General features: G+C 42.1%; 1 protein-coding gene across 3 annotated transcripts; it reads right to left on the bottom strand.

The window, feature by feature from the left end:
• Positions 1-1,110: 1,110 nt before the first annotated feature.
• Positions 1,111-36,495, bottom strand: tspan33a (tetraspanin 33a). Of its 3 annotated transcripts, none has more exons than XM_080207606.1 (9): positions 36,400-36,495; positions 36,172-36,278; positions 11,175-11,232; positions 10,789-10,916; positions 10,255-10,329; positions 5,861-5,956; positions 5,044-5,169; positions 3,150-3,314; positions 1,111-2,295 (listed from the first exon to the last, which is right to left on the bottom strand). In XM_080207606.1, exons 1-9 carry the CDS (start codon positions 36,461-36,463, stop codon positions 2,194-2,196), a joined length of 921 nt encoding a protein of 306 aa, XP_080063732.1. In that variant the 5' UTR covers positions 36,464-36,495; the 3' UTR covers positions 1,111-2,193. The 3 variants fall into 3 exon arrangements, with proteins under 3 accessions (XP_080063732.1, XP_080063733.1, XP_080063734.1); XM_080207607.1 differs by having other exon boundaries at positions 3,150-3,311; XM_080207608.1 differs by lacking the exons at positions 11,175-11,232; positions 36,400-36,495 and having other exon boundaries at positions 36,172-36,269.
• Between the last annotated feature and the right edge of the window lie 23,102 nt (positions 36,496-59,597).

Here is a 59,597-nt window from a genome sequence, read left to right as displayed (position 1 = left end):
GTGGTGCCAGAACTGGATCCAGTACTCCAGTTGAGGCCTAACTATTGTTCTATGCAAATTTAACAAACTTCATTTTTGTACACCATGCCTCTATTAATAAAGCATTCAACACCAAGCCTTTAAACAACTTGTCCTACCAACTTCAATAATTTATGCACATATACACCCAGACCCCTTTGCTCCTGCACCCACTTTAGAATTATGCCATTTATTTGATGTCTCTTTGCATTCTGCTCAAAATGGATCACTTCCACTTCTTTCCATTAAATATCATGTCACTTATCCATTCACCCACTGATCTGTCTAGGTTCTTCTGAAATTCGACACTGTTTTCCTCACTGATCGCAATACTTAAAGCTGGTGTGGTTGTCTAGTATTATCTCATTTAGAGGGGGAATGTTTAGGGTTATCACTGGCCATTAGGGAAACTCCACTGAAGCTTCCTTCCTCCCCCATTTTCCTGTTCTCTTTAAAATATGTTGGGGCTTTTTAAAAAATATTCTCCCAGTGCTGACCATCTTTGGAGCACTAATGAATGAGACCAACCATTGATATATTGATTTGCTATTCATCTGCTGTACCATCAGAGCAGAGTACAGGTTTTGTACAACTACAACTAGAAGTGACATGCCCGAGATTAGGATATTTTTGTCTTGGGAGAACCGCAGCTGTGATGATACAATCTCTGTCTGAGAAACTGAACACATTATCAAACTAACTTCCTGTGACATTGCACCATCTGCTGGAACAGCCCCCAGCACACTTGCTGCATTATTTAAACAACGAAAATGAACTAAGAAACATTTAAAATACTTCAACACAGGCAGATGGATTATATATTTTATTAGAAGACAAAAAATATTTCATTTAGCAAAAGTATTAAATTAACAGTAGACATCAACATTCCTCACCTTCTCCCCCAGTATGCACACATCCTGTAACATGGCTTTTTTAAAATTGTAAGAAGTCTCACAACACCAGGTTAAAGTCCAACAGGTTTATTTGTAGCAAAAGCCATTAGCTTTTGGAGGAGTGTTGCCCCTTTGTCAGGTGAGTGGCCACTCACATGACAAAGAAGCAGTACTCCGAAAGCTAGTGGCTTTTGCTACCAAATAAACCTGTTGGACTTTAACCTGGTGTTGAGACTTCTTATTGTGTTTACCCCAGTCCTATGCTGGCATCTCCACATGACTTTTTAAAATTGTAAAATCCCTTTCAATCTACTAACACCCCAAGTCAGAAAATACTCCCAAAGAAATCCTACAGCACAGAAAGAGGCCATCTGGCCAATCAAGTTTGCACCGACCACAATCCCACCCAGGCCCTACCCCCATATCCCTTTATATTTTACCCACTAATCCCTCTAACCTATGCATCTCAGGACACTAAGGGGCAATTTTAGCATGGCCAATCAACCTAACCCACACATCTTTGAACTGTGGGACGAAACTGGAGCACCTGGGAGGAAACCCATGCAGACACCAGGAGCATGTGCAAACTCCACAGACTGTGACCCAAGACACAAATCAAACCCAGGTCCCTGGAGCTGTGAAGCTGCAGTGCTAACCACTGTGCTACCATGCCGTGCGGTATTTTGAACATCGTCTGACAGGCAGAAGTTTGAGGCTCTGAATTCGCCCCAGATTGTCCTTTAGAGCAAGATATCAACACCAAAAAAAAAGATTAACATTCACATTCAGGAACAGAACAAGAGAAGCAGCAGGATATGGAGCTTCACAAACTGCAATACGCTTGGACATTAATTAGTAGAGTTTTCCAGCAACAGATGAACAAAGTTGCTTAAGAGGGAGGTAAAAATCTGTAGAATGTATGGTGAGACATTGTTCTTTACACCAGTACATGACAGCCATACCACAGGACATGCTACTTTAGACAGTTTTAAAAGAAATGAATTTGTTAAATGTGAAGTTGATGGGCTGGATGAGAGATTCATTTAAAACAGAGTTCCTGAGGACCTTTACACCCTGTGATCACAATGCGTTTAATGCACCAAGAATGGAGTGGCATTCTGACAGTGCTGATGGGCTGCAGTCCTTTCTCAGCAAACACAACCAAAATGCTTCAGAATTCAAGTGGTCTTCATGTCAGCGACTTGTAAAATGGCTCCAACATGCCTCCTCCAATGGGTAAATAGGTGTTGGGGTGGAAGTACTGTTGCATAGCAGGCAGGAATTAGTACCATGGATCTGCTCTGTGCTGGCTGTTGTACTTCTGGAGCTCAATTTGATCTTTGATCTGGTTGATGAGAATCTGGGAGAGGAGAATTCCCACTAACTGGAAATGGCAGCCAAAAGGAGAGAAGTAAAACAAACAAGTGAAGAGAGACCCACACAGTTTTCTTAAACAAACAGTGCCCTGTAACTAATAACATTTGTACCATTTGCTAACTTCTGACCCATATCCTTTTTGTATTTTCTCATTTACAGTAGGCAAATTATGGGTGGAGGATCATGGGCTCAAGGCTCATACATTTGATTTAAAACACAAAAGGCCAACACTGAAAGGAGTGCTCCACTGCCCCAGGTGCTGCATTCAAAGGGGACATTAGTGAAAGCATGGCCTTGGTTTTCAGCAGAATGTAAAACATTCCATCACACTATTTCAAACAATGTTCTCTCTGGTGGTCTGGTCAATATTTGTCCCTCAACCAAGATCTTATTCAATGTTTGAGATCTTTCTGAGCGCAAATCAGCCAACACATATCCCAAATCCACATTTCAGCTGTTCTTTCTTTGCTCTTCATTTTCCAGTTCATTGTTAGACAAATCCTCATGGAGTTGAGGAAATTGCCTCCACCTGCTATACACATTACTGCTGTAGCAAGTGTCCTGGTTTGCAGCCCCTCCCCTCCCATATAGCAACACAGCTCCTTTAAAAGAGACATGAAACACACACAAACTCCAAGCATCCCTACTTATCAGGTGCTATTCGACTGCATAAAGCGTCATTGCTCAAACAGTGCATATTCAGTACTAGCATTGGATAGGGACCAGCTGATCTCAGTGGGAAAGCTCTGAAACTGGGCACAGCAGCTAGGGCAATGGAAGGGATGGAACACATGAATAAGCCAGGTAAGGAGCCAAGATAAGTAAAGTGAGTTAAGATACAGAAGTGGCTGCATCACTGACCTGTGGGATTGCAAAGCCCAGGGCCACTCCTCCCAACAGGAAGAGGTTGCTATGGATCCAGTTGACCAACTTGTCAATACACCCATTGGTGTAGATGTATTCTTCTGCTGCCAAGTAGTCCAGGTCCTGCATCCCTTGCCCGCACATGGTGTTGATCACTTTCTGCTTTGGAAGGACATTGGGATCAGATTGTGAGATGACATGTCTGCCAAGGGGAAGGGGCAAGTGTTTTGCTTACTCCCTTCACCATCAACACGGTGCTCATGTTAGGAGAGGCTATGCCAGATGAAGTAGTGACTTCGTGGGCAGTTTTTACCATTTGCTCCAAAAAGCACAATATGTAATATGTGCACCTAAACTGAGGAGCCTCCAAGTGTCATCCTATAAAATATATATGGATAATCTTCTCATGGATACATAGCAATGTAGAAGCATATAGTCCAGGAGGCGTCATTTGGCCCATCATGCCTGCACTGGCTGTTTGGTAGAATGATCCAAAAGTTCCCCTCCCCTACACTTCTGCCTCACAGCCCTGTATATTTCAATTCTATGATTCACTTTTGAAAGATATTATTGTATAAAAATTATTTCATGGGATACGGGCATTGCTGGCTGATCCAGCATTTGTCACCTATTCCCAACTTCCCTTGAATTACTTGCTAGGCCATTTCAGAAAGCATTGCTGTATCTGGAGACATATGTAGGCCAGATTAAGTAAGGACAGCAGATTTCCTTCCGTAAAAAAAAGGACATTAGTGAACAAGATGGATTTTTGTATCAATTGACAATGGTTCCATAGTCATCATTAGACTTTAATTTCAGATCTTTTTTATTGAATTCAAACTTCACCATCTACTATAGTGGGATTCATGCCAGGTCCCCACAGCATTACCTCAAATCTCTGGATTACTAATCTCGTGAAAATACCACTGTGCCATCATTTTACTGTACCATAACTTGTCATAAAGTACTCCCCCCCCACCCCGCCCACAAATGTCATCTGATGCTTTTGCTAATTATCTTATGTGTCCCTAGGTTACAAACACTTATGGCACCATAAACAATTTATTTTTGTTTTCTCTGTCAAAACACTTCATGGTTTTTAACTCCTGCATCAAACCTCCCCTTAAACGTTTTTGTTCCAATGACAATAACTCCAACTTCCCCAGTCTCGCCACATAACTGAAGCCTTTCAACCCTGGCACGATTCTAGTTAGAGATCTTCTCTGAACCTCACCCAAGACATCTTTCCTAAAGTGTCAGACCCAGAATAGGTCACAATACTCCAGGTGGGATTAACTATCTATATGAATATTTCTATACCAGTAAATCATTTGATTTATTGTCACATGTATTTGTATACAGTGAAAGTATTGTTTCTTTTGTGCTACACAAAGCATACTGTTCAGAGAAGGAAAAGGAGGGTGCAGAATATATAGTGTACAAGATCAACTTAATACAAGTTAGGTCCATTCAAAAGTCTGATGGCAGCAGGAAGAAACACAGTAGTTTGTTATGTCCCGAGATGATGCTGTGGAGCCTTTCGCATGTTGAGATATTGATGTAAAATCTAGAGAGTAGGTCAGGGATGAGGTGCTTTGATGTCCTTTTAGCCAAGGTTAAAGCAAGACCACTGCACATTGATGGACGGGGAACCTGGAGGGTTGAATCACTTGACTTTAATCTGAGTATAGTCTGTAGGAAGCATCCTGAACAATCTTGAGTGCTGGGCGCAAATAACATTTAATTATGAATAAGGGTTGCCAAAATTCTTTTGACTGACTTGAATATTTCCTGCATTTTATTTGACATTTCCAGCATCTGCAGGTGTTTGAATCATTAACACAGCAGTCTATACAATCATACTTTTGCAGAATTCACCCATCTCACTCACCTCCTTAGAGCGCAGGCAGCAGGAATAGGGCACAGAGCAGCGCTCCCTGCTGGGGTTCTCTGGTGTGCAATTAAAGTACATGTTGAGGCTCCAGTCCTTGTATGAGATTCCCCCACAACAGCTGAACTGTGGGATTAAAAGAGGATTGGAATGGGGTGGAGGGAGAAAGAGAAGACGACAAACAGGTTAGTGCCTTTTGCACTCCCTACCAATCACTGGGAGCATTTCCCCTGGGGAAGGAGGTTGGGGAATCATCCCTGGGGTTTGTGTCAATGGATGCATGTCATGCAAGCAGAAGGACCTTGGGTGTACAGATACACAGGTGATTAAAGGCAGGACAAACTAGATGTGGACCAAAAATCCAATAGAATCTTTTGTTTTACCAGAAGGCTAAGAACGTCAAAATAAGGAGTAATTATTAAGATTCAGAAATAGGAAGAGAAGCTATTCAACATTGAACATTGAATATATATATTCTTCCATTATATTCCAATTAAGATTATTCCGTAGATAGACTGAAAAACGATTGATGACAGCACTGTTGTCCAAATTACTCGATCGCTTCCAACTAGTGACTCCTTTTCCTTTTTAGGTCTTACCAACTCAAACGTTGATGCTTTCTGTGCAGCTTTGGGATAAATGTATTTTGCAGGCCTGGGGAACAGGTAATAGAGAAAAGCATAAGCAGCAAGTTAAAGTCAATAGGAGAATAAGGAGCCAGAAATGGGAAGCATATGAAGGAGATGGGAAAAGAGACAGGGTACTGGGTAGGTTAAAGCTTATTTAGTGGAAAGAGTTGGTCACCATGTGATACTACCTGCTTCTGTCCATAATCAATGAGGTTTTGGAGATCCAGGTCATCTCTGTAGTGGACTATTGCGCTGTCGATGATCTCACTGACCTTTGATCGAGCCTGTGTCAGAGGTGATTGAAATTTAGGAATTAAAGGCAGCCATAGTTCGCATTTGCCAAATCAGGCTACTCCTTACATTCGCAAATCACAAACAAACAAACAAAATCTGGCTCTGTTGCTAAGACTGGCATTTGGGGCTGTAAATTGTGTTCATAAACAGGTGCCCCTCCCAACCTTCCACACTCACTGATGGACAGAACCACTGCATCCATAATCAACATATTTATTGCCCATTAGGATTTGTGTATTTCCTCAAATACTTCCCCACTTTAGGGACTAACCCAATACCTGCTCATCATAAACAATCCTCCATTGTGATTATCTGCTGGAAATCGAGGAGAACGGAGATCACATTTTTGGACAATTAATTCTTTGAAAACCTGTTTAAATTCTAGAGTGTTTAGGAGTTTCAATTTAGGTTAAAATTTGGTAATAGGAAGTGGGCATTAGTAATTCTGACAGCGAAGCAGTTGGATTGTTGTAAAAAAAATACAACCTGTCATTTAGGGAGGCCATGGCCTAGTGGTGTTATTGCTAGACTATTAATCCAGAAACTCAGCTAATGGGTTCAAATTCCACCACAACAGGATTGAATTCAACAAAAAAAAAACTGGAATTAAGAATCTATGACCATGAAACCATTGTTAATTGTCAGAAAAACCCATCTGATTCACTAATGCCCTTCAGGGAAGGAAATTTGCTGTCCTTACCTGGTCTGGCCTATGTGTGACCTCAGAGCTACAACAATGTAGTTGACTGTCAACCGCCCTCCAGGGGCAAAGAGGGTTGGGCAATAAATACTAGCCAGCCAACAAATGAATATCCCATGAATGAATTAAAAAAATGGAAATCTGCTGTACTTGGCCAACAACTTGTGACTACTCTTCCATATCAATGTGACTAACTGGTAACTACCCCTGAAGTGGCCTAGCAACAAACAACTCATCAAAACTGAATTAAGCATTTAAGGAGCTACCTTTATAACATAATCTGGAGTGGTTTAAGAAGATGGGTCATCACCAATGAGAGATGAATCTTTAAATCGTCAAATCTGCAATAATTCAATTTACACAATGAGCCACCAGAGGGAGCAGAAACTCTATACAATTCAAACTGATACACAAACTCAGCTGGAACCTGGACAGAATCACAGAATTGTTACAATACAGGAGGCCATTCTGTCCATCATCTCTACACCAGCTCTCTGAACAAGCAATTTCCTTAGTGCTATTCTCCTGCTTGCTCCCTATAACAACAAGCATTCTTCTGTTCAAGTTTAATTCCATTTTGAATGCCTCAATTGAGTCCTACTCCACCACATACTGAAACACTGCATTCCAGACATTAACCACTCGCTGTGTGAAAAAAAGTTTCTCAATTGCTTTTGCTTCCTTTGCCAATTATTTTTAAGATGTGGAGATGCTGGTGTTGAATTGGGTTGGGCACAGTAAGAAGTCTCACAACACCAGGTTAAAGTCCAACAGGTTTATTTGGAATCACGAGCTTTCAGGGCACTGCTCCTTTGTCAGGTGAATGGAGGTAAGTTCACCAATACGGCACATATAGGCAAAGACATAATTGCAAGATAATTATAGATTGGAACACATAACCCTCACCATACTGCTTGGTTTGCAAAATCCTAACTGTCCTGGCTTGAGACAATCCACACCTCTTCAACCTGTGATTATCCCTCTCTCGACCCAGTTTATACCTGTAAAGACTCGCATTCCAACCATTCTTCACATTCCAATCTGTAATTATCTTGCAATTGTGTCTTTGCCTATATTCTTGGTTACCCCTTCAAAAAACTCAATCAAATTTGTGAGGTGTTGGATCAAAAAATAATGTAAATGTTGTATTACATTTAAGAGGGCAGTTCTGTTCTCCACAATATAAATAAAAAGATAGGAAGATTTACAAGCACGATGCCGCAAGAGAAATTTTAGAAGAGTGAACAGGCTGGAGCTTTACTTCTTTCAAAGAGACAGAGGTGACTTGATAGCAACCTTTAACATTACGAAAGGCAGACAATGATGTATCTTGCCATTTTCAGAGACAACCAAACCTAAAAGTCATACATACAGTTATTAATAAATTCAAATTCAATAGGAAATTCAGAGAAACTTAGATGCAGAAATTGCTACTACAGGGAGTATAATAAAACATAGAACAGTACAGCATGGGAACAGGCTGTTTGGCCCACACTGTTTTGCCAAACATGCTGCCAAATTAAACTTAGCCTTTCTGCCTGCTGCCCCCCAGCCCAGGTCTTGCCTGCCCCCGCCGCTCTAGAGAAAACCACCCTAATTTTGTCCAGCCTGTCCTTATAGCTCTTATTAGTAGAAGAAAACTGATTAAAATAGCAGAGATACATTTAAGGCTAGATAAGCATATGAGTTGGGTGGCATGGTGGCACAATGGTTAGCACTGCTGCCTCAGAGCCAGGGACCCAGATTCAATTCCAGCCTCGATGTCTGTCTGGAATCTTCACGTTCTCCCTGTATCTGCATAGGTTTCTCCCACACTTCAAAAGATGAGCAGGTTAGGTCAACTGGCCATGTTACATTGTCTCTTAGCATTAAGGGGACTAGCAGGGTAAATGCGTGGAGATATGTGGATAGGGCCTGGGTGGGATTGTCATTGGTGCAGACTTGTTGGACCAAATAGCCTCTTTCTACACTGTAGGGATTCAATGAGGGAAAAGAAGACTTGAAGGTTATGCAAATATAAATGAATTAGGGCATATAGGAGCATACATGCCAGTATAGACTATTTGGTTCAAATGGTGTGTTTCCGTGCTGAAAATGCTACGTAATTTGACATGTGGGTTTGTGAGTATTTATCAAGAATTTTTGTTTGGGGGAAAAAAAAACAATCGATTTCAATATGCTAATGATAACATCTTCAACATCTCTTAGCCACTTAAAAGGAAACTGATGCCAATACATTACAGAACAGTGACCAGACTGTGGACTACACAACAGCTGTGAGCACCAGCAATAAAAAAAAACAAGATTCCTGGTTTAGACACATCCCTACTTGATTGGAACACAAAAAGGAAGAATGAGCAAGTTAATCATTTATTAATTTTCCCCAGACCACAACACTGAATACATTAGCAAAGAGTCTAAGTGGATATGCTACTGGAGCAGTAACCCAGGAGAATGAAAATTCAGAAATCACACCATTCAAGAAATTGAGTTCAGTCTAAAAGTCTGAATAAAAAGCTGGAACCACCAAAAAAAGTGATCTTGAAACTGTTCAATTACTGTTAAAACTCAATCATTTCATTGATGCCCTTTGGGGAAGGAAACTTGCTGGCCTGACTTGCTCTGGTCTATACGAGACGCCAGTCCAAAACCAGCATGCTTTGATTCTTAACTGTCCTGTGAAATGGCCACGCAAGATATTCAAATGAATACAGAAAAAGCACAGGGACTGCAGTTATTCAAGGAAGAGGCACCCCAACACCTTCTCAAGGCAGCTAAACATAGTCAATAAATGCCAGCCATGTCCGTATTTCAACAATGAAAGAAATGACACTAAGTGTTGAGTCAGGGGCCCTGACTTCTTGCAAGGCTGACATCAACAGGATATCTAGATGTGACTGCTCTGGGGGCACAGACTGCAGTTGAGGTTACAAATCAGGCAGTCCGCACCATAGCCTGGGATCAAATACATATTAAGAATGTGTGACATCAATGCTGTCAGACTTTTTCAGTTTTGCTGATGTTAGAGTTTCAGGTTTCTCTTTGAAAACAGTGGTGACAATTTCAAAATCTTGCACTGCCTTCAACTGATTATTCACACAGTTGGGTTTTTAAAACAAGTCAAAAGCTGCTTTTGCTCCTTTTGGTGCCATGAACACAACGAATAACCAGCCCAATAACAACACTCCTGTAACCAGGGATGCACACATTTCATTTATGGTTAAAAAAAGCAATAGAGTTTCCTGTTGAAGCAGCTCAAAATTATTTCCCCATTATATTCCTTAAGCTCCAGATATGCAATCATCCACTCTGCCCTCCTCTTCCCAAGGACTCTTCAGCCATTCCCCAACACCATGGCACACCCTGCCTCTTCAATTCTAAACAGGTGTCATCAGATCACAGTGGCCTCATTTATCTCATTTCTTTTTAGTCTGCTCCATCTTACTGTGTCCGTCCTGTGGATCAAGCCTCCCCACTATCCCCCTTGTCCGATGGACTGATTTCCCCCCCCCCCCCCGTCATCCCAACCTTTCCTTCTGCCCAGTGAACATCCTATATTATTCACAATTAAAGAAAGTACAATCATACCTTATCTGAAAAGACGAAGCCCAGAACCCCGGCGACCAATTGTAGTAAAAAAATCAGCGTCAAACAGATAGAGAACTGGAAAATCAAATCACAGCAAATCCAAATCATCAGTCACAGAACATTTGAGTGCAAGTTAGAGCAGATAGAGGAGCAGTGTTAATTTCCAAGAAGTGGCACTATGTTGTAGACTGGAAGGTAGAACTGTAATGAAGACTGCCTAGGCCGCAAGAGCTCCACAAATCAATACTGGCTTTAATTGTTCTGGGTCAGTAGCTCTGAGTAGAATCATAGAGCTATTACAAAACAGGTATTCATTTGGTGCATCATGACAGTGCTCGCTCTCTGCAGAAACAACTCTCCCAACGTTCCCCATAGCCCTGCAATATTCACTTCAGATAATTATCCAATTGCTTTCCTGAGACACACACACACACACACACACACACACACACACACACACACACACACACACACACGGTACTAAATTACAGCTGCCACCCTGTTCAACCCCCAAGCCCATTTTGTGTCACTCACTGTCTGTAGCAGGCAGATATTCTCACGCAGTGATCCTATACAGCCACAGAACGTGATCAGGAACATTAGTGCGCCCACCACAATGAGGAGGATGGCAGGGTCCACTGCAAGGCAGGCCATGGCAGCTTCTGAAAAATATGGCAAACTTGTTACCCCAGAGCTGAGTAACTTCAAACCCTTCACACTAATCCATCCCAACTCCACCCTCACCTTCCCAATCATCCTCCCCATCCAATCAATACCCACAGCCTTATAACCCCAACAAACTCCCTGACTCCCCTCAATTTATCTCCCCTTTCCTTAAAGCTGTCCCCACTCTCAATTCTGCCATTTTTCCTGTAGCTTCAGAAAATAATGAAACAATGAAATGAAACTATAATACTTACCTGCATGTTTCATAACTCTGGCATATAACCCAATAGCAACCATCACCATGGAGATACTCTGGAAAAGAATGGACCCAAACAGGCCAGGTTTAGACAGGAAGATTAAATTGTGTCACTTGCTATCAGGAAGCTTAACTTGACTTTAGACTGGGTTCTTTCTCAACAATTACAAGATAATTTGTCAGAAACATACCAATTTCTTTAAGGCCAAGACAATTCCTTTCGACTTGGATGGGAGCCACTTGCCCCAGATCTCACTCAATTTTGCTCTAAAAATACATTGATTTTCATGATGTGGCCAACACTTAGCATTGCCAGCATTCCAGGATTATCCAAAACTGTGCTCAAAGTAAAAACCAGGAGAAAAATCAGACATCTCAAAAAATATATATTTTTATTTTAACACTTACCAATAAACAAACATTGGGAGATGGGAAAGAAATGGGGGATTATCTGACTAAGAATCCAAATAATCTAATCAGATAAGAGTTAATTCACTTTCTGAATGGCCATGGGAGGGTGTTACAGTACGAGGATGGACATGTTGGTGACCAATGGCAAGCATGTGGAGGCCTCATGATAAAACCTCCACAAATAATGTCCAGCCAGAGTTATCAATGTCATCTCACTACAAAGCCAACGATTAATGGCTTTACAAGGTGGTAGTGGATGGCCTTCATTCAACTGAGTGGATTGGTTCAAAGGCTGGATTGTCAGTCACATTAGTGTGGTTGGTGGGATAGATGCAGGGGATGTTCTTTATTGAAGAAAGATGAAAATACTTAGTAATTCTCTTCTTGGGCCGTATCTCTGCTCACATGAACCTGCTTCAATGATTGAAACACAATAGCTGGAACACAAGGCTTGACTGCCAGGATTCAGAGGTCAAACAGAACTCCAGGACCATTGAGACACTCTAACCTAGGCAAAATGATCTTAAACCACCTCATGGGAGAAGGCCATTCAGTTCTTTAAGCCTATTCCACCATTTAATTAGATAGTGGCTGATCTGCACCCTAGCCCATTCTCCTGCCTTTGCTCCATCCTCAAAAACTCTAACCAACAAAAATCTGTCAATCTCAGCATTAAGAATTTGTTTCATGTCCCTGCAGTCAACTATACACATGGCATTGGAGTAAAGCCATGAGAATCCATTCATGTGATTAGCTTGCGACTCCTTAACCAACACTTCCTTAGTAAACCACTCATTATACAGTAAGAAGTTCAATTTCCAACCCAAACCTCTTATTACAAATATGGAAATGAAACCAATAGAAAGATGATGATTGGTACATATCCAAAAATATGGACGGTGATGTAAATCCCCAAATAACCCAAAGCCAAGTCCTGGTACTAATGTGCTCTTGCTGGTTTGCCAACACATTTGAGCCTACATGGTTTGTGAAATGTCCATTTTATATGAAAGGCCCATAAGACAGCTCAAGTATCCAAGAAAATGTCCAAGACCATTCCAAATAAATGGGGTGAAAGCCATATACTTCTACTGTGTCTAACCCAGGTAGTATCTACACTCGGTATGTTGGAGCAGTATAGAGGGAGCTTTATCTAATTTCCAGGCTTGCTACATCTGAACTAGAAGATTTAATGCTGACAGAGTTTCAATGTAGAACTCTTCAGAATTAATATCACTCACGTTTGCCAGGTCAAAATGTTTGTCTTAAGTAATGGAGGTGATTATCCCACATCTGATTTACATTTTAAAGAGTTAAGAGCTGCCCAGTGACATCCTGTACACAAAGCAGCAGCCATTAGAACAGAGCTCTATCCTCAGGGGACCAGATGCTGACAGTAGTCGAATATGAAACCTTTGTTCAGACAAAACCACTTCACATTTTGTTGTTTGAATTCAAGTCTGAATATGACTACAAGTTGAAAACTTCAAGTAACCCAGCAACTTGGAATAGAGAAAGAAGAGGAGTTTTGTTGGGGTTGAGGGGCAGGTCAGCTTGCAATGGCCTATCTGGACATCCTTGGTCCTTTAAATCAACAGCAAAACCTCAGTTGAGAGAAGACTTAACCCCTCATCTGGGAAAACCGCTCCAGGTTGGGGTTTTTGAAGCTGCTCTTTTCCATAAACCTAGCAACTCACAAATTGACACATTAAGTTTCGCCTGTATCCTATGTTCCATCAACTGATTCCAGACCTATCCTAGTTTCTGGATCAGCAAGTCGCAAATTAAAAAGTTTCACTTGCATGTTCAAATCCTTCCATGACATCACACTCCCTACCCCCTGAAATCACTTCTAGCCCAAATCTTTTGAAGGCCTCTGTGCTCCTGATTCTGGTCTTGTATATCCTTACTTTTCTGGCCCCTCAATTAGCATTGTGTCTTCAGCCGCCTAGAGTGAAGCCCTAGAAGTCCTTCCCTAAACCCTTGCCATTTGAAATAGTTCTTAAAACTGACACCTTTGACTAAGTTTTTTGTCACCTATCCCAAACATCTCATGCAGTGCATTTATTAGAACAAGCTAGCCAGTGATGGCGAAAAAGAGAGAACAACCTTTGAACCTTAATAGAAAGGCACATACTAAAATGGAGGGGCTGACAAAAAAAGGAATAGTACATGGTTAGGAACGATGGTCAGCAACTTCCTTACTCAGTGGTAAGAATGTTAAAATACCACGGGGAGAGGTTGAAGCCTACAGTTTAGGTACATTTCCTTTGAAGATCTTGCTGTGGTTAAGTGGCTTGCATGTTACAACGAACCCAACAGCAGTGCCAGCCAGAGCTCATGCTCCTGTTAGGGCTCCCCACAGCAGTACCTGGTGAGGCCTCCCATGGCAGTACGGTCATGGGGAAGGTTCTAGACACAGAATAATCCAAAACGTCCTCAATGGCAGTTGCTGCAAAAGGTGGAAGGCTGGGAAAGTGGCTCCAATTATCATGGTTCACCATGCCATTGAATCTGGCAACCAACTACTAAGACCATGTGGAACCTGACTGCACACTGGAGTCCCCATTGCTAAACAATGTCATGCAGAAGTCTCCACTGGGCAACAGTAAAAGCCCTGTGACTGAGAATTGGCAACAGGAGCAGGGCTGTGATACCTGGAGGCCCCAGGCCAAGGTTCTGAAAATATATTAAAGAAAATATATTAAAGTATGGATTTCAAAGGAAGGCCCCCCATCACCAACCATTACTGAATTATCTGAAGTAACAAAAACAGTAGACAAGGATAATGTAATATATTTGGATTTTTTTTTAAAAAAGCCTCAAGTAATTGCATAATAAATTCCTCTCTAGGTCGAGAGGCATGGAATTAGGGAACAGGAGCAGAATGGATCGAAAGCCAGATACAAAATAGACAATGCAATGCTGGGAGTTGTGGAGTGGGGGCGGGGGGAGCGGTGGGTGTTAAAGTAGTTATTTAGACTGACAAAAAAGTGAGAAGTGGAGCTGTATAAAAATTGGTACTGGGGCAACAGTTGATCATTTAAAAACAATTTGGTCTCATGAATCAAAAAGCACAATATCAAAAATTTGCAGACAACTCAGTGTAGTTAATACACAGAAAGACAGCTCTCACTGCATTTAATATCTAACCAGAGACACCAAAACAAATTCATCCAAGCAAAGCTTGACCACAGAATTTCTTTGAAATCCCTTTAATATCAGCGCACGAGTTATCAACTCAACCAAACCCAGATGAGTCATCTATTCTATCCATCCCCTGATGTGAATTATAGGTCTCATTATATCCAGATTTGTCATCATAGGGAAGTGCTCAGAGGAGGCCAGTAGTGCAGCCTGGGATGTGGGAAAGTGGGTGAAAGAAATCTCAATGCACCCCCCCCATCCCCCCGAAGCTTTTTCTGTCGATCAAAGTGTCTTGCCTGCCCACCCATTTATCAATGGTTGGCCTTGGTAGTAAAATCACAATAAAGGTGGTTTGGGGGGTGGTGTGGCAGATGTGGTGGGGAGAGAAGAACAATCTGTTACAGCGTTATCCAAGAGCTGCAAGTGACCCACTGGGAAACCAGATGTGGAAAATTATGTTTTTGATTAGTGGAATAAAGTAATAAGCACCATTGTTGGTCATGCAATTGTAATACTCAGTCACACAGTGCATGATCAAACTTTAACCTTTTTGTGGGGAACACAGCCAGTTAAAAATGCAGAATGAGTTGTATCTTTTGATTATGTCACTGTCAGTTTTACTTTCTTAAACATCTACTGTCATTCAGTGGCTAAGTAAATATACACAATGTACACTTAGATTATAAGTTTATGTAAACATCGTACATTTGGTTAAGATAGAAACAGTGTAAGTACCCTACAAAAACATATTGACTGAAAATATTGGAGAGATTCTGGGAATATTTCAAGGTGATTTGTAAACCCAAGATCTTTTTCCATGTTGTAAATTAGTGGCCAATTATCTCCCTTAATGTGGGGGATTGGTGGGGTGGGGTGGGGGGGGGGGGGGGTGCAGTATGTGGTGGGAGTTGGTGAACATTGTCAATTCAGAACTTCATGCACTGTCCCATGTAGACATTGGCATTAGTACTCAAGGAGAAGCCTGGTGAATTGTATCAGGCTGAGAGAGAACAGGGCGTGTTGGCTGCATAAATAGATTCTCACATTGAGACCAGAAGTACCAACAAGTGTGCAAGTCTGGGCTGAATTAGAGGAAGCTCCTGGCTGGAGGCTGTGAGTTAATTGGATGGAACTTTCCAGACTTGGTATGGAGCCTGAAATTTTCTCCAACACAATATCTATTTTCTTTTGAGAAAAATATGGCATTCATAAATCCACATCTGGGCACCACTGTTACATCTGTTCCAGCAGCCAGACCAGAACAATAATTTGTGCCCTCCAACGTAGAACACATTTCTGAAGGAAGATCAAGGACCTAAAAATGTTAAAATTTTCTTATGTTTAACCTGTATTTTCAGCATTTCCAGTTATTGAAATTTTGGATGGTCACTATTATGCAGCAATCAATTTGTATACAGCAAGGTCCCAAAAAAAGCATCAAGAAATGATTAGGTGATCTATTTTAGGTGTTGGCTGAAGGATAGTTAGGGCACCTGGGAAAACTCTCTCATTCTTGAAATCAAAGTTCACCTGAGGATAGACAGGGTCTTTATTTAACATCATAGTCCTTCAAATAGCAAAGCAATGCCCTCAGTGCACCATTGAAATGTCAGTCTGCATTTTGAACTCATGGTTCTATAGGAAATTCTAGCAACAGCAGCGGGAAGACATTTTGAGGGCAATATGCAGTAGTCCCTGTGGTAGGGCGAAGGAATAGGGCAGATTCCCTACGCTAGGGGTTGCTTCCTATTCTTATAAATCTATTGTAAATGTAACACTTGTATCGTAACACGAGTATTCCATTACTGATCTCTGATGTTATGCAAGAATCTTTGCTGCCCCCGCTCCACACCTTATTTCTCATCTACACATTGCCCCCTTGGTGACATCACCCAAAGGCACAGCCTGAGTTGCCATACGTACACTGACGACACCCAGTTCTAGCTCACTACCACCTCACCCGACCTGTCATTGTTTCTAAATTATTAGATGATTTGTCTAACATTCAGTAGGGGGCTAGCAGATATTCCCTCCAATTAAAATATTGGAGAGGTTCATTGCCAGTCTCTGCTACAAGCTCTGTACTGACTCTATTCTTTTCCTTGGCAATTGTCGGAGTTGGAACCAAATTGGATTGTGACCTTAAATGTTGACCCCAAAATTAGTTTCCAATCATGTATCCACTGCCTTTAATGAGACTACTCATTTCCATCTCAGTGACATTGCCTGATTCTGCCCCTACCTCAGCTTATCTGCTGCTGAAACCCTCACTATTATCTCTAGACTAGATTATTCTCACGTGCTCCTGGCTAACCTTCCATCTTTACCCTCCATAAACTCAAGGCCATCCAAAACTCTGCTGCCTCCATTCTTACTTATACCAAGTTTCATTCACCTATCATCCCTGTGCCTGCAGATCTACATTGCTTAAACAGAATTCTCATCCTTCAAATCTCTGCATTGCCGCAGTCCTCTCCATCTCCGTAACCTCCTCCAGCTGTAAAACTGGCAGCTATCTGAGTATCTGCATCTTCGGCTGCAAAGGCTTCAAGCTCTGGAATTCTCTCTGCCACTTAACCTGTTTTTCTTCCTTTAAGTATGTTTATGGCAGCACAGTGGCATAGTAGTTAGCACTGCTGTTTCACAGCATTAGGAACCCAGGTTCGATTCTGGCCTTAGGTGACTGGATGGAGTTTGTGCAAACTCCCCATGTCTGCAAGGGTTTCCTCAGGGTGCTCTGGCTTCCTCCCACACTCCAAAGAAATGCTGGTTAGGTAGACTGACCATGCTAAATTGCCACTCTGGACTCTGGGTGGGGGATTTCAATGTCCACCACCAACAGTGGCTTGGCAGCAGCATTACTGATTGAGCTGGTCAGATCCTAAAGGATTAACTGCTAGGCTGGGTCTGCAGCAGGTGGTGAAGGAAATAACATACTTGACCTCATCCTTACCAAGCTGCCAACTATAGAAACATGTATCCATTACTGTATCAGTAAGAGTGACCACCACACAGTCCTTGTGGAGACGAAGTCTCACCTTCATATTGAGAATAACCGCTATCATGTTGTACGGCACTATCACCATGCTAAAACGGGATAGACTTTGAACCAGCCCAGCTACTCAAGACCGGGCATCGAGGCACTGTGGACCAACAGCAGTAGAACTGTACTCCAACACAATTTGCAATCTCGTGGTCTGACATATCCCACACTCAACCATTACCATCATGGTTCAATGGAGAGTGCAGGAGGGCAGGCCAGGAGTAGCACCAAGCATACCTAAAAATTAAATGTCAACCTGGCAAAGCTACCAAACAGGATTACTTGCACACCAAATAGCAAAAACAGCAAGAGCTAAGCAATCCCACAAACTGATCTGATCTAACCACTGCAGTTCTTCCACATCCAGTTGTGAACTATGGTGGACAATTAAACTACTCACTGGAGGAGAAGGCTCCATAAGTATCTCCATTCTCAATGATAGAGGAGCCCAGCACATCAGTGTAAAAGATAAGGCTGAAGTATTTAGAACAATCTTCAGCCAGAAGGTGCCGCGAGAAGGATCCACCTTCTCAGATGTCAGCTTCCAGCCAATTTGATTCACTCCACGTGATACCAAGAAATGGTTGGAGGCACTGGATACTGCAAAGGCAATGGGCCCTGATAACATTCTGGCAATAGTAGACGACTTGTGCTCCAGAACTTGCTGCTTCCCAAGCCAAATTCTTGCAATACAGTTACAACACTGGCATCTACCCAACAATACGGAAAATTGCCCAGCTAAGTCCTGTACACAAAAAGCAGGACAAATCCAGCCCAGCCAATTACTGCTCAATCCGTCTACTCTTGATCATCAGTAAAATGTTGGAAGAGGTCATCAACAGTGCTATCTAGCTCAGCAATAACCTGCTCAGTGATGCCCAGTTTGGGTTTCACCAGGGTCACTCAGCACTGACTTCATTACAGCCTTGGTTCAAACATGGGCAAGAGAGCTGAATTCCAGGTGAGGTAAGAGTGACAGCTCTTGACATTATGGCCGCATTCGACCGAGTGTGGCATTATGGAGCCTTAGTGAAATTGGAATCAATGGGTATCAGGGGGCATATCCGCTGGTTGGAGTCATACTTGGTACTTAGGATGATGGTTGTGGTTGTGGAGGGTCAGTCATCTCAGCTCTAGGACATCTCTGCAGGAGTTCATTAGGGTAGTATCCTAGGCCCAACAATATTCAGCTGCTTCATCAATGAACTTCCCTTCGTCGTAAGATTAGAAGTGGGATGTTTGTCAATGATGACTCCTCAGATACTGAAGTAGTCCATGTTCAAATGCAACAAGATCTGGACAATATCCAGGTTTGGGCTGACAAGTGGCAAGTAACATTCATGCCACACAAATGCCAGGTAATGACCACCACCAATAAGAGATGCTGTAACCACCACCCCTTGACATTCAATCGTGTAACCATCACTGAATTCCCCCACTGGTTACCACCGACTAGAAACTCAACTGGACTCACCACATAAAACAGTGGCTACAAGAGCACATCAGAGGCTAGGAAAACTGCTGAGAGTAACTCACCTCCTGACTCCCCAAAGTCTTTCCACTAAATACAAATCAGGAGTGTGATGGAATACTCCCAGCTTGCCTGGATGGGTGAAGCTTCAACACTCAAGAAGCTTGACACCATCTAGGACAAAGCAGCCCTCGATTATTTATCGATGGGGTGCCATTCAGTCCCTCCACCACCGACGCTCAGTAGCAGCAGTGTGTACTATCTATGAGACGCACTGCAGTAATTCAAAGATCCTTAGACTGTACCTTCCAAACCCACAACCACTTCCATCTAGAAGGACAAAGGCAGCAGCTACATGGCAACACCATTACCTGCAAGTTCCCCTCCAAGTCACTCACCATCCTGACTTGGAAATATATCGCCGTTCCTTCACAGTCACTGGGTCAAAACCCTGGAATTCCCTCCCTAACGGCATTGTGGGTCAACTTACAGAACATGAACTACAGCGATTCAAAAAGGCAGCTCACCACTACCTTCTCAAGGACAACTAGGGATGGGCAATAAATGCTGGCCAGGCAGCGACGCCCATGTCCCAAGAATGGATTAAAAACTTAGTGTTAGAGGATTAGCAGAGTAAACACAAGGAGTTACAGGGATAGGGCCTGGATGGGATTGTTGTTAGTGCAGACCCTTTGGGCCGAATGGAAAAGGGGAGGAAGATTTGAGCAAATCAGCCCACCGCATGCTCTGGCTGCAGGCTACCTGTGTTAAATAACACTCAACTCTCAATCAGTAATTGAGAGCATACATCAGTCCATCACAGTCAAAAACAATTCAATTAAGAACAAGTCACAACTTCCATATCTAGATATGAAATGAACCAATTCTCCTGGGTCTCAACCCTCAGTCAGACTTCGACGCTTAGCCACATCGTTCCAAATTGCTACCGGATGTGTCAGAACAAAACAAAAACCCACGCAACTGCTCAGTTCTTCAACATTGGCCACATGCCAATCCATAGATAATGGTGTCCCAATGGCTAAACAGTGGATTAATGGGGAGCAATGGGAGATTCCAACCTCAAATATATGGGAAAAAACATTTAAATCATTCTTTGGATTCATTGTATTTTATTCTTGAGTCATTTTTTGTTTCAATGAGCTATAACTTCCTGTTTCCTGGTTTGGGGGATATTCCAATGATGTGGTGGGGGAAGCCCCGTTGGAAGTTCCCACATAAGGGTTTACAATCACATTGCATCGGGAACCATCCGACAAAGTGATTTAAATCACTAACTTCAGAAAGTTCTGCCAGTTTTACCCTCATATACTCAAAGAGTTAAAAAGGCAAAAAGCACTTCTAACTTAAGAGCAACTATTTTAAAAAAACCAATGACTGAACCCCATATGGGACATTCCTCACACACCCGGAGGAACCCCCACCCCTCAAATCATGCACCTTAGACCTAACAACTGATGTCTGAACCCCACCCCCAATTAACAATTCCTTTAAACACCTGCTTTGTGGCAGCTAGTACAGTAAAAAGTGCTCATGTCACTCTTTGCTGCTCTTACACCATGCAGCTGCGGGGGGGATGGTGAGGAGGAGGAGGAGGAGGAGGAGCTTTCATGGCCCTGTCTCATCTGGCTTGTGAGGAAAATCAGGCGACACAGGGGCTTTGCAATCCCAACAAGTTTAAGTCCCTTTGGACTGGCAATCCACAAGTGACTGCCACTCTGAGGAAGTTAAAGGGCCAATGTGTGATATGCCAGTGTATATAAGAAAGACCCTACAGGAAGTTTTACTTTGCATTTCAAAGGAGAGATAGCGAGGCATCTTGAGAAAAATTGTTTGATAGAGCAGACGCAGCACGGATTCGTTAAGGGGAAGTCGTGTCTGACAAATTTATTGGAATTCTATGAGGATGTGTCTAGTGCGGTGGACAGAGGGGAACCGGTGGATGTGGTGTTTCTCGATTTTTCAGAAGGCATTTGATAAGGTGCCGCACAAAAGGTTGTTACAGAAGGTTAGGGGGCATGGAGTTGGGGGTAAGGTGTTAGCGTGGATAGAGGATTGGCTGTCAGATAGGAGGCAGAGAGTAGGTGTCAATGGGTGCTATTCGGATTGGCGGTTGGTGACTAGTGGAGTGCCCCAGGGATCGGTGCTGGGGCCTCAGCTATTTACCATTTATATAGATGATCTGGAGGAGGGAACTGAGTGTAGGGTGTCAAAATTTGCTGATGACACAAAGATAAGTGGAAAAGCAAATTGTGCAGAGGGTGTAGAAAGTCTTCAGAGGGATCTAGATAGGCTGAGCGAGTGGGCAAGGACCTGGCAGATGGAATACAATGTTGGCGAGTGTGAGGTAATCCACTTTGGCAGGAATAATAGTAGGAGGGACTACTATTTAGAGGGTGAAAAGCTGCAGCATGCTACGGTGCAGAGGGACCTGGGAGTCCTTGTGCATGAGTTGCAAAAACCCAGTCTGCAGGTGCAGCAGGTGATCAGGAAGGCAAATGGGATGCTGGCCTTCATAGCAAGGGGGATTGAATATAAAAGTAGGGAGGTCTTGCTGCAACTGTACAGGGCATTGGTAAGGCCGCAGCTGGAGTACTGTGTGCAGTTTTGGTCGCCGCACTTGCGCAAAGATATTTTGGCCTTGGAGGGAGTGCAGAGGAGGTTCACTAGGCTGATACCGGAGATGAGGGGGTTGGACTATGAAGAGAGGCTGAATAGTCTGGGCTTGTACTCGGAGTTTAGAAGGATGAGGGGGGGATCTTACTGAGATGTATAAGATGATGAAGCGGATGGATAGGGTAGAGGTGGAGAGGTTCTTCCCACTCAGAAAGGTCAGCCTCAAGATAAGGGGGGGGGGGGGGTTGCGGGGGTGCAGTTTAGAACAGAGTTGAGGAGGAACTTCTTCACTCAAAAGGTGGTGAATCTCTGGAATTCTCTGCCCGTTGAAGTGGTAGAGGCTACCTCGCTAAATATATTTAAGGCGCGGGTAGATAGGTTTTTGGTAGGCAAGGGGTTATGGGGAGAAAGCGGGAAAGTGGAACTGAGCCACTTCAGATCAGCCATGATCTTATTGAATGGTGGGGCAGGCTTGAGGGGCTAGATGGCCTACTCCTGCTCCTATTTCTTAATGTTTTTATGAGTTGTTATATTCCAAGCAATAGGGAGCAAAGGGACCATCAAACTTTTGAAGTTTTCCAGCTTCCTGTTCCCTATGTGTTGGTCATCCTCTGTGTGTGAGCCTTGAAAGTGAGCGATATTGAACTATTTGACTGCTGTGGGCATCGTAGCCTGGCTAATCCTCTCCCTACATCGTTACCAGAAGCGTGGTGTACACTTTCCAGCAGGGCTCATTGGGTAGGGGTCAATAACATAAACCCATGTGCTTGCTAACAGAGTAAGAAGTCTGACAACACCAGGTTTAAGTCCAACCGATTTATTTGTTAGCAAACTCTCAAACTTTCGGGGTTTGTCCTTTTGTCAGATTCATCTGACAAAGACAGTTCGGAGATTACCAATCCTGACCCCTGTCCTCTGTTAGCAAGATGTGGAGGTGCTGGCGTTGGACTGGGGTAAATGCAGTACGAAGTCTGACAACACCAGGTTTAAGTCCAACCTGAACCTGACAAAGGGACAAACCCTGAAAGTTTGTGAGTTTACTATCAAATAAATCGGTTGGACTTAAACCTGGTGTTGTCAGACTTCTTACTGTGTTTACCCCAATCCAATGCCGGCACCTCCACATCTTGCTAACAGAGGACAGGGGTCAGGATTGGTAATCTCTGAACTGTCTTGCTGCAAGTTCGTAAAATGCCCAAAAGATAGGTGACTTCCTGCCAGATGCTTAGATTGACTCTGAAATGCCTTTGTAGCTGCTTTTCACTCTGTAAGAGGTCAAGTGCAGACTTTCATCCTTCTCAATCCTAGCCAGATCTGAATGTGTGTGGAAGGGCAGCATTTAACTCACTTTTTTTGTCAACTTTTGGAACTGTTAATTGGCCCTGTTCAATTGTTGGAGATGGAATAACTTCGTTTTGCCCCCAAAAAACACACACAACACAGTGGTGCTGAATCTATATTCCCAACAGTATGTAGAATGATCCTGCTGCTATCATCCTCTTAATGCATATGCATTCTGCAGTATAGTTCTTGCCAAGCTTGGCAGTGAACAAGAGGGTATACTGACTGTGAAATGTGCTATTTGACTGTGGAAAATGCATGCCAATTACACAGCTTGGCTAACAGCATCATCAGTTGCAGGGGCAGGAATGTGCTGAGAATAGAAAACGGTGAAAATCCTGGATATAATCCAGGATCGTGGCACTGGTTATTTGTGAAAGGAGATGGATGGTGGGACTGAATTGTCTTGCTTATTATGAAATGGAACAGTTCCTGCTGCTTCTCCATGACTAAAAGTAAAACAGTCAGTGTAGGTAGGCTGAAAGGTTGGGGATGGTTTGGGAGTAGTGAGCGCTCCCTCAATGTCTCTACAACTTTATTTAATTTTCGAACCCTTTTGCATTTGCCTCCTGGCACTTTATCCCCAACCATTCACCAGCTTTCAAGAGGTTTACTAATCACCAAAGGCCAGTGCGCTTCTGAATCCTAATTAGGAACTAGGAACAAGAGTAGGCTATCTGGCCTCTTGAGCCTGCCCTGCCATTCAGTAAGATCTTTTTGTGTCCTCAACTCCACTTACCCACCCGCTCACCATAATCCTTAATTTCTTTACAGTTCAAAAATATATCTATTTTGCCTTAAAAACATTCAATGAGGTAGCCTCAAACTACTACACTGGGCAGGGAATGCCACAGATTCACAACTCTTTAGGTGAAGAAGTTTCTCCTCAACTCAGTCCTAATCTGCTCCCACTTATTTTGAGGCCATGCCACCTGGTTCTGGTTTCACCTGCCAGTGGAAATAATCTTCCTGGTTCGTTCTTATCTATTCCCTTCATAGTCTTATGTTTCTATAAGATTTCCCTTCATTCTTCTGAATTCTAACGAGTATAGTCCCATTTTACTCAGTCTCTCCTCATTTGCCAACCCTCTGAACTCAGGAATCAGAGTAGTGAATCTCCTCTGCACCCCCTCCAGTGCCAGTATATCCTTTTTCAAATAAGAAGTCCAAAACTATACCCAGTACTCCAGGTGTGGCCTCACCAGCACCTTGCACAGCTGCAACATAACCTCCTTGTTTTTAAACTCCATCCCTCTAGCAATGAAGGGCAAAATTCTATTTGCTGCCTTAATTACCTGCTGTGTCTGCAAACTAACTTTTTGTGATTCATGCACAAGGATACCCAGGTCCCTCTGCACAGCAGCATGCTGCAACTTTTTACTATTTAAATAATAGTCCATTTTGCTGTTATTCCAACTAAAATGGATAACCTCACATTTACCAACATTGTACTCCATCTGCCAGACCCTTGTCTACTCACTTAGACTATCTATATCCCTTTGTAGACTTTGTGTGTTCTGCGCACTTTGCTCTGCCACTCATCTTAACGTCATCTGTGAATTTTGACACACTACACTTGGTCCCCCAACTCCAAATCTATATAAATTGTAAACAATTGTGGTCCCAACACTGATCCCTGAGGCACACCACTAGTCACTGAGTGCCACCAGAAAAACATCCATTTACCCTCACTCTTTGCTTTCTGTTAGTTAACTAATCTTCTATCCATGCTAATACATTACCTATAACACCGTATACCTTTATCTTATACAGCAGCCTTTGTGGCACCTTGTCACATGCCTTCTGGAAATCCAAACACACCACATCCACAGGTTCCCCATTGTCCACTGCGCACATAATGTTTTCAAAGAATTCCATCAAATTAGTCAAACATGACCTGCCCTCCATGAAGCCATGCTGTCTTCCCAATGGGACAATTTGTATCCAGATGTTGTAAATGAGACCCAAAACTTGATGGCAGGTGTTTGTTCAGTGGGTAGCAAAGTCTCATCATTCTGACTGATCATCCTGATCTGCCCCCTCAGGTCCCATGAGTGCCATTTGGAAGAAGAGTAGGAGATTTCCTGTTGGTGTCTTGGGTGATGTTTAGCCAACATCACAATGCGGATATTTGGTCTCTCTTTATCACATGCTATTCATGAGATCTTGTACGAGAATTTGTATTGCTTTTCCCTATCTTACAAGTGACTACACTTCAAAGAAAAAACCTGTATTTATGTAGTGCCTTTACTGACTTTGGGATGCTGCAAAGCATTTTAAAGCCAATGCAATACATTTTTTGTGGTGTAGTTCTTCACTGCCAGTTTCAAACTGATCCCAGAAGGGTGTGGGGAGACAATCCCAGGAAATTTTAGAATCAGTGTAAACAAGCAGGACACTAGGATGGCAGAGCTGCCATGCCTTATGTTGACAGTTAAAACACATTCTATATGCAATGTGATATCTTGCCCAACTTCACGATTGAATCTAATGTAATTGAATGGCAAAACAGACACGAATGGCCTCATCCTGTTCCTGAAAATTCACTTTGCAAAAGCTGAATGCTGTCAGCACTTGTATAGCTGTCCACTGGGTAGGCACAATTCCCCCAAACAACATGGATCTAGTTAGTACTCCCAACATGAGGAAGGGGCTTGGGAAAGATTCCTTGAACAGCGAGAGTATGACCAGCACTCCCAGTGTATGGGGGGAGCTCTGGGGTGATTCTTGCTGATTACGTTTCCTGTCTTGACCAAATCCTTCATAGTGTTTAATGAATGTAGGATAGCATTGTATTTTGCACTGCTGCCTCTCAGTGCCATGAATCCAGGTTCGATTCTGGTCTTAGCTGACTGTGTGGAGTTTGTATGTTCTTCACATATTTGCATAAGTTTCCTCTGGGTGCTCCAGTTTCCTTTCTCAATCCAAAAATATGTGGGTTAGGTTGATTGGCCATGCTAAATTGCCCCTTAGTGTCCCAAGATCTGTTGGTTAAGGGATCAGTGGGGTAAATACATGGGGCTATGGCCTGGGTAACATGTCAGTGTTAGGCTTGATAGGCTGAAAGGCCTCCTTTTGCACTGTAGGGATCCCATGATTCTATGAATAATTTTTATTTGTGATCTTTAAGGAATGGCTTGTGGATTTACAGCTTGAGTACTTTTCTAAAGTCTATTTTAGTCATAAGTAGGCTTACATTAACACTGCAATGAAGTTAATGAAAATCCCCTAGTCATCACACTCCAGCGCTCGTTCAGGTACACAGAGAATTTAGCATAGCCAGTCCATCCAATAGCACATCTTTGGGAGGAAACCCACACAGGCACTGGGAAAATGTGCAGACTGCAAGACAGTGATCCAATCTGGAGATCGAATTCATGTCCTTCAGTGGTTAGAGGGAAAGTAAACTCCTTCAGAGACAATTCAGTTGTTAAGAATTTTGAGTATTTGCACAACCACTCATGGAAGAGAGGCCAGGACCTCCTCTCGCCAGAAACTAGGCTTGGGAGTCACATCATTAATGAAAAATAAGCCCTTTGGGTTCACTGATTGCTCTCAGTGATACTAAATGTGCTGATAGAAGCCAGGTAGGATCAGCTCACCTTTTCTCTGCAACCAACATGATAGCTAAGCCTAATGTAGACTAGCAAAGTGGGCAAAGTTGCCTCAGAAAAGCAGCTGGAATAATCAAGGATCCCACATAACCCAGACATACTCTCTTCCACCTTCTTTGTCAGGATAAAGAATAGTCTGAGAATACATACCAACCGATTCAAGATCAGCTTTTTCCCCTGCTGACATCAGACTTTTGAATGGACCTACCATATATTAGGCTGATTTTTCTCTTCACCCTTTTGGTAACTGCAATAATATATTCTGCACCCTCTCCTTTCCTTCTCCCCTATGTACATAGGAGCTAGGAGCAGAAGTGGGTAAATTCAGCCCTTCAGATCATAGCTGATCTCTCCCTGGTCTCAAATCCATCCCCCGTTTCCCATATCCCTTTTTCTATTAGGAATATATCTATCTCCCTCTTGAAACCATTCACCGATTCAGACTCCACTGCACTATGGGGCAGCAAGTTGCACAAATTCACCACCCTCTGTGTAGTTCCTCCTCATCTCGGTGTTAAATCTATTGCTTCTCAACCTATACCTGTGATCTCTTGTTCTAGATTGCCCATAAGTAGTTTTGGTCTACATTTACTTTATCAATCCCCTTTAAAATTTTCTATACCTATGTATTCAATGAACAGAAAGTTTTGTCTGTATAGCACACAAGAAACGATATTTTTCACTGTATCTCAATACATATGACAATAATCAAATCAAAATAGCAATTTGTGGAAAAAGGTGGTGGCACGGTGGCAAAGTGATTAGCACTGCAGCATCACAGCAACAGGGACAGGGACCTGGGTTTAATTCCAGCCTTGGGTGACTGTGAAGTTTGCATGTTCTCCCCATCTGTGTGGGCTTCTTCCAGGTGCTCCAGTTTGCTCCCAAGATGTGTGGATTAGGTTAATTGGCCATGCTAAATTGCCCCTTAGTATCAGGGGGCTGGCAGGGTAACTACATTACATGGGGTTACAGGGATAGGGCCTGGATGGGATTCTTGTTAGTGCAGACTTGATGGGCTGAATGGTCTCCTTCTGCACTGTAGGTATTCTATGATTCTATAAACTGAGCCTATTAATAATAGGATTGTTAGAAAAACAATTTAAACAGGATGGTTGGCATTTAAAAGGTCCTTGATGTGAGGCAGAGGAACACCAATGTAGGAGGGTAGCCATTCAATCTTTTGAAGCTGTTCCTTCATTCAATTAAATCACAGTTCAGTTTATCTGAACTCCATTTACTTGTCTTGATTCTATATATTTCCCAATATCCTTACCTTTCTTATCAAAGTCATCAATCTCAATTTCAAAATTTTCAACTGACATCTCCACAGCCTCAAACAGCTTTCAATGGGAGAAAGTTCCAGATTTTCATAATAATGTCGGAGTAATACTTAAGATCACCCATCAATGGTCTAGCTCTAATTTTATGTCTATGCCCCTTTATTCTGAATTCTCTCACTAGAGGAAGCAGGTTAGTGAGAAAGAGAAGCTATCAATTGTTCTGATCATCTTAAACAATTAAATTAAATGAGCCTTTAATCTTCTATATGCAAGAAAAATGCAAGCCAAATCTATGGAAACTGTTATAATGTTATCCCTTCTCACCCCAGTATCATTCTCATTGAATTTTGCTTCAGCGCTTCGAAGGCCAGTTTGCTCTTGATGTGGTGCAGTGTCTGAAACAGATTGCAGTAAACTAAATAGTCTCCAGAGCTTTATATAACTAAGATAATTTCCACACTTTTTAGCCTCCTTGAGGAATAATGTTCAACAGGTGTCCAATGTCAAATCAGCTCTACATGTGGCCATCAATAACTCTGGATCCCTTAAGATACCAGTCATTGAATCACACACTTGCATTCAAATTACTAATGCATTCTCTTCCTGTTTCCCTTGCCTTCCTACACTTAATATATCTTCATTTGTTTTTCTGTGTTTGACAATATGATCTATTGACAAAAAGAACGAATGGAAGAGAATTATTTTCTTCTCCTGCTATGATTGTTTCACTGCATTCCTCCCCATCCCCATATCAACAATAAGACAAAGATTGAGCCAACAGATCTCTGGCATCTTTCCTGTCACAAAGCTGGGTCAGGTTGGGATAAACAAAAAAAAGAGAAAAATGCCGAAATGTTAGGATATTGGACAGAATCTAAAGATAAACAAACAATGTTGTGAAGCCTTGGAAAGTATTATAGAATGAGGGCACACAAACATTAGCTGGTTACGCTGTGGAGGGGAAGAAGTCATTCTGATCGTACAATTTTAACGAGTGAAAGGATTTCTATAATGTCTTTCTGACCCCAGGACTTCTCAAAGTGCCTTGAAGTCAATTTAGTATGTTTAGTATTGTGACATAAGAAATGCAGCAGCCTGTTTGCGCACAAGATCCACAAACAGCAACGAGATAATTACTAGAAATTCTTTGGGGCTAGTTAAAGGATAAATATTGACCAAACTAAGGGAAATTCCTCTGCTTTTCTGAGGAAGAGTGCAATGGAATCGTTCGCATCTGAAGACTATTCTTGCTCCAAGGTGTTCTCCATCCACTTGTAATGTGGAACCTTGCTTTGGGCAAATTGTTGTAATGTGGGAAATGCAGCAGCCAATGACTAGACAAGTATGTAATTAGTTTACTATAAAGCACTTTGGGTAGTGAGAAAGACACAATATAAAGACAAGCCTGTTCACTCCCCTTCATCGCAGACTCTCAAATCTTGTTCAAATTCAAAACAAAAACTGCCAAGATAGCACCTGGCACAAGAACATCAGTCTCCCATCACTGTTGGTATTATGTGTACAAATGGCGGGAGTCAGGGAGATTACGCTATACAGCCAAACAAGCTTGCCCCAAATCTGTTCTCTTGGCTGGCAGGTCTGATCTCAGCTGTCCCAATACAGACTTAAAGATGTGTTTTCAAAACAGGTCATTAGGTGAAGTATTACTCATTTGGGACATCACAAGGAACTCAAGGGCAGTGACCCATGAATGGCAGCAGGGCAATGTTCCCTCAAGCTGTGGGGTCCACAACCATGCTACAATCTTAAAAGGAACCACGCAGTGCAAACAGGCCACACACAGTCTTAAAGAACACTGGCAACAGGTGGTGCTTACAAACTTAATCCACCCATATTGAGTTTATTTTGTACAGCCCTAGGATATTAACTGTTAACACACAGATAATGCATTTGCCTCAAATCCTTCTCTGCCCAGTGAGGCAAAGGGACCAGACAACCATATAAACTAACTAGCTCAATGTCCACCTGCTTCACAGAGATCAGGAATCAGACTGCTACTGTCCTCTCGTGTTGCAGCTATTGCTGCCAAGACTGGCATTTGTCACCCAACTCTGGTTGCCTCAAAGTGGTATTGATGAACCGCTCCAGTTCTCCATGAACGTTAAATTGCCAGTGAAAACACTTTCACTCTTTTCTTCCCCATTTTTGTAAATGGGATTTTATTTCTTCCACTCTCATCCCAAAGACATTCACTGCATCTGAGCAAATTTCCACTCCCTCAGATGCTAACAACCAGCCAGCCTCAGCCCAAGTGCCAATCCGTGCAAGTACAGCCAATGGGCAACAACTGGTTACTTCATCAAGAAGAAACAGATCCAACTGATAATCACCCACAGCTAGAGTCTACAATGGGCAGTGAGAATCTGCCCTTCCCTATACAAGTCCAGAAAACATTTGTATAGCTGTGTGCATCTCTGGCTGTGATCACTATATTCAATAGAAAGCAGGCTGATCCTAGGCTGTAACCACTGGATCCAGAACTATTCAAGCATGGCTCAGAACCGAACAGCAAATGTCAATTTTACTTCCTCACCGAGAGCAATGGCAAACTTGAGAACATTCCTTTATTAGTGGCAATTTAGTATAGACATGGCAAGTATAGAACTATTAAATGCAAAAAAAAAGCTTACCAGGTCTGTTCTGCTGGATTTCTGTATAAATCACTTAGTCTAATCCCACTGTCTTACTTTTCACAGTACTCTTTCATAGGGGATTTTCACATACCTTCATTGCAGTATGAATGTAGGCCTACTTGTGACTAATAAATAAACTTTACTATCCAAACAGTTTAATATTCTACCCAGCCTAACCCCACTACCCCCCCTGCCTCACTCATATCCCTATCCCACTCAGCATAATCCTACTCTATTACTGCTTACAACCCTTACTGTTGAATATATTTCAACCTGAACAGCAGTTCACAGCTTCCAAACCACAAGAGAATATGAAGGCAAGAGCTAAGTATGTCAGGCATCTGTTTGTCCTTGGAAATATAAATATATTCATTTTATGACTTCCACAAGTGAATGTTTAACATCATGGCAACCCAGTTGCTTTTTGAAGCCACCAACCAGTGAAAGGCTGGGAAAAGGCTGTGTACATGATATGAAGAATGGTACTAAACACACTGTCCTGACCTCCAGAAGCTAATTACTGAGGATTTAAAGTTGCTTGTGTGCTAAAATAATTCCAATAATTGGAATTATGCAATGTAAATAACACTGCCATGTGAGACCTTTATAGTAACTTACATTGCTTTTGGACAGTGCCAGATATAGTCTTGGTCAGGCCCCTGTTAAATAGTTACACCAAAAAGGTATGTACCAAAACAGGACTTCGGGTTGCCACAAAAAAAGCTGAAAACATAATTATGCCTTTTAATTGTTTAATAGTAAGGTATTTGAAGTGAAAAATACAAAGTATTTTCAAATAAATGCATTTACTGATTACATATTTATCATCTGGCTGGCTTGATCCCTCTCAGATTATAATATAGTATATCCTGGAAACAATACTTAAATGTAATTTTTTAAATATTTAAGATATCACTTATTTTATCAGCATTTTGCTGATATATTAATCAGGATCACTTAATATAATTAATAATGAAATTATTTTGCAAAAATAAAAACTGATATCAGATAGAAAATGTTTTAAATTGTTTCTTGATTTCTCAAAAGCAAAATCATGAATCATGTCTTCAAATGATATGCTAAGCAGCTTATCGCTCTCTGTGCGCATGATGCTAAGTGCAGACAGTTTGTCTTGAGACATGGTTGCTCTCGGTTCATTTTTGATCCGCTTTAGCTGTGAAAATGACCTTTCTCCTGAACAATTTGTTACCAGACACAAGAATAGTTGTAATATTGTTTCCACATTAGGGAAAACTAAGTGAATCACGTCTTGGAAGACGATTTGATACAAATCTTTGTGGCAAATTTGTTCTTTTCCAGGATAATTCTGCTTGACATAAGCATGGAAGTGCTTCAGTTCCCCCATAAGGTTAATATCAACATCGTTTGGATACTCTTTTATCAAAGTTCCTACTGCTTCATGCAGCTGTGCCTCTGAAGCTTCTAAATCAACTAAAAATGAAAATTTGTTTGCAGCATAATTGTAGACTGTTGCTTTTCTTCTCAAGTTTGCTTCAAGGACATTGATTATAGGAGACTCATTTGCATCACTTCCAGTGTTTTCCTCAGCTGAGATTCTAGACTCTGTTGTGTCAGTAGCAGAGGCACTAGGCTGATTTTGTTTTGGACTTTGCTGATCACCTTGGGTTTGTGAATCCTTGTCTGTTTCTGGAGTAAAGTAACTGTCAACTTTTGGTAATTTTTTTTGAGTTGCTCTTTAAGTTGGAGCTTTCTTTTTCTTTTCTGGTATCCACTCTTAAATATTCTCTTCATTGTAAACCTTCTGAAATTTTGCGAGACCCTGAGCTGTAGTTTATTTAACTTATGCCTAAACCCTGTACTGCTGTTAGTAGAATCTTACTGTGTGCACATTGGCTGCTGCATTTCTGACGTTACAACAGCGAATGCACTTCAGAAGTGCTTCGGCTGTGGAAGATACTACACAAATGAAAATTCTTTCTATTGGGGAGCCTATTAGGTCTTACCAATGTATCAAGGCACTTTACACAATGAATTGTTTAGAAGCGCACTGTGAAATGCAGTCTGTGCACACAGCAAGATCCCACAAAAAACAGCAAGATGAGCGAGCAGGTTAATCTGCTTTACCAGACCCTGAGGAACTTGCAGTTCAATCTCAGTGCCACAGAATCGTTGCATCAACTAACAGACAGTGTCTTTACAACTCATTAATGGCTATACCTCTAACAGTGCAGTATTTCCTCAGCAGCACAGTGGACTGTAAGTCTCGGTTACATGCTTGCACTGGAGAGAAGCACAAAGCTTTTAACTTTCATAGGCAAGGGTGGCACTGTCTGATAATATTAGGCCTCAATGTATGTAACTGCAGGTACTGGTAATGTAGCCCGATAAACTATTATACTACAATGCAGTAAGGGATAAATGTTGCAAAACTGAAGCCAATGTAATCATATCTGGGGAAAATGTGGAACTTCATCCTATCATGAAATGCTACAAGATTGATGACTTTTTATTCAGTGCTTCAGGCTTCCCACCAATCATTGACAAGATACAATGGCAGTAATTCTCAAACTGGAGTCTGTGAATCCTGAATATCAGCAACGCACCTTTTATAGACACAGCCCACACTCGGTCTTTCGGGTCGTTCTTTTGGGTGGGTCAAACCAAGTAAACAAACTTAAATTACGTTCGGACAAAGAAAAAGGGGGCAGCTCCCCAAAAGAAGGGGGAACGGCCCGAACAGAAACAAAAAGTACAAAGGAAACTTAAGACACGTCAAAATCAAAATGTAGCAATGCACAGCCGACCTTACTGTTGGGCAAACTGGTGACCACCCAGAGTGCCATGGTCAAGAGTAAGTGAGTGAGCAGTAGCCAGAGGTATGCTCTGCTCTTTCTGTACTTCTAGTATCACAGTGACATACCTAGAAATCCCAGAGACCTACAGCTCCATTATCCAAGCATTCAGCTCAGAGCTTTAACTCCAACATAACCCAAATCAAATATGAAAAGGGCAGAACCTTCAAATACTCTAAATATTTTTATCTTTGCTCACTGACTACATCTGCTTCAGTTTCCACATCCTCACTCTCAGCAGTGTCTCTTGCCGTTAACTGCCACCCCATCAGTCTCAACATTCACCAGCTCAGTTCAGCAAATAGGCACCAAGATTGTGAATGGCCTGTCCAATCTGAGACAGTGGCCTAAGGGAGAAGGAAAAACAGGAATTGCTGGGCAAAAGTGAAAGATCAAAATTCATCATATCACTTTCAATAATCCTGGTTATCAGACAAAAGTGATAATGGAGGATAATTGAGGACATGGAGTTTGTGGCAGTGACTGATATTTTGATCAGTGTGTTTGACTGGAGACTGTCCTCTGTTATGCATTCAGACAGCAGTCTGTGGAGGGGTAAACTAGCAGGTGAGATTGTCTGCAAATGATGTCACCAAATAGCAGCATGTAGATGAAGAAATGGTCAGTGAGAAATCATTAAGAAACTCCAGCGATAGTGGTGCTGGGGCAGGAAACGACACCACTGCTCCCCGAGGATATAAATGATAATCCACAAGTGCAGGTTTTATTAATTCTACTAGATACAGGTATTTATCACAAATCAAAAGTAAACGCAAGGGTGCTCGCACAGGCTGAATTTGAGAACTGGATGCCTACTTTCGTAATCTCGATTCGAAGAGGCATACTCTATCCGGTCTTCGAGATCTGGGGTTTATCACAGGCCCCAATTGCTGGTCTTACATTGTCTTGACCTCAGGAGGGTAGGAGGCGGCTAGTCGTTGTTGGGCCTCGCTACTTGCCAGGGCCTAAGACTATCGACTGGGGCTCCTGCCCAACAACACAACTGAGGTATAGAACCTTAGGTGAAATTACAGATATACACGCTGGTGCACACCTAAGTATGGTCAGGGAATCCTCAGTTATTCAGCGTCTTTATTGGGGGCGGGCGGGTGTCCTATTGTCTGCTGAATTCCACATTATCAGAGTTATTGTGCTATGTGTTCATGGCTTTATCTTGATCTGGGCAATGATTACAATGAATAGGAGTATTGATATTCACCAGTCTTTTCTATGTGGAGAAATGATTATGCTGTACTGCACCAATCCTTGAGGATTTGTTGCATTATTTAGGAAAAAATCTTCAATAAAAATATTTTTTAAAATGGTGCAGAAAGATTAAACCTGAAACATTGACACTGTCTCCATATGCCCTGACCTGCTGAATATTTCCAGCCATTTTAGATTTCCAGCATCTGCTGTTTTTTGCTTTTGTATTCCTTTAAAAAAAAAGGAATGGGACAGGCCCTGTGTCAGGAATAAGCCCAGGCAGTTTACAGAATAAGTCTGTTTCTTCTGGATAAGCATGTTCAGTGTTTGTCATTTTCCTATTCGTAGCACCTCAGTGGGCAAATCAGCAGTGTCATTTTCCACAGAGACTACGCATCAGAAAATACTTCATTGGTTTTAAAGCTTGATATATACAGTATGAATGAAAGTTTTCCTTGAAGTGGGAGGGGTGAAAGATCGACAAGAGGGTATTACAGGTGGCTGTTTGATACTTACTCAATTTAAGCAATCACAAGAGGAACTCAACTTTGTCAGGTGTGTAACCTGAGGTTCAGCTACCAGGCTTCATACAAGCCAAAATCATTCCGGCAAACTTTGACACCCCCCCCCCCCTTGCCTTTTGGCTAAGATCAAACGAGATGGGGTACAATACCTTACCAGCTTGGGTCTGGTTTCTCTGCCTTGCATAGAGCATGAATTGGATTCAATTGGAATTTTGAATTTGGCTTTTGTAACAATTAAATGGGCTCGGGTCCGGCTGGTTCACTTTGAGTATTGATAAGAATGGAGTAATTAAAAAAAAAGAGAATCACTGTATCCTCTTAATGCCGTGAGCTCGTCCCAGACCAATACCACCACCGTCCTTTGTGCTGGTTCGGCAACAGTTTGCATGTTCAATTAGAACCGGGGAGTGAGTTCAATTTACACAGATCCTTTTAAAAACAACAATGTTTGTTGGCGGGGGTGAGGGGCGCTGAGAAATCCCAGAAAACTAAACATACCAAAGTGAGTTAATGGTTAACAATTTTTTTTCCCCTAGTGAGTGAACATTATTTTTCAACGCTTTGTAGGGGACCTCCAGTCTTTGGAAAATACCCATTCTTTGAACAGTGCTGCGACGAAATCCCCCAGTGGTTGGCCTGACGGTGGATTGAATGAAACAGAAGGTCTGTTGGCACTAAAATGCCTGTGCGCTTTAGTCCCCCCGGTTTGACATGCCTGGACTAAGGAGGACAGGTTGCCGAGATGCAAGTTTGCAACCTTTTAAAAATACTGAGCTCAGAACAAAAAAAAACAGGACGAATCTATCGAGAGATAACGAAAATGAATCACTTACCCAAAACAGCATGTTAAACAGAAATAGTAAATATTTAACAACGGGGTTGACGAAGGTGAAATCCTCTCCCTGCGTCCGGGTTCGAGCCATGGTTCCTGAAGATTCCCCTGGATTTAAGGTGCAATGATTTAAATCAGAAAACGATCCCGCTACAAAAAAAATTACATCGTATTAAGGCAGCATCCTCCTGTTGAAGCTGGTGTGGGAGAGGCTCCTAGTTACACTCACTGCTATTTCCTGCCACTGGTTTCAATTTAAACACACACGGTGAAATTCCCCCATTACGACCCATCCGCCGTCCCAGAAACTGATGAGCCTGCGCTGCGGATCAATCGAACCTGCAGAAGACAAGTGGTCTTCCCCAGTCCCCTGGAACCGCCCTCCATAGCATCCCATTGATCCAATTGCACCATTCCGCGTTGCCCATTCGTTCTCAGTCGATGTCCATCAGGCAACGGAACAATAGGCGGGCTCTACTTTCAGCCAGCAGGTTAGGTTGCTATTCACCTTTTCTTCGTGACGTCATTCAAATGGTTATAGGTGTGGAAGAATCTAGCTAGGTGAGTGGAGGTGGATAATTCCAAGGCGGGAATAGAAAACTGGGAACAGAGGAAGAAAGGAATTTGGAAGAGTAGAACTATTGAGGTGTCATTATGAAATGGGAATTAAGGGGGATGAAATTCAGAGTGAGAGTAGTGTAAAAGTTCTTGAAGGATTCTCAGTAGTATTTGTATTTGGACAACGGATTTATAACGTAGTGATATCTGCCAACGCCCACCCTATACCAAGACTGAGAGATACACACAGCAGTTTTAGCCTAACCAACACGGTGGGAAATCGTTGTGCTTGAATGTCTTGTTAGTTATATACCATGTCCAATTTCACTTTCTCCATTAGTATTGCTGGGGGTGTAAAATTGGTCGTAAATCTGGTCCCGGGGATTTCCTGTCCAATGAGTTAAATTTAAAAATTACCCCCACCTTATCGGAAAGTTATACTGGGTTGTGGCGAAGTTGCTGTTACTGCAGCTGCACTCCTCCAGGAGGTTGATGTGATATGTGTTAGTCAGAAGGATTTGCACATTTTATGTTAGTTGAATAGGTCACCATTCAGCTCCTGAAATGATCTTAGAATCATAGAACCCCTACAGCGCAGAAGGAGGCCACTCAGCCCATCCAGTCTGCACCGACTCACGTTATTTTACCCAGGCCCTTTCCCCTGTCAATCCTTGTAATGCCCATACATTTATCATAGCTAATCCATCTAACCTAGGCATTTTTTTTCATTAACCACAAGTAGATTTACATTTACTGTGAAAATCCCCTAGTCGCCACACTCCGGTGCCTGTTCGGGTACACTGAGGGAGAATTTAGCATGGCCAATGCACCTAACCAGCATATCTTTTGGATTGGAGGAGGAAACTGAAACACCCGGAGGGAACCCACACAGATACGAGAAGAATGTGCAAGATCCACACAGACAGTGACCTGAGCTGGGAATCAAACACAGGTCCCTGATTCTGTGAGGCAACAGTGCTAACCACTGTGCCACTATGGCGCCCCCGGGACACAAAGGGAAATTTCTTATAGCTAATTCACCTAACCTGCACATCTTTGGATTGTGGGAGGAAACTGGAGCACCCAGAGGAAACCCACACAGATATGGGGAGAACTTGCAAACTCCACACAGTCAACCGAGGTTGGATTTAAATCAGGGTCCCTGGCGCTGTGGGACAGCAGTGCTAACCACTGTAACCGTGGTACCCAATAAAGTTTTTCCTAATGGAGTCATGGGTAAGTTCCTCACACAGAGGGTGGTGAGTGAGTGGAATCGGCTGCCATCAGTGGTGGTAGAGGCGAACTCGCTAGGGTCTTTGAAGAGACTTCTGGATGAGTACGTGGGATTTAATGGGATTGGGAGTTACAGATAGCTCTATGGCCTGGTAGGTATGGATATGATTGGCGCAACTTGTGGGCCGAAGGGCCTGTTTGTGCTGTAGTGTTCTATGCTCTCTGAATCATAGAAGTTTACAGCATGAAAACAGGCCCTTTGGCCCAACTTGTCCATGCCACTATTTTTTAAAAAAAACCCCTAAGCTAATCCCAATTGCCGCATTTGGCCCATATCCCTCTATACCCATCGTACCCATGTAACAATCTAAATGCTTTTTAAAAGACAAAACTGTACCTGCCTCTACTACTACCTCTGGCAGCATGTTCCACTCACCACCCTCTGTGAGAAAAAATTTCCCCTCTGGACACTTTTGTATTTCTCCCCTCTCACCGTAAACCTATGCCCTCTAGTTTTAGACTACCCTGTCTTTGGGAAAAGATATTGACTATCTAGCTGATCTGTGTCCCTCATTATTTTATTAGACCTCAATAAGATCATTCCTCAGCCTCCTATACTTCAGAGAAAAAGGTCCCAGTCTATCCAGCCTCTCCTTATAACTCAATCCATCAAATCCTGATAGCATCCTAGTAAATCTTTTCTGCTCTCTTTCTAGTTTAATAATATCCTTTCTATAATAGTGACCAGAATTGCACACAGTATTCCAAGTATGGCCTTAGCAATGTCTTACACAACTTCAACAAGACATTCCAACTCCTGTATTTAATGTTCTGATGGATGAAACCAAGCATGCCAAATGCCTTCTTCACCACTCTGTCCACCCGTGATTCCACTTTTTCAAGGAGCTATGAACATGTACCCCTAGATCTCTTTGTTCTATAACTCTCCCCAATGCCCTACCATTAATTAGTCCTGCCCTAGTTCAATCTACCAAAATGCATCACCTTGCATTTATCTAAACTAAATTCCATTTGCCATCGTCAGCCCACTGGCCCAATTAATCAAGATCCTGTTGCAATTGGAGATAACTTGCTGTCCACTATGCCACCAATCTTAGTGTTATCTGCATACTTACTAACCACACCTCCTATATTCTCATCCATGAAGGCTCAAACTGTTGATTGCAAGCTGTTTGATAGCTGGGTTGTCATCTCTGGTTGGATCCATTCATGGAGGTTTAATTGCCTCCAAATGCTAATTTTCCCCATTGCCAATGTTTTTACAATTAATCAACAAAAATGTTCAATGAAAGTAGTTTTAAAAGTTGGAATGACTTTTCTCTCTGATTACTTGCAGCAATGTGCAGGAGGTTAGTCTTTAATTCTTGGGGTGAGCGGTTAGAGTGTATTTGGTTGTTGGGGGTGGGGTGGAGATAAAGCAGACTTTTCTGGGGCCAAAATGGCTTGTAGATAACAGATCTGGCAATGGGGGAAGAAAATCGCACCTCTTGGTCACCAGGATTGCAAGTCACTTGCCAATTGCAAAGCTAACCTGATTCATTAGTGTTAGGATCATCAATGGGAACAAGCTAATTGCCTGATGTGGACAGTAATCATAACAGGACAAGATATCAGAAGTGCTGTGGTGGTGGTGTAGTTTTAGTTAGTTAAATTTGAGCAGAATCCCAGTTAGATCATTCTTTAGGGTCTTTAAACCTTGGCTGTTTACCCCTGAACTTTGTGGGTGGATTACATGGAAAAAAGTAAACAAATTCAATAAAATTTGGGCATTATTGGTTGCAATCTATAAGGAAATAAAACAAGAAACTGAGATCCCTTCCCAATGTTCTGAATTATGAATTTGCAGTCCTATTGCACAAAATAGTCACTGTATTCTTACACATTGCCTTTGAATAGTACAATGTCAAGTATATATTTATAAATAGTACTGATCATGGACATTCTCCTAACATGCCCTGTCATCTCCACTGGGAAATCCCACAAAAAGAATCCCCTGAAAATCCTGTGTCAAGAACATCTGCATGACATTTGATGAAATGTCACTTTGGCACTCACCTTTCAAAAGCTACATGTTATGAAGTTTGACAACACTAATAGCAGAGACAGAGATACAAAAGAAAAGATCGAGTGAGAGACAAGACAGACATCGAGACAGAAACTGAATGAAACAGAACAAGAGACAATGAGAAAGAGAGGCTGGCACTGTTTCATGTCATAGCAAAATGTGAGCACTAAGTTCAATCGTTTGGTTAAATAAGTTCTGTTGGTTCTCACAATAGTTTTGCCTATTTGTCTAAAGCACCTTGAACCAAGTTAACTCATAACTCTGTTACTAGTGCTGTTAAACATAATTGCATTGAAAAGTGGCTCCAAAAAGTGTCACCTTAGCCTTTAGATCAAAGATACCAGATCAGATATCAGATCAAAGGAATAAGGTCTATAAATGACATACCGAAGATAGATACTTGGCTAAAAATATCTGCTGTCTTTTTTTCACAAGTTCAGAGCAGAGGCTGAATTTAGATAAATTGGACAGTTCAATGCCTCATGGCCTGGTTCACGACCAGGTAAAACCCAGGCTCCGATAGATATGATCTACAGAATGAATGTACCAGATTACTTCAACAATACATTTGTCCTCTGCAGCCTCTACACAGAAAGGGTTGAGAGCATCAATGTCATAGAAATATTACTGCCTCCAAGTCAAAGACCATGCTGTTTTGGAAATAAATCACTATTCCTTCAATGACATTGTGTCAATATCTTGGAATTCCCTCTTAATAGCACTGTGGAAGTATCTTCACCACACACATTGCAGGGGATTAAAGAGGTTTACCATCAGCTTTTCTGAGTGACTACAGATGGGTCTTTCCAGCATTGCCCACATCCTGAAAATAAATTAAAACAAACAATTTGTATTTGGGTGCCAGTTGCAAGAGGAAAGTTGGCCAGGACACTGGAAGAATCATCTTTCCTAAAGAGTTGTGGGATCTTTAACACTCACCTAAATCACCTAGAGATTTAACATCTCATCCAAGAAATGGTACCTCCAGCAATGCAGAACTCCCTTAGTGTTACAGTAGAAGTGTCAACTTAGAATGCATGTTAAAATTCTGATGTGGGTCTGGAATCTGCAACTTAGTGCTTCAGACATGAGCTCACTGCAGTTGATCAGGAACATGTTAAATATTAATAGACGAAGGATGTCAGTTGGTTGTCTTTCAGATTCTGGACACTGATGTTACTCTCAACTGTTGCTGCAACTGTACAGGGTACTGGTGAGGCCGCAGCTGGAGTACTGTGTGCGGTTTTGGTCACTGCACTTGCGGAAGGATATTTGGGCCTTGGAGGGAGTGCAGAGGAGGTTCACTAGGCTGATACCGGAGATGAGGGGGTTGGCCTATGAAGAGAGACTAAATAGACTGGGTCTGTACTCGTTGGAATTTAGAAGGATGAGGGGGGATCTTATAGAGACGTATAAGATAATGAAGGGGATGGATAGGGTAGAGGTAGAGAGATTCTCCCCGCTTAGAAAGGATAACAGGACTAGAGGACACAGCCTCAAGATAAGGTGGGGGGGGGGTTGCAGTTTAGATCAGAGTTGAGGAGGAACTTCACTCAAAGGGTGGTGAATCTCTGGAATTCTCTGCCCATTGAAGTGGTGGAGGCTACCTCGCTAAATATATTTAAGTCACGGGTAGATAGGTTTCTGATAGACAGGGGAATTAAGGGTTATGGGGAGAAAGCGGGAAAGTGGAACTGATCCACTTCAGATCAGCCATGATCTTATTGAATGGCGGGGCTAGATGGCCTACTCCTGCTCCTATTTCTTATGTTCTTATGTTCAACACTTTTGCTGACTCAGGCATTCTTGTTCAACTCAATGGAAATTGGAAATTTGGAAATGTGTCATTTACATTATCTCTATTAATGGTCAAAACACCATAGGCAGCAGAACTCTAGATTTAATCATTGAATCCTGACAGTTCAGAAGAGGGCATATGGCCCATTAGGTCTGCACCAACTCTCTGACAGAGTATCTTACCCAGGCCCTCTCCTCTGCCATATCCTTTTTTTGTCAGTGAAAGATTTTGCCCTATCCCTGTTACCCCACACATTCCCCTTGGCTAATTCATCTGACCCACACATCTTGGGACACTAGGGGACAATTTAGCATGGCCAATCCAGCTATCCTGCACATCTTTGGTCTTTGCAATCCAGGTGAGTGTTTATCCATCCTGACAGTGAGGACTGACAGGGGTGGGGGTTGAGGCGTAGTAGAATCTGAAGATTGATCGAAAGTAACTTTAACATCAACAGTTTCTAAAAACAAGTGATTTTTGCACTGGCTGCTCATAGTTTAGCCATTTAGAATTAGGTGCAAGCACAGACTGACCAAGTAAACAATCTGTTCACAATCATTCACAATTTTCTTGCACGAGCGACTATTTCCTCTCCCCACCCCATAGAAACAGACACACAATTGGATGGTTCAGTGATTTTCTGACTGACTTCTCACCTTTTATTCCTTTATGTTTCAATGCTCCCGTTTCGTCCTACATCCTGAAAGATGTTCTGGTTAGGTGCATTGGCTATGCTAAATTCTCCCTCTGTGTACCTGAGCAGGTGCTGGAATGTGGCAACTAGGGGATTTTCACAGTAACTTCATTGCAGTGTTCATGTGAGCCTACTTGTGACTAATAAATAATCTTTAACCTTAACCCATTTAAAGCTCTGCTGTCTATACCTTAGCTTGCTCCAAATTTTGTTCAACCATTACTTGCTGACCTACATCGACAACATTCCATCCCCTCAATTGCAAAAATTATCATCTTAATGTTCAAATATTTCCATGGCTTCATTTTTTCAATCTCTGTAACTTCATCTAGGATTGGGCTAACAAGTGGCAAGTAATATTCGCGCCACACAAGTGCCAGGCACTGAGAGAATCTATCATTGCTGTTTGACATTCAATGGCATTACCATCACTGAATCCCACACTATTAGTATCCTGGGGTACCATTGACTAGAAATGAAACTGGGCTAGCCATATAAAGGATACAAGAGCAGTTCAGAGGCTAGGAATCCTGCAGTGAGTAACTCACTTCATGACTCCCCATATCCTGTCCACCAACTACAAGGCACAAGTCAAGAGTGTTATGGAATATTTTCCACTTGCCTGGATGAGTGTAACTCCAACAACATGCAAGAAGCTTGACACCATCCAGCATAAAGCAGCACACTTGATTTGTACCCCTTCCACAAACATTCACTCTGTCTACCACTGACACACAGTGGCAGGAATGTGTAGATACACTCCAGAAACTCACCAAGGCTCCTTAAACAGTGCCTTCCAAACCACAACTGTTTCTATCTAGAAGGACAAGGGCAGCAGACACATGGACGCACAATCACCTGGATGTCCTCCTCCAAGTCACAACATTCTGACTTGGAAATATTTCACCATTCCTTCGAGGTTGCTGGGTCAAAATCCTGTAATTTCCTTCCTAATAGCTCTGTGGGTGTACCTACACCACATGAACTGCAGCAAGAAAGCAGCTCACCACCCCCTTCTCAAGGGAAGTTAGGGATGAATAATGAATGTTTGTCTAGCCCGTGTGTGATGCTAGTGTACCTTCAAGACTTTTTTAAAAAAAATCATATTCTCTGCAGTTGTAAGCACACCTTTTCAGTTTTTGTTTTCATTGTTGCTGTGCTGTCTGCTAGAAGTTCTTTTATTGCTACTTCAATTGCTTAAATGTTTTTTTTTCAATGGGCCTTAGGTAATTTCTGGAAATTGCATTATGGTCCTGCATTGTTTGATGGAAGACTGGTGGCAGGTCATGTGTTTTGGACAGTTTTTTTTCCACAGTGAATTCAAGGTTTCACTTTTAATTTGGCTGGCACAGTTTTCGTTTAGAAGGGGCTGGACATCAAGCTGAAAAGAAGTGTTTCTCCCTGGTTTTGGAAATACTGCTGTTTCTTGGAAGCAAGGTTCCTTGCCTTCCTGGAGTGAAAAATCTGCAGTTGGTGGTTAACTTACCGGGAGTCTCTCTCTCCCTGGTGTTTTGGGAAGCTGTTTTGACATCAAACTGTATCCATGAGGGCTGCTAGAAGTTACATGGCTGGGAAATCAGAGTTTCAATTCTCCATCCAAAGGTCTAAGTTCCAGCATCATGTGAGCATTCATATTTTATGTATTAAACCCATGGGAAAGGTTTTGTTTCATTTGAACAGTGTTTAGCTGTTAAGGTTTATACAATATCATTGTTTTTTTCTTGTTTGTAATTGTTAAACGTTATTGCAATTTTCTTTCTACACATGTTAATTGTATACTTAAATAAACTTTGTTTGATAATAGCTCCTTAGTGGGTGAGTTGAATTACACTTGAAGTGTGATTCATGTTCACCCTAGCCCAAATTCAAAGTGCAAAACTTATGATCCAGGCAGACTTCACAGAACACTTTGGAATTTCTGACTATTGGGTCGAGTGTTAGTTCAAGTAGTATACAAAATTATCAAGAAGGCAGTGATCTCTGTACTGAACAAGGGCCACCCACATCCCTTGAATGAATGAAAAAAACTTGCAAACTTCACAGATCTCTGCGCTCCTTGAATTCTGGTTTCTTGCATACAGTCAATTTTCTTTGCTCCAGAATTGGCAGCCCTGCCGTCAGCTGTGCTGAGTGCTCAGCTCTGGAATTCTCTCCCTAAACCCAACTATTACTGATCCTTTAAGACAGGCCTTAAGATCTACCTCACTGTCAAGCTTTTCAAACATTTGTCTTAATGTATCCTCCTTTTGTTTTTTTTTGACCAAATATATTCCTTTGAAGCACTTTGGAAGGTTTTACTATGTTAAAGACACTATATAAATGCTGGATCCATCTCCTAATGTTTCCCATTCAATGGGAACAACTCAGTCAGCTCCTTGCACTTTGTACATTTATGACATGATCACTCATACCTGACTGTGGATGAGCCATTATTGTGTCCTCACAACCATAAAATATAACCTTTGAAAAGGTGAGTGAATTCTGTGTGCTGCTGCAATGTGATAAATAGTTAGCCTTTCTTTATCAGGAGCAATAACACCTTGTTCACATCATCAACTGAACTGCATTTTAACTTCCTGTCCTCTTGACTGTTTTCTTATCTTTTCCCTGTCTCCCTTACTTCTGATGTGGAGATGCCAGGATTGGATTGGAGTAAACACATGTCAATATATTATCAGTTTTAGATATAACAGTTATGGCTTTGTGCGTAAGCTCCTGACTTTGCCTTTCTGTTTATTTTCACAAAGGTTTGCCAGATATCTTTTTTGAAGATGTTGTACAGTAGATGTACAACATTAGTAGATGTTCGGAATGTTGAATTGCTCTCTAAAGATGAAATGAGTTGTACAGCATTTAAACTCTTGGAAATAACTCCAAACATTATGTTCCTGTTTTGTCCATAAAAGGGAATTGTTTGGGACTACATAAATATAAGCCCCATGTTCCCATTTTGCTTGTATATACAGCAGCTGCCAACCCACAACGATATCCTCAAAACTACAGCCAAATACAAAGATAGATCCTGTTTCTTTGACATTTGATTGGGTCAGGGCGAGTTGCAAAATGTATTTTTTAACCTGTTGCCTGGTTTTGATTCTGTTCTGAATTTTCTTCCTTTCTTCTCCAGAAGTCACTGACTGGGGTACTGTTCCATAGAATCAGTCATCCTCCACTACCTCACTAAGTCAGTAGGTTTATTCACCGTGTGGTAATGCAGAATTGGTCTTCAGGGAGCCTCCCTACTGAGCTGAATCCTGTCTTTAAATGATGTCTATATGCCATCAAGAAAGAGAGAACCAAAGTGAAACTTTCCCTCCCAAACCAGGAGTTTTGAAGGCAATAGTACAGTCTCTACCACCATCACAGCTCAGATCAGTGGGGATCAATAGAGGAACACAGGAACAAGAGGAGATCATTCAGTCCTGCAAGCCAGTTCTGCCATTCAATTATAGCTGATCCTGATCTAAGTCTTAACTCCATTTACCTGCCTTGAAATCATGTCCCTTAATGCACTAGCCTAACAAAATTCTATTAGCCTCATTATTGGAATTTTCAAATGAGATCAGCTCTCCAGCTTTATGGGGGAGTGCTGCATGTGGGCACTCCCTGCACCTGTCTCCCATAAAGAGGAATGGGGCTGGAAATCACAGAATCAGGACTCGACTGCCATCTTAAAGATCTCCTGAGTCGGACTTGGCAAAAATCTGAATGACTATTTCCACAACTGTGGGAGTCTAGAATGAGTGGCAAAAACCTTAAAATTAGAGTTAGGTTATTGAGTTCTGATTTCAGATATCACGCAAAAATGTAGTGAAAATCTGAAACTTTCTTACCCAAGAAGCTGGACAGGCTGGGGTCAATTGAAATAAGTTGGAAACAATAAGTGATCACAAAACTATTGGATTTTCATTAAAAACTTAATTGGTTCACTAATGTTCTCTTCGGGATAACAGCTTCCATTACCAAGTCTGATCTTTAGGTGACTTTAGACCCAACATGGTAACTTCGAACTGCCCCAACAGTCCCAATCTTTTATATGTCTTGGAACACCATAAAACCATTGAATTCCTACAGTGCATAAGGAAACCATTTGGCCCATTGAGTCCAAAAGAGCATCTCACCCAGGCCAGTGCCCTGTGTCCCCAACCCTGTGCATTTGCCATGGATAGTTCCTCGAACCTAAAGATCTTGGGACACTAAGGGGCAATTTAATATGGCCAATTCACTCAGACCGCACATCTTTAGACTATGGGAGAAAACTGGAGCGCCTGGAGGAAACCCACACAGAACATAAGAAAATAATAAGAACATAATAAGAAATAGGAGCAGGAGGAGGCCATCTAGCCCTTCGAGCCTGCCCCACCATGCAATAAGATCATGGCTGATCTGAAGTGGATTAGTTCCACTTTCCCACTTTCTCCCCTTAACCCTTAATTCCCTTGCCTGTCAAAAACCTACCTACCTGTGTCTTAAATATATTTAGCGAGGTAGCCTCCACCACTTCAATGGGCAGAGAATTCCAGAGATTCACCACCCTTTGAGTGAAGAAGTTCCTCCTCAACTCCGTTTTAAACTGCACCCCCCTTATCTTGAGGCTGTGCCCTCTACTCCTGCTGTCCTTTCTGAGCGGGAAGAATCTCTCTACCTCTACCCTATCCATCCCCTTCATTATCTTATACGTCTCTATAAGATCCCCCCTCATCCTTCTAAACTCCAACGAGTACAAACCCAGTCTATTCAGCCTCTCTTCATAGTCCAACCCCCTCATCTCCGGTATCAGCCTAGTGAACCTCCTCTGCACTCCTTCCAAGGCCAAAATATCTTTGCGCAAGTGCGGCAACCAAAACTGTGCACAGTACTCCAGCTGCGGCCTCACCAGTGCCCTGTACTGTTGCAGCAAGACCTCCCTGCTTTTATATTCTATCCCCCTCGCTATAAAGGCCAGCATCCCATTCGCCTTCTTGATCACCTGCTGCACCTGCAGACTGGGTTTTTGCAACTCATGCACAAGGACCCCTAAGTCCCTCTGCACCGTAGCATGCTGCAGCTTTTCACCCTTTAAATAGTAATCCCTCCTACTATTATTATAGACATGGGATACAGACATGGGGAGAACATGCAAACTCGACACAGTCACCCAAGGCCAGAATTGAACCCATGTCCCTGGCGCTGTGAAACATCAGTGTTAACCACTGAGCCACCCCACGCCTCAATACTATTGAGAAATTTTCAGGCATATCTCTTTTTTGTCTTCTTCCCTTACTGCAAACTTCATTTTTAACTTTCTGTCCTCTTGACTGTTTTCTTCTCCCTGTCTTTCTTGCTTCTGATGTGGAGATGCCGGCGTCGGACTGGGGTAAACATGGTAAGAAGTCTCACAACACCAGGTTAAAGTCCAACAGGTTTATTTTGTAGTGGGAAATATGGATACCTGGCATAAAAGTAGCTGCCCGGTACATGAAGGATTAAAAGACATTAAGCAGGCACTGACTTTCAATGCAGACAGTTACTTGAAATTTAAACATACAGGACAGACAGTTATTTGAATTAAACATATAGGGAACAAATACTGCAGGAAGCCAGGCACCTTAAAAGAAAAGATAGTCCTGGGACAATGAGGTCTGATAGGGAGATTAGCCATAAGTAGGAACAGGAATACGTAAATGCAGGAAAACCAATTACTGTAAGAATAGACCAAAAGTAAGTCATTGATAAAGAGGAAATGTATCCATTCATGGAACAATGCAATATTGAAATGCTCATGTCTGTACCTGTCCATAACGATGTGTTAAACAATGTTCACCCATTTGATTACAACGATGTGTTAATGGTGTCCGGTCCATCTATTGTGTAAAAGGTATAAAGATGGACCGCTCCTGTTGTATCGTTGAGAGAAGGTAGCTGCCCAGCACTGCAGAGTGCCAGTGCCTTTTCTCCACGAAGCTTTGTTAAATAAAACTGTATTGTTGCACCCCCAGTCTGACTCTGAAGTGGTAATTTTCCCACAACAATTTGGTAGCAAACATCACTAGCTTTCAGGCCGTTGCTCCTTTGTCAGGTGAGTCACTAGCCAAATACAAAGATAGCTCCTGTGTCCGCGTCTCTTTCTTTGACATTTGATTGGTCACTTGCTACCAAATAAGCTGTTGGACTTTAACCTGGTGTTGTGAGACTTCTTATTCTCTTGCTTCTTCCAGGGTTTTGGTGCGCTTTTTGAATTTTTACTTTTTGTGCAGATGCATGGAACCTTTGTCTTCAGCCCCAAGTCCTGTTGAATATGCTTATAGGCCTGACCAACATTAAACATCTAAACTGTGCATGTGCAGCTTTTTCCCACCCAGCACATGTATGGGAGATGAGGTTCATCAGGTCTTGGCGATGCCAACCACAGAGCTGAAGTTAAAAGTTAGCTTTAGTTTAATTACCTAAATTTTGAATCTTTTATTGTGGTACACTTAGATTGGGTGGGATCTGCCATGGCACGCTGGTAGGGTACCATCAGTCTAAAGAACCAGTCACCAACTTAAGACAATAAATGCCAACCTCACCAGTGATGCCCACATCCCAAGAATAAGTTCAAATCAATTCTGTCCTAAGATATTTGATCTCAGCCCAGCCAGTGGCAGACATGGATTTGGAATAAGAAAATCCACCAGGGTTCTCGCTTGATCACTCTGCAGTAGTCCCTGCTGTAAGTGTGTGTGTGGATACCAGGTGAGAACATGTATTACCTCCATGCTATGTATCTGTCTAATGTTAATTCGCTAGATCACTCAATGAAGAATATTCACTTTATGAAGGCGCAGGAGTGATATTGACAATCATGGATCTGTCCACAGTATAAGTCAGTGAGGTGAAAATTAGGAAATTAAAAATCTGTTTAATGTTGATTTACCTTTGAAGAACTCTCAAAGATGCAGGCTAACAGTCCACTAATTTGTCAGCTGTCTCAGGATAATTGGATTCCTCTCCTTTTAGCTACACTCCTGTACGTGATATAAATCATCCTGTAACTATCTTTAGTTGCAGAAGGAGATGAAGAATGTCAGAGTTTATTATTTCTCATTGTGCAAGAGGTAGGTTATATCTGGGTTAGATTCTGAAACACAATGATGGTAGGAGGGCTCATTGCCACAAAACCTGGGGTTTGCCACTCTTTATTAATCAGTCACATCAACTCATGATTAAAATTAATCTGTCAAGCAATTATGTATTGGTAAAGCACTGACTGTTATTGAGGTTATTGATCATATTTACCCAAATATTTCAGAGTTCTCTTTGCTGCTTTTTCCTTGCATTTCTAGACATGGAACAAAAAGAGTGCAACAAAGATCTCCTTGGTAAACTAAGGAACAGCACAGTGACAGAGTGGGTTAGCACTGCTGCCTCCCAGCACCAGGATTCAATTTCAGCTTTGGGTGAATGTGTAGAGTTTGCAAGTTGTCCCTGTGACTGCGTGGGTTTCTTCCAGGTGTTCAAGTTTCCTGCTACAGTCCAAAGATGTACAGGTTATGTTGATTGGCTAAGCTAAATTGCCCCTCAGTGTCCCAAGGTGTATATATTAGGAGGATTAGCAGGTAAATACTTGGGGTTGCGACAATAAGGTCTGGGTGGGATTATTGTTGGAGAAATGGTGCAGGCTCAATGGGCCAAATGACCTCCTCCTACACTGTAGGGATTCTATTCTATGAAGCTAAAACCTCCCCCAAGATCAGCCTGCAGGATATAGGGAGACAGAGGATGATGTGAGTCATTCTGCCCAGCTGAGATCATCTATCCATTCAGAACCAAAGGTGCTCACAGCGCAGGAGTACTGTGTTCAGTTCTGGAAATCACAACTCAGGAAGAATACATGGGAATGCAGTGCAACTTCACTAGAGTGTTAACAGGGCCAAAAGATTTACATTATGAGGACAGGTTACATAGACCAGGTTTGTTTTCCCTTGACTACAGAAGATTAAGGGCTGTTCTAATTGAGATGATTAAACAATAGGATAAGGAAAATATTAAACGTTATCCTGTACCTCAATTCTGCTCTTCAAATTAATGTAATTTGATTTTTTTAATCTATTGAGAGCACAAACAGGTTTTTAACTTAATCTCATCTGAAAGTTGTCACCTCTGACAATTGCAGCAGTCATTCAAGTGGCACCACAAATATAGGTCCAGATTTGGCTTGAGTCTCTGGAGTGGGACTTGATCCCACAATTTTGACTTAGAAACAAGAGGGTTTCCAATGACCCACATCTGATACTGCAATAAACTACTATTTCTTGACATTTTAACTCAGCACCTTGCTCTTGTGGTCAATGAATAAAACAGTACAAATAAAACCCAACTAAAATCAATTGAAAACACTCAAGTCATTCAATTTACTTCAAACTAAATTAGTGATAGGAAATAAAGAACTTCATATATCTTTTAAAACGCAAGGGTGTCCTAAAATGCTTCCCAGATGACTAATTACTTCTAAAGTGTGATGACTATAGAGAAATGTTTGAACATAAGAACATAAGAAATAGGAGCAGGAGTAGGCCATCTAGCCCTTCGAGCCTGCCCCGCCATTCAATAAGATCATGGCTGATCTGTCGTTGCTCAGTTCCACTTTCCCGCCCTCTCCCCATAACCCTTAATCCCCTCTCTTATCAAGAACCCATCAACCCGCTTCTTAAAAATATTTAGCGAGGCAGCCTCCACCACTTCAACGGGCAGAGAATTCCAGAGATTCACCACCCTTTGAGTGAAGAAGTTCCTCCTCAACTCCGTTCTAAACCGCCTCCCCCTTATCTTGAGGCTGTGCCCCCTAGTCCTACTGTCTTTTTTGAGCGGGAAGAGTCTCTCCACCTCTATCCTATCCATCCCATTCATCATCTTATACGTCTCAATGAGATCTCCCCTCATTCTTCTAAACTCTAACGAGTACAAGCCTAGTTTATTCAGCCTCTCCTCATAGCTCAATCCCCTCAACTCCGGTATCAGCCTAGTAAACCTCCTCTGCACTCCCTCCAGGGCCAAAATATCCTTGCGCAGGTGCGGCGCCCAAAACTGCACACAGTACTCCAGCTGCGGCCTCACCAATGCCCTATACAGCTGCAGCAAGACCTCCCTACTTTTATATTCAATCCCCCTCGCTATGAAGGCCAGCATCCCATTTGCCTTCCTGACCACCTGCTGCACCTGCAAGCTGGGTTTTTGCGACTCATGCACAAGGACCCCGAGGTCCCTCTGCACCGTCGCCTGCTGCAGTTTTTCGCCACGTAAGTAATAGTTCTTCCTACCATTCTTCCTACCAAAGTGGACAACCTCACATTTGCCACATTTGCCACAAATTTACTGGAGTTCTATGAGGATGTGTCTAGGGCAGTGGATAGAGGAGAGCCGGTGGATGTGGTCTTTCTGGATTTTCAGAAGGCGTTTGACAAGGTACCTCACAAGAGGTTATTGCAGAAGGTCAGGGGACATGGAGTTGGGGGTAGGGTGTTAGCGTGGATAGAGGATTGGTTGTCAAATAGGAGGCAGAGAGTGGGGGTCAATGGGTGCTATTCGGATTGGCGGTTGGTGACTAGTGGGGTGCCCCAGGGGTCGGTGCTGGGGCCTCAGCTATTTACCATTTATATAGATGATCTGGAGGAGGGAACCGAGTGCAGGGTGTCGAAATTTGCTGATGACACCAAGATTGGGGGAAAGGCAAATTGTGCGGAGGGTGTGGAGAGTCTGCAGAAGGATCTAGATAGGCTGGGCGAATGGGCCAGGAAATGGCAAATGGAATTTAATGTTGGCAAGAAATGTTTGCACACAGCAATGTTCCACAAATTGATGCGATGAATGGCAGTAAATTAGTTTTGCTGGTGTAGGCTGAGGGATGAACAAGATCCAGGCTCCCCCCCACCCCACACACACACACAAATATTTCCATTGGATATTTTACATTCACCTCAATAGGCTGATTCAATATCGCACCTGCAAGATGGCACATTCACTGTGGTGGAAAAAAAACCATAAAGATGGATACCTGGCATAAAATAGCTGCCTGGCACACGAAGGGCTAAAAGTCATTAAGCAGGCACTGACTTTTAATGCAGACAGTTACTTGAAATTTAAACATGCAAGACAGACAGTTATTTAAATTTTAACATGCAGGGAAGAAATACTGTAGGAAGCCAGGCACCTTAAAGATAAAGACAGTCCTGGGACAATGGGGTCTGATATAGAGATTAGCCACAAATGGAACGGGAATACATAAATGCAGGAAAACCAATTACTGTATGAATAGATGGAAACTAAGTCATTGATAAGGTGGAAATGTATCCATTAATGGAACAATGTGATATTAAAATGCTGATGTCTGTATCTGTCTATAACGATGTGTTAATGATGTCCAGTCCCTCTATCGTGTAAAAGGTATAAAGACGGACCGCTCCTATTGTATCATCGAGAGAAGGTTTGCTGCTTGTTAGTGCCTTGTCTCTACGAAGCTTTGTTATAATAAAACTTACTGTTGAAACCTCCTGCCTGACTCAGTGGTACATTTCCCACAACATTCACCAAAACCTCACCCCTTAAATAGGGCCCTGCAGTACCACCCCAGATTGTGTATTGAAGTCCTAACCACCCCCAAAACTTATAACATAGAAATTATTAAATAAGTTTTAAAAAGAGCATGACAGTGGATATCAGATGAATTGGGTCTGTTTACATTGCGGATTTGAAGGACAAGAGAAATGACGGCCATCACTGAAATTTTGGTCAAAATGATTTTCTTTGCATATCTTTTAAGCTGTTATATATGCTTTTAAAATATAGGATTCTTTCTACCACAGCATCAGAAGGTTCATAGTGTGAGCTACAGCAAGAATTGCATATTCATTGGGAATGGTACACAGATGTACAAAGGAGACATGGCACACCCTTTAAACTAACAAAAGGTATCAAAGAGGTGGAATTAAATAAACTGATGTTTAATACCCTAGTCGTATATGCATTTGAGAAGATCACGCTGGGCAATGTGGACAGAGTAAAGTAGATCAAACTGGGTACATGGTGTAGCATTCTTGAACTACAATCAAGGCTTGAAATTAGAAAAAAAAGTCCCCCAACTCAATTGGTTTGGTACCAACATTTAATTTGAGCCAAGTCCTTATCTGTTGACAGGGAGACTGAGGATTAGAAAGATATAAATTGCACTGATTGTTTTTAAATTACTGAGATAGACCAAATCAAGAAATTGATGCTTTCTAATGCAGGGACATTGATGGGTATTGTGGGACAGATAACCGAATCAGATTTAGACTTGGGAATGGAATAAACTTGATGGGCTGAATGGCCTTTTCTCATTATGTACTTTTGTTGTGAACTCGAGAAATAGGAAGGTAATGTGGATAAGAGTCCAATGTGGTCCCCACAATCAAGTGAAGAGGAAAGATTTGGACCTGTCTGAAAAGAGACTAGGAATCAACATTTTCAAGAGTAGGAAGAGGATGCGTGAAGCTCAGCCAGGTAAAATATCAGCAGCAATGAAAATATCCAAATATCCAGAGACCCAAACTAAAAATGAGGGAGCCCAATTCATAAAAGAAAACCAGGTAAAACCTATTCAAAGAGTTAATGAAACAACTAATGAAATTGCAAAATATGGTAAACTTAATGAAAAAGAAAATTGATATTTGACCCCAAATGGTCCTGAAAATGTCAGCACTTATAAGTGACACAACTTTCATGAAATGTTTTCATTTGTTTGCAGATGGACAATGAAATGTCATAATTCATTGCATCAATGGCCTCACACTTTCACTGTGATAAGAGTAAATTTCTCTTGTTTCAGAGAAGTTCATCATCTACATAAAGACAGCATCCCAGTGACAACAGAAGATCTTTACACCCACAACAGATCGATCCTTGAAGCTGAGTGGTCCAGCTAGCTGATTGTTGCATCCATCAGGTAACCAAGCTGTTTATCTTTAGGACCATCAACACAGAACCTATCCTGTAAATTGCAGTGTGCAATGGTGTGAACTCTGTCCCTCAGCATATCTTGAGGCCTTGAATTTGATTTGCACCATTATATACAATGTAATTTGCTTTATAAATGTTAAGTGATGTATCCTCTCAGTGCATATTTTGTAGAAAAAAATACAAGGCTTCTTTGTGGTTTGCTTTTGCAGGTCAGGAGCAACTTTCTATCCTGTTATTCTGAATAATGTGGCCTAACCAGCAGCACTAGAGAGTGAGAAGCTACCAGGTTTAAACATTTTGATTCCAGTTAGAAGACACAAGTTAAAAGAGGGAGATCCCTGTCTCGACTACACAGAGGGGAGAATGTTCCAATTTGTTATTTCTTCAGCTTCTCACTCACTTGGTCAATCACTTCCTTGATCCTATTCAAAAGCAGAGTGATTACAATGCAGCTTGTGTGCAGACAGAGAACACAGAAAACATCTTAAGTGATATATTCTGCAGAAAGTATTGGAATTACTCAGATCTGGCAGAATCCCTGGAATGAAAGAATTAATGTTTCAGGCTCATGACCTTTCAGAGTTTTGATGAAGATCATTGACCTGAAACGTTAACTCAGCTTCTGTCTGTACAGATGCTACCTGACTTGTTCAGCAATTCCAACATTTTCTGTTTTTATTTCAGACGTCCAGCATCTGTGGTATTTTGTTTCTTATTCATTCTGCAAGCAGGTGCTTCACTCAAGTCCAAGTCAGGAGAAACATCTCTTATAATTTAGATTATTTCAATGACCTGACTATCCAGCATTGAGAAATACAAGACTCTGAGATGAGAGCTCCATTGAGCCCCTAGTTGCAATTTCCAAAAGCATTATTAGCATCAGTTTGACAAAACTGAAATTTGTTTTACTTTTAGTTTGTTGTGTAAGTCGTGTACACTATGTACTCCATTGACAAAATACTAAATACTCTTCTTAATCCATTGACACCAGAACTAACAAATCCAAAGTGCAGGAACCCTGGCCATGTCCAATCAGGATGCCCAGATTTCCCTACTTCAAGGTGAAGTTTGGTGTTGGCTTAGATTGCAAGATGATTTCAAGTCTCCCCATTTTCAAGTGGGTAATTCAGATTTGTAATGACTGAGGTAACTTGAGTTTTTCATTTTCAATTGACAGGAGTATTATTGCTGTTACCCTGGACAACCTTCCCCCACCTTCCTCCTTGTTACAGTTACAGCTTTTCAGTATTTGTATAGAGGTTTCTCCCCATTTATTCCAGATAAACATCCTTAGAACAGTTTAATTATATAAAATAACACAGAATATAAAGCACTGAATCAGGCCACTGAACACCAACTAGTCTGTCTTGGTGTTTATGCTCCACACTCAGAATCCCTACAATGAAGAAGGTCATTCGGCCCATCAAGCCTGCACTGACAACAATCCCACCCAGGCCCTATCTCCATAACCCCACATGTTTACCCTGCTAACCCCCCTGACCTTAAGGGGAAATTTAGCATGGCCAATCAACCAAATCCGCACATCTTTGGAGAAACTACCTCACCTAAGCCTTTCAGCATTACCTTTGATTTTGTTTCCCTCTCATGTAATACATATAGATTTCTTTTTGAAAGCACCTAAGCTATTTGCCTCAACCACTGTCCCTTAAAAGAGGGCCTCAACCACTGTCTGTTGTAATGAATTGCACATTCTAACCACTGAAGAGATTTTTCTTAATTTCCCTATTGTTAACCATCTTGTATTTATAGCCACTAGTTTTGGAATCTCCCACAAGTGATCTCCACATTTATCCAGTCTAACCCCTTTCATAATTTTGAAGACTTCTCCTCCATGTCTTTCCTTATCTTAAGAAAAATGCCCCAACACATTACCTTTACCAGTAGCTGTAATCTCAGTTTTGGTACCATTCTTGCATATCTATTTTGCACTTTCTTCAATTTTTTTTTTATAGTTTGGAGATCAGCAGTGTATACTGTAGCCCCAGTGCAGCTTGAGCGGTGTCCTACAAAGGTTTGGCACAGCTTCAATACTTTTGTCTATCCCAAAAGGTAAATCCCATTAGTTTGTGAGCATTTTTAATTGTCATGATGATTTGTGATGCTGCTTTTAATCATTTGTTCACCTTTATCCCTAAATCCTTTTGCTCTTTTGCACCATTCAGTTCCTTATCTTTTCAGGTGTAGAGAATGTTTCTGTCCTTCCTACCAAAGTGCACCAGCTCACATTTATTTATATTAAAGTTTATTTGCTGCTGATTACCCAGTCTACATGTTTTCTAACGTCTTCCTGTATGTTGTTGCATTCTTCCTTAATACTTCTTCATATCAGACCTTACACACTTTATTTGAAGTGCCAGTGTATGCAGATTGTTGGATGATACCGTACCGTGTCAGTGGGACCCGCTCCTCACATAGATTGATAAAAGGCGCTCAGTTGGTGACGAGCATACTCGTACTGCAAAAAAAAACCACAAATGGACAATCATTCATGGCATCCACACCAGTACAGATGAACTCTTTCCTCTGCAATGCAATGCTCCAAAATGTTAAATTAATTTAGAGGTTTCACAGAATACCTACAATGCAGAAGGGGGCTATTTGGCCCATCATGTCTGCACCAATTCTCAAAAGATCATCCCATCCAAACCCACCCCTCCATCCTATCCTTGTAACCTTGTGCTAATCCACCTAACCTACACATCTTTGGACAGCAAAGGACAATTTAGCATGACCATTACACCTAACCTGTACAGCAAGTGGCAATTTTGCATGTCCAATCAAACTTACCTGCACATCATTGGACCGTGGGAGGAAATCAGGGCTCATGGAGGAAACCCATGCAAACACTGGAGAATGTGCAAACTCCACAGGGTCACCCAAGGCTGGAACTGAACCCGGGTCCCTAGTTTTGTGAAGCAGCAATGCTAACCACTGCGCCATCCTTATGTTGAATCTTTTATTTGCTAACTATTTCCAATCGCGCCTCCCACTCCCATCCCTTGTGAAATACAACATTCCCTGAGCCAAGAATGGGAATTGGAATAATGAATAGAAGGGCGTGAGCATAAATATGGACAGGGAGCAAAGGGTACTGATCGACAGATGTTTGTAGCTGGAAGGCTGTTTGTTGGATTCCACACAGCTCAACACCAGATCTTTGTTTTTTGTGGTGTATATCAGTGATTTTGATTTAAATGTAAGGGACATGAAACTGGAACTGGAGCATGGCCTCAACACAAGGGGGACCAGATTTAGAACTGAGTTGAGGAAGAATTTCTTCATCCAAAGGGTTGTGAATCTGTGGAATTCCCTGTCTAGTGATGTAGTCGAGGTTATCTTGTTGAATCTTTTTAAGGCAAAGATATATTTTTTGAATAGTAAAGGAATTAAGGGTTATGGTGAGCGGGTGGGTAAGTGGAGCAGAGTCCACAAACAGATCAGCCGTGATCTTATTGAAGGCGGAGCGGGCTCAAGGGGCCAGGTGGCCTACTCCTGCTCCTAGTCCTTATGATTAAAAAGTTGGCAAATGACACAGAATTTAGCCATGTGCATGCTTGATGGGCCAAATGGCTGTGTGCGAGGAAGACTGGTATTTACTACAAAAGGATATCAATAGACTAGTCAGGTGGGCAGGAAAACGGCAAATGGAATTCAATGCAGAGAAGTATAATACATTTGTGGAGGGAAAGGGAACACAATAAATGGTAGGGTACTGAAATGTGTAGAGAAACAGAAGGATCTTGGAGTGCATGGCCACAGCCACAGATTCCTGAGGGTAGCAGGACAAAGGAGAAGGTGGATAAGAAGACATATGGAATACTTCTTTTTATTACTCAAGGCATAAAGTGTAGGAGCAGGAAGGTTATGCTTGAATGGTACAAAACACAAATTAGGCCACAACTGGATTACTGTATACAGTTTTAGTCACTGCATTATAGAAAAGATGTGGTTAGCACTGCTGTCTCAGCACCAGGGACCCGGGTTCGATTCCCAGCTTGGGTTATTGGTCTGTGGAGTCTGCATGTCTGCATGGGTTTCCTCTGGGTGCCTCCCACAGTCTGAAAGATGTGCTAATTAGGTGCATTGATCACGCTATATTCTCCGTCTGTGTACCTGACCAGGAGTGTGGCAATTAGGGGATTTTCACAGTAACTTCATTGCAGTGTTAATGTAAGCCTACTTTATAACACTAATAAATTAAATAAAGTAAAACAAAGATGTAATAGCACTAGAGAAGGTACAGAGACAAAGATGTTGCTAGGAGTGGAGAATTTTAGCCAAGTGAAAAGATTAGATTGCTTGGGGTTGCATTCTTGGGAGTAGAGGAAGGTATAGGAGAGATCCTATGTTGTTGTTCTGCTGGTCTGTCACTAAATGCCAGCTTCGCAGACATACCTCTTGCTTGTGCCAGTCACAGCAATGAACACGGAAATACTCCACTGCAGTGAAATAATTTTCCCGCTGCATGAGGTGTAGTTTTGTGGTTAGCACACATTTGGCCTGTTCCTCTGATTCTGTAGCTAGTCTAACAATCTGTTGCACCGTCTGTTGGATCAGCTGTCTTAACTGTAAAGTGATGGATCCATTTAGTTATGCCCCGACTGCCTGTGGAAGCCAAATGAAAATCCCAGTGACAGGCAGGCTGTGTGGGGGCAGCACTCCCCATCGCTCAGACAACCAATGGGCATCCAGTCCCATCACTTCCCTAGCACACCAGCGGACAGTAATATTTAGTCACTGGTTGTAAAGGGAGGAAGCACTCTGAGTGGAGGGATGTGGTGTGGGACTCTGACCCACATCCTCAGTTACCTCAAGGAGCTGGCCCTAGTCTTTCTGAAGCTTTGCTGTCTCCACAGGGTCCTTGGCAGCTTTAATCCAATTCTGAAGGAAGGTAATAGGTACGTCGCACTGTGCCACAGCCTCCTTTCCAGCCACTGTCACACTGAATCTCCAACACTACCTGTGGGAAGTACCATCACAAGAGGATCTTCAGCTTCTGCACAGTAAAACAGGGCTCTCCAACCCAAAGGGAAGGCACAGTGAGTCAGAACTGCCTTCCAACAGGGTGGGCTTGCGGGATACTCA

This window comes from Carcharhinus amblyrhynchos, chromosome 19 (assembly GCF_965287045.1).
Source record: "Carcharhinus amblyrhynchos chromosome 19, sCarAmb.v2.hapA, whole genome shotgun sequence".
In the NCBI taxonomy this organism is placed as follows: Eukaryota; Metazoa; Chordata; class Chondrichthyes; order Carcharhiniformes; family Carcharhinidae; genus Carcharhinus; species Carcharhinus amblyrhynchos.
Note: the sequence above shows the minus strand (reverse complement) of the source record. Positions and strands in the feature narration are given on the sequence as shown.

What these genes read in the sequence shown, in the direction of transcription:
- tspan33a (XM_080207606.1), bottom strand. Translation starts at nt 36,463, where the DNA reads ATGGGTCGTAATGGGGGAATTTCACCGTGTGTGTTTAAATTGAAACCA. An exon ending in TGTTTAACATGCTGTTTTGG is followed by an intron (nt 11,233 to 36,171) that starts GTAAGTGATTCA and finishes ATTCTTTTCCAG; the next exon opens with AGTATCTCCATGGTGATGGT. An exon ending in GCTGCCTGCGCTCTAAGGAG is followed by an intron (nt 3,315 to 5,043) that starts GTGAGTGAGATG and finishes GTCCTTCCAAAG; the next exon opens with CAGAAAGTGATCAACACCAT.